Source organism: Rhopalosiphum maidis, chromosome 1, assembly GCF_003676215.2.
Source record: "Rhopalosiphum maidis isolate BTI-1 chromosome 1, ASM367621v3, whole genome shotgun sequence".
NCBI classification, from domain to species: domain Eukaryota; kingdom Metazoa; phylum Arthropoda; class Insecta; order Hemiptera; family Aphididae; genus Rhopalosiphum; species Rhopalosiphum maidis.
The window spans coordinates 67,137,485-67,209,573 of record NC_040877.1 but is presented as its reverse complement, the minus strand read 5'-3'; the positions used below and the strand labels follow the sequence as shown (position 1 = coordinate 67,209,573).

The 72,089-nt window shown below is 26.0% G+C and overlaps 4 protein-coding genes across 5 annotated transcripts; all 4 read left to right on the top strand.

Annotated features, from left to right (window-relative positions):
* Positions 1 to 14,121: 14,121 nt before the first annotated feature.
* On the top strand, positions 14,122 to 19,443 carry LOC113557055 (mediator of RNA polymerase II transcription subunit 15-like). Its single transcript, XM_026962342.1, has 3 exons — positions 14,122 to 14,254; positions 14,835 to 15,031; positions 18,136 to 19,443. Exons 1-3 carry the CDS (start codon positions 14,243 to 14,245, stop codon positions 19,148 to 19,150), a joined length of 1,224 nt encoding a protein of 407 aa, XP_026818143.1. The 5' UTR covers positions 14,122 to 14,242; the 3' UTR covers positions 19,151 to 19,443.
* Positions 19,444 to 31,573: 12,130 nt separating this feature from the next.
* LOC113548550 (filaggrin-2-like) lies at positions 31,574 to 35,195 on the top strand. The gene is made up of 3 exons (XM_026949492.1): positions 31,574 to 31,703; positions 33,337 to 34,388; positions 34,447 to 35,195. Exons 1-3 carry the CDS (start codon positions 31,695 to 31,697, stop codon positions 35,045 to 35,047), a joined length of 1,662 nt encoding a protein of 553 aa, XP_026805293.1. The 5' UTR covers positions 31,574 to 31,694; the 3' UTR covers positions 35,048 to 35,195.
* Positions 35,196 to 38,347: 3,152 nt separating this feature from the next.
* On the top strand, positions 38,348 to 40,625 carry LOC113560580 (endocuticle structural glycoprotein SgAbd-4-like). Its single transcript, XM_026966546.1, has 3 exons — positions 38,348 to 38,506; positions 38,604 to 38,734; positions 40,086 to 40,625. Exons 1-3 carry the CDS (start codon positions 38,501 to 38,503, stop codon positions 40,351 to 40,353), a joined length of 405 nt encoding a protein of 134 aa, XP_026822347.1. The 5' UTR covers positions 38,348 to 38,500; the 3' UTR covers positions 40,354 to 40,625.
* Positions 40,626 to 55,844: 15,219 nt separating this feature from the next.
* LOC113551588 (larval cuticle protein LCP-22-like) lies at positions 55,845 to 58,705 on the top strand. Of its 2 annotated transcripts, none has more exons than XM_026953922.1 (4): positions 55,845 to 55,972; positions 57,505 to 57,640; positions 57,871 to 58,069; positions 58,216 to 58,705. In XM_026953922.1, exons 1-4 carry the CDS (start codon positions 55,961 to 55,963, stop codon positions 58,475 to 58,477), a joined length of 609 nt encoding a protein of 202 aa, XP_026809723.1. In that variant the 5' UTR covers positions 55,845 to 55,960; the 3' UTR covers positions 58,478 to 58,705. The 2 variants fall into 2 exon arrangements, with proteins under 2 accessions (XP_026809723.1, XP_026809713.1); XM_026953912.1 differs by having other exon boundaries at positions 57,505 to 57,787.
* Positions 58,706 to 72,089: the final 13,384 nt, after the last annotated feature.

Here is a 72,089-nt window from a genome sequence, read left to right as displayed (position 1 = left end):
AAATCGTATATATATGTACATTATAAAAAATGTGCATTTCGGAATTTCCGTCCAACCAGGATAAAAAAAAAAAAAAACTAATAAAAAAAACTAGAAAACTGAGCGTTTTATACGTCGTGCAATACATGTGCTGTGGCGTTCATTTTTATGTAGTAGGTTATTATAGTTTACGCATAATTTGATCGTTAAAAAATATTTTGTCAAAAATTTACAAAATTACTTAAACCATTCATAATAAATGATGGAATATACCTATACGTAATAGGTTTATAAGTAGGTAGCAAAAACTATTTTAATAATTATAACTAAATATACGTATTTTTCTGAGTCTTGGACAGTTGGACATAAACATTTTCTATGGTTGCTGTACGTTTATAAGATAAAAACAGTAGATTATGTCAATCGTTTATTAAAAGCCGTACAAAAGTTGTACAGAAAATATAAAAGTTCAAAAGTTCAAAATTTCAAACTACGGTCTATAATTATTTATTCCTAATTTGGTCAAATATGGATCAATAAAATTAAAATAAAAAGTAAAATATCTCTTAAATGTTATTTTTACTGAGTCTTTGCTGTTATTATTATTTTTCATTGAACAATATTATTTATAGACGTATTTATTCCAGTACAATTTTTTCACAATTCAATTGTGTATGAAATGTATAAAAAAGACCGTTCAGTCCAAAATATAATTTATTTAATTATAATATTGTAAGTTAATCAATAAATTACGTTAAAGCAGGCCGTTGTGAAGAGGAAATACAAATAAAATCGCTCAACACTTGTTGGTTCTTAATTTAGATGATTTTAGCTTTTGTGTGGTAATCATGATTGATCATAGTTTTTTTAGTAACTGTAATAGTAATATGTCGCTTATTTTACTTGTTTCATAACATTTTCAATAAATTTACTTAAATAGTCACTTTAATGCATCGAAATTATAAAAATAAATAAACGTTATTTTGTGCAATATGATATATACATACTTTGTTATGATATAATATCGTTCAAATTGTTAAATATACTGAAAATTCCGCAACAAATAATATAACACATTCAGTTAATATGATTTTAATTATAATGTATAGATAACTTAATGGGATAAATAGTTGATAACCGGTCGAATAGTAGATTTTTTTTAAACGTTATAAGTTGTAAGCGACGACATCGTTAATGCGTGTACTGGAATGCTAATTGCAAATCGTACAGAAATGTGAAAACAGAAAATTATAATATGAGATAAAACGAATGGCTTAAATATTACTGACTTAATAGGTAAACATGACGAATCTGTACGTTCATTATTTTTATTTCATTCATCTTGACGATTGTACCTACAAATTACTCCAAGTTGCAAATTCCAATACTATACATTTATATAATTAGTGATTAATTATTTATTAGTGTGTGGTCAGACATATACTATACTAATTAATGTAACTGTTTGTCATTAACAAAAACTGTTTGTCTACTGTTAGGTCGTTAGGTGACTAGTTCAGCTGTGATTATGACTGTAAGTAGGTACAGTAAGTAGTTACAATTCGTGTTTTCAATATTCGATTGAACATTGTTAAATTTATCAAATTCTATATACTATACATATTGATTTTAATACTTTGTTGTAGGCTTTGTGTTTGCACCACTCCGCTAAATAAAACACATGCTGTTATTTTCATTTCCGTAAAATTTAATGTTCTTTTTAGTGTTCTTTTAATACTATAGACTATAATTTTTATTTTATAATTAAGCTCAGCTTATAGGTGAAGGTAATTGTTGTTATTATTTAGTGCTTTATATTTATCGTGCTAGAATTAATAAAAAATTTCTACTGAAAAAAGAAATGTGCCTGGTAGTGAACCTATTATTTATTCTATTGTTACTTCATAATATAGTATAATATATTGGTCATGAATTTATTTTATGTAAAAATAAACTATGTGTTCATAGGATAGACCAGAATTTATATCATATATTTATACATATTTAAAGTAGTATCAATTGATGTCCTCTTCTATCATGCTAATATACCTATTGCACATTATTAATACATTTATATCATATACATAGATTTTGAATTTTCTATATTTTTTAAATAATAATAAAATAAAAAAAAAATATTAAATAAATCGATTTTCTTTTGTTTATACAGATTTTAGGTAAAAAACTTATAAATAATTAGTCTAGACTGTAAAAACGTATAACAAATAAAGAATCTATAATTTAGATATAAATTAATCTAATTTTTTTCAATATTATTTACTTTTCATAAAATAGTTGTTTAAAAAGAAAAAAATTGTATTAGCAAGATTGTAAAAAGTTTAAAGTTTTGACTAGATGATCTTTTAAGATTTTATTTTTACAAACATATATAGGGGTTTCAAGAAGTTATTAACAAGTTCCTACTAAAATTACCAATCTAAATTTTAATATGGCTTGTTATAAAAATTACAATATTTTTCGTATATTGATAATAATTTGATTAACTAAAACTCACAGACTCTAAAAAAGATGCATTACCAAATTATTCACATGCATTAATTCTCATTTCATCTCAAATATCATCTTAAATAGTTATAACCCAAATAATTTTAGGAGCAATGGATAATTGTTCATATTATTTTCCATTATACGAGTTATTATTATTACCATAAAAATATATAATTAAATTATAGAAGAATAAATATTTATATAAATTGAATAGGGTATAAACTAACTGGTAATTTTAGATAAAAATGTATTATAGCATATTGTATGTAATGTTTTATTCGTAATTTAATTTTATACTGTAAACATTATACTTGAATGCTGTTATATCATTATTATTATTTGTTCAGAGGTATTTATTGCTAATTTATTTCAATTAAATTGGAATAGTCTAATAATATATTTAGAAAAATACAGTTTATTTAGAACAATATAGTATTTTAAATATTGCATATTCTTATTACATAGTCTATAATGGGAAGGTATGTATGGCTATATATAAAAAAATATTAAAATTATATATAATATTATTGTAATTATTTAATTTCAACATCTTTGAATTGATTGACTTATTATTCTACATGTAGTATATACTATATTTTATATGACACCAAGGTAGTTCACGGCGTAATATTGGAATCACGATCAGAATTGCACGGTAAAACATTACAAAATAGTTATTAATATATTAATTTAGTTATTTTATGACTTATTATATTACATTTTCAGAAGCGTTTCGAACAGAACGATTTTACACATAGATAAGTAGGTTATATCTCTAAATTGTAAATGTATGTAACTATAATATCATGAAAATCTTTTTGTAAATTGTAAATTAGATTTAAACAGGAATTTTGATTTTGATTCTTGAACTAAAATCATAATTCTTAGTTCTTTATATTTCATATATGTGTTATGTGTATGTATAATTTATTATTTCATAATTACTTTAGAAAAAATAAGATTGATTAATGTATTTTTTTATTAAAAAAACTCTTAAAAAATGAAATATTAAAGAATTAAAAACAATTATCATAATGTTTGTTGTAGTTAATATATAATAATATACAATAGATTTTTTTTAAAATAAACCTTTAACAAATAATAAAAACATTAAATTATACATAATTTAAATAGTTAAATATTTTACTTGAATCAAAAAATATCAGATTTTTTATAAATACTTAGGTTTAATAGTATTTTATACAAATATAAATAGAACAAGCATGTTAAGTGGAGTTTTTATATACAAGCATATAACATATACTTATACAATTTATTTGAAACGGTGAAAATGATAATTGCTAAGTAATAAAAATACAACAATACATTTTATTATTAAGTATCAACAACATTATTTGAATTTTGTAATTAAACCTAGTACATTATATCGAGCAATATTTGTTTTTCAAAAATGTTGATTATAATTAATAAATGTATTTTTACCACATCAGCAATATTAAATTTTTCAGTAAATGTAAAATATTGAAATAAGTGTAAGATTATTTTTTTTTAAATAAATTATTATTTTGGTTACATTAAAAATGTCCATAATTTTACAAAAAGATAAAGTAGCTGATTAATCACGATTAAATTGAAAAATAATATATATACTTATTTTTGTAATAGAAATTCAGTAAATTTGTATGAATTTATTTACAATTGTTATCAAAAGTAGGTACTTATGTTAACTTTACTATTGCAGTATATTATTATAAGTTTTGAAATATAGGAAGGTATTTACCACATATTATACTACGTACTATGCAAAACTCTGTGAAAATTCACAACCTTAGTCCTTGGTATTTCATATTTATTGTCATTGCTCGATTTTTAATTTTATGATGTAGTTAATTTTTCAGCATATTATATACGTCCTGTAAAATTCTATGCATCCTACCTATAATGGTTTTATCGCTACTTTAGAGTACTACAAATAGTACACACACACACACACACACACACACACGCATATTATAATATATTATATTATATGCAGTATCGTCACGTTGTATTCGAGCTCTTGGTTAGTATGTTTTTTTCAGCCGTAGTGTCCGTATTGCAGCAATGTATACACCGATAACGTATAGTGAATCGAATTTTCTGTCGGCAATAATATAGGTAGTCTGCAGTAGTTTATATTAATACTACTAATACTACTATAGCTAAGTTTTGAATTCCCAAGTATTTGTACGTACTCGTGTATTGGTACAGCGCGCACACGATGTCACGTTCTTCTGCAATATTTATGGGTACGGTATAGTGGACTCGATCGAACACAATAATATGTAGTATATATAGTATAATGCGTGTTTATTTATTTGGTTCGATTTTGTTCGTCGGCTGTATTATAATGCTGTACGACATGCTACTAAACTTAAACGATCTACTCTGTTTGATTCGGTTTTGTGCGTGCGGGAAGAGCGGATATAAATTAATCACTCCTATAACGGCTGCGGTGTGTACGGTCGGACATGCATAACGTAATACATAATAATATATAAGTATACATACAACGCGCGTACAGCGTAGGCGAACGTAACCGGATTGATTTACTTTTGCTTTTTATAGAAGCTTACATTTTTTTTTCTTTATGTATCGTTGGATACCTAATGCTCGCGCAGTATTTTTTTTTTTTTTTTATCAAATAATAAAATTCGGGCTAGGCCGGTTTTTTGTTTTTAAACCGACCGGTACATGTATTGTCAGAACGGATATTCTTCTTCTTATTTTTTTTTTTAATGATATATTGTGTATAATATCGTATGTTAATATGTACATTGTACACTCGTGTGTTTCTACCAGGCTAAACCGTGCACGCCATATCTGATGATTAAACATTTTTAACTGCAGTTTGCACGACGGTCAGAGCCGCGCGATGACGTATATATATATATATATATATATATACTATATACGTTATATTTAAATACTGAAAAAGTAATAATATCGTATGTACATTATACACACACACACACACACATATATATATAATATATCATGGGGCTGGATAGATAATCTTCACGAATTGACCTTCAAATAGACTAAATCGTTTTTTCCAGCATCCAGCAGACACGCTGGAATATAATATATGTATATACCTATAACCTATAGATTACGTGAACTGAAATACGCTCAGATTTCGTCTATGTTATATTTAGTATGTATATATAATTATATATTATATAGTGTTTAGTGTACTCTTCAATGTTGTCGTGCATCGCACACTGGTCTATCTGTACCGATTTTAAAATAATGTGGTTAAAAAACTACCGCATTACGAAAAAGAGGAATTGTGTATAGATTATCTTATAATATAATAAAACTGTGACTGGTCAAATTATAATGTTTGCTGTGGTTTTATATTAGAACAATAATTTCATTAAAAAAAACGTTAAAACAAAACATAGTACAAATCGAGTAACGTATATCCGTTGTACTCATTAAAACATACTTTATCCTAGAATTGACCAAAGCCCCCTCAAAAATATCAAGGTTGAGCTCCTACAATTATGTATGGCAAATTGTTTGTCAATGCTCTACTCCTCCCTAATCGTCACATAATTTAATCATGTTATAGCTACGTATTTATGATATGACTTTATTAACCATGATAAATTCAAAGCAGAGATTTGAACGCTGAAATACTATAAAATATTATCTTCGGGCGAATAAAAAATATGCCACCGATGTTATCGCGGTAGCAGTGTCTCAACGTAGACGATAAATAACATATAGTTATTACGTAGTTTCGAAGCTTTAACGTTATTTAGTGTTATGTGAAACATGTTTGTAATTATGAGTTTATTCCCATTAATATTACTCTTTTTTTTATATAGCTACATATTGTGTGATTATGTGTACCTATATATAATACGTAAGTTTTAGTTTAGAACATGACGAGTTGAGTTCATATTTGAATATAGATTACAACTGTTAAAACATTTTATCGATGTGCACATGTGGTTAACTATACGTATGTCCGTTGTTATTACGATAAGTTTAAATAAAATGTATCATGACTATTCAACTTGATGATGACATTATTTAAATTAGGTAGTTAAATAACGGCAACGGAGATTTACATAGATTTAAAATACCAATTTCAACGGCATTTATTTGATAGATATAGATCTATAGAATAATATAATATTGAACATATTATGCAAGTTGGATAGGAATGATACGATTAAAATACCGACATTATACGTATATGTGATCATGCGTAATATTTAATAGTAATACCTACAACTTATACAGCTAAAGAATTATGTCTTATTAGTGTTTAATACATGTATCATTATTGTGTTTACTTGGATATTATACACAAACACACTTTTAGTGACCTAATGCAGCTGTTTCAAAAAAGAAAAAAAAATCAATTTGTATTTGTTTTAAGTTATAGTTAGGCACTATGGTAATGGTTAATCCATAAATTTAATAACCGTATTTATACTTAACAAATAACACTAATAATTAATATTATTAAATACACATGAATCTATGACTATCGTGGTCCATGGTTGGTTAATTCATGATTATTCATTTTTATTATAAGTTTAAAAAAATTACGACCAATGTGTGATTGAAAATTAATATTTATTAAATTAACAGAAGCTTATAAATACATTACCGTTAACGATAATTTATATTTTTAAAAGTAAAATTCATAAACATGAGTAATCTACTACTTATGTTTTAATTGATAAATATATATTTTTAATTTTTAATCCCTATATCTACTAATTATAATGGTTATACTAATATAAATTACTTGCAGGGCCGTATATTTAGTGGTTTGGCGGTTTAGTATTTTAAAAATGGTTCTAAGCAGCGTTCGTTTCTCAAAAAGTGGCTAAAAATAAGTGTTATTATTTTTTTTTTAAATTTTTTCCAAATTTCTAGGTTACTGTTATTTTTTATAAAAAACGATGTAATAATATTAAATGTGTTTTAGAACCATCAAAATATATTCATGGTCCTATATTATATTATGTGTTGAGTTTTAATATTTAAGACTTAGAGTTTTAAAAATATGTTTATTTATTTAAAGCTTAAATATTATTAATGCTAAATTGTTTGTATCTTTTCAAAATTAAAAGTTAATACGCTCATTATTGTAAAAATTTAACTATATTAGTCGTAATAATATATTGGCATTAAAAAATACTTAAAATATACATATAGTCACGATTTACTTTAAGATTTACTAATCAACTTTATTTTTTCAATAGTTAAAATTGATACAATGATACATTACACGAAAAAACATTGTGGTAGTATAATTACATTGTTACAGCCTTACAATTAGTGTACTAATATTTGTAGTTTTTTTCCTTACATATTCAAAATGATTATATATATAAATATATTTATAATATTATATCAACAACGTCCAGTAACTATCAAGCAGCGAGTATTGTGATTATTAGTATTTTATTTATAATAATATGAAACCATCAGATACCCTGCAGCTGTCGCTCTCTGCGCATTCCATTTCACAATTTATGCTTAAATATGCCTCGTTTATACTACATTGATGAAAATGATAAGTAAAAGAGGATGGATTTAAATTTAGGATAAATTAAGTCACAATTATTGATTGCAGCAGTCTATAAAGTTTGACGTTTAACGCGTTTACATAATTTAACAAACTCGTATATTATATTATGCTATTTGTATTTGCATATGAATAATTATTAAACTAGGTACATATACTTGTTTTTGTGAACATTTATTTTCATATGATAATTTATTATATTATATTAACACAGTTATTTTAAATTATAGGCCACGATGGTGAAATTCTGTATTGGCTATTACAGCTATTTTTTTAGTATTATGGTATAATGGAAAAAATATAGCTTTCGCAGTGAATTAATATAATATTTTGCATGTTCTGTTCATTTTAATTTTGTTGCCCCATTTAATGTTCTTATCATATATTTTAATATACAAAGTATATAGGTATATAACTTTTGATATCAGTTTATTATTATTATTTATATTTTTTATAGTTAAGTCATATTATAGATCTTCAGGATATTCTGCGGTTGTTTATATAAATTATTACACATGATTCAATATATTATTTTTTATAAATTTACAATTTGAGTGTTTTATGGTTGTTATAATTCAATACTTGTTTATATGTATAACAATGTTAGAAAGTTTCTTTTTTATTACAAGTTTATTATTTTATATTGTTCATTATTGTGTTAAGATGAACTACACACTACATAATATCTAGTATCTAAAATCTACATATTATCTATATGCATTAGATAATAAAATTGTTCAGTCTTAAAATCATTTTACTAAGTGTTGATAAATATTATACAATATGTCAATATATATCATAAACATAACTTTTAATATAAATATTATGATTTATGTAACTTGTATTTTTAATTTGAACTTATAGATTTGGTTAAGCGTTAATCTCTAAGCTAATCATTCTATATCTATATTTATTTTTTTAATTTTTGTTTATTATTTCAAAACGTCTTTAGTTATGATTAGTTTACAGGTAGGTGTGTTACGCATCGTTTATATTATAATTTAAAGTGTATCCTTGTATATCTTTATTAAAATTCGTATTTAGAACACCACGACCATGAGGATGATTTCGATTTAGATATAATTATGTAGGTAGTAGTTCCAATTTTAACTGGTATAGGCATTAGTTTTAAATGTGAAACGAAAAATTCGATTTAGTTGATATAATATTATACTGTGTGGTTAAACTATTAAAGAGATTTTAACTGCATCAAAAACAGTTATGATTCGGATGTATTTTGAACGCCTACTCATAAAATATATTAAAGATGCCACTCAAAATACGTTTATAATTTATACCTAACTGTCGAAACATTAATGGATTGTATGCGTTTCGCGATTCGAATACGAATATTAGATGTATAATAGTAACGTTATTATTGTTCACTCGCAGCAAAATACTAATTCTAGATTTTTGAATAATAATAAGAGTATGGTGTATATTTTATTTGCAGTTTGCATAATTCTTATAAGAAACTCGCGGGTGATAGATGTTCGGCGTAGCAGAATTCAACAACCCAGCGGTCGATGTTCTCTGTTTGTACATCGGGTGCATAATAATATTGCACTGCGAGACTGCAGCTGCTGTATGACGGAAGACTGGACGTGTCTCGACTATTTTTGGGATTTCGACCATCGACGTTTAGTTTTTGAGTACCTATCTATAGACAGCATTATAGTGGATGCTGTAATAACCACGTAGGCGATATACAGTACACATTATAAAATGTTAGTCTGTCTATATAGAATATAGGTATAGGTATGTCATGTATTACGTGATAAAAAATGGACGGTAATTAGTCGTACTTATTCAAAGTCTAAATTAATAATAATCGACGTGGTAATATGCGTAAACATCATCTGTCGTGCACCCGTGTAACCCAAGTTATTCTCCCCCGCCGTCCGTTGCGTCATAAGGTGGCAGCGCAGTCAGTGTTCGTCAATAATAATATAATAATAATGTTATGAACGCGCGTAGGCTGTCCAAACACTACTTGAAAGTACCTACACAAACGAAAGACACGGACGTAGTCTGTATATTATATATTATATTATAGTTTTTCTCGATCCGATTATGTGATTTGATTATTATTATTATTATTTTACAGAAGATCTCAAGGACAACGGCAACGTTCATTTTAATTTTTACCTATAAATATATTTATGTATTATACACGCTCATAGGTGCATAACGTCATAAAATTACCATTATACCATTATTACACGTCGAATATGCGTGGTCCTAAATTAGGGGGTTTATCGAAGTTACACGTCAAGGGGGCAAACAATTGTTGCGCATATAGGTAATTTAGTGTTTTTAATATCCATAATATTATTGTTATATAACCTGAGCTTGACTCGAAACTATTTTCTTCAGAAAATATTATCTATGATGGGAATCATTAAAATCCTAGGTAGGTTTGAGACCTAGCTAGGTTTTATCTTTTAATCTTATTATAATATGTAAATAATATTTCTTATTATCTTGAGATAATATTTCGAGAAATAAAGCAGACTTCGTTTACAATTTAAATTTTATTGCTAAACATATATTTTGTATTAATATATACAAAATTCAATTATTACAAACTCATTTCGTCATTGGCCCGTCAGACAATCATTTACTTATGAAGAATTTACTTTTGTTGAAAATTATATAGGTACCTATCTAATGTATTGCCTAACACTACATCTAATACAATAAGTATAATGATGAAATTGAATTATTTGTTGTAATTTGACTGTCACGAATTAAACTTACACTTTTAAAATTAAATCAATATTTTCTTTAAAGTAAATTTTTTAAATACTTTTTCATGGTTTATAAATATATACATTGCGTTTTATTAAAAAACTAGTTAAAAATAATAATTTTATATCAAATGATTTAGGATACAGGATAACTGTATAAATAACTACGATTCTATAATACGAGTATGTAGATATATATCTTATAGTTGCAACCTATAGACTATAGAGCAGGGGTGGCCAACATGGACTATGTACGCGAGCCACATATATTAATGCAATTATATCAAGAGCCAAATTATCTAATCTGTACTTTTATACCACAAAATTAATAAAGGTAGCTAATATCCGATAAGCATATCAAATTACGAAATATGAAATTATATAATAATAATAATAAAACATTTTTTTTTTTTTATATAAATGTATGCAAAAAAAATTAAAATTTTGGTTTTTGTAAATAAGACCGCGAGCCACAATTTGACCACCACTGATATAGAGTATACAGTATAATATTATCCTAACAGACACAGTTATATCATACATATACTATAAAGTACATAGTTATAATGTATATTTGTTCAGTTATTGACACTGGCTTAAGTATTACTCGTGTCTCTTGTCATGTATCTATTGTTAAACTTCTTAATGTCAATAGTCAGTAAAATACATTGTGTAGTGGATTTGAAGAGGTCCGACCACTTCCAACTGCTATAGTATGAAACTACGTTTCATAATTATTTTATTGCAACGGAAAAAAAAAATCAAATATATAAGAACCAACGTCAAAAGAAATTGTTCTAATTTATATTTACTCTAGCTCAAATTGTATTTAAAAAATGGATAAGCTTAAACCAAACATTAGATATTATTGGTAATAAGTAGATATTAATAATAAATAAATATATTTTTTATATTATCATTTTTAGTGTTTTTGATTTTATTGAACGAGAGATAATTAAATAGATAAATATTATGATATCAAATAGATTTTTTTTTTTAATAAAATAATTATTAAATACATATCAATTTAGAGTTTATATACGTATATTACTATTTAACCATATTTACTGTCTCTCAGCTTGATAGCAATTTAAACAGACCCACTTTAATATATAGTTAGTTTAAAAATATTCTAATTTGATTGTTCGATTACTTTATAACTTCTTTTAAAAAACTAGGTAAGGATTGCAAAATGTGAATATCGCTGTGCAATGTAAGTTCCCATACGATATTATATAGCAGATATAATTTAGCCAGACGTGTACCGCGTACGTTCATACATTAGTTAAAAACAACTTAAATGATATTTTTACACGAAAATGACAAATTTTCGACACCAAAACAAATTTCTCTCTCACTTTATTCAAATTTAGGATTGACAACTTAAATGCAGTTTGTGAGGTATAATTATTTTTTTTTGTATAAAAAACTATTTTCTTACGTCTAAATACTTTTGATTATGTTATAGTGTTATTATGATATTATTATTTACTGCTTGTACAGTACAGAATGTAATGCATATTTTATTTTATTTTCGTGTAGGAACTTACGTATTTGTGTTCGACGTTCGTATAAAACAGTGGCAGCCAACATAAAAATGTTCGCGGGGCACACGGACAAATATAATGATACCAAGCGTCAACTTGTTTATAGATACATTTTGTATAATTTGATATATTTTTTTATAAATTTAATGTGTATCAAAAAAATTCGTACAAGCAAAATTTAATTTTATAAATAAGATGAAAACCGCAATTTGGCTATCCCTGGTATATAAGAACTAACGCACCTATTAGGTTTTTCTTGACAGAACTTACATATTTTTATAAGTAACCGGTTACGTGTGTGTGGGAACTTACCAAACCTTATACGTCTGTTCTACCAAAAATACGCCTCTGTGTGGTTTTTTTTAAGCCGAACGAGACAGTTTTTATAATTCAGTATAAAATATTTACATTTGTATTTAATTAACGTTTTAATGTGTTATAAATTTCGAAAACTTGTCTATTATGATTTAGATTTTACGACGTTTGTTTAGAAACATCATATTATAACATTGTATTGTTGGTACATTAAAAAAAAATACAATAGAAACAATGATTAATAAGTATTCTACGTTGAAAACTAAGTAAACGTAGTTTACTTTAGCACAGTATAATATAGATAGGTATAGCTGTATATGTACTACTTTCGATAATAAATTCGTATCATCCTTATTATTTATCATGAATAATTAATAAGTATGTTTAGCTAAATGTATAGTTGAAAAATCGTTATTCTTCTTATAGCTTCTGACTATTAAAATATTATACAAAAAATTGTTTTTGAATGTAAAAATCAAAATAAAATAATAATTTAATTGAATAATAATATGAAGGTATTGTGAGTCTATGTATAAAATCATTTTGAAATTTATCAATTTTAATGCAACGAATATAATAATAATAAAATAGATGTGTAATAAAGTATATTCGTTTTGCATCGTCACTATATTAAGCAAATCAGGTCGTCACGTTATTTTAAATATGCGGTACTTCTTCTAAGAACATAAACGACGGTGATGATTATGATAGGAGTGAGTTTTAACGTAACGTATGTGTTCGTGGTAATAAAAAAGAAAAAAAAATGTTTTAGTAAGTGGATATTACGATACGATTTCTATAATTGTAGATCGACGCTTGAGGCTATTAATCCTAAACGTTAAATTTTGTAAACAAACGATTCAACATTACACAAGATCAGGTAATATATATATATATATATATATATATTTATTATTACGTTGGATTTCGAAAATTGCCGAAAAGTATAATATTATTGTTATCAGATGGTGGATATCAACAATTGAGAGCCATGCACTATTGTGCATTATTTACGAAACATACAAAGTAAAAGTAATTGATTTAATGCTAAGACAAACATTGTGGATACGTCTTAAATATTAATTAAAAAACTGGCGTGTTTCGTGTACAACAATAATTTACTGCAATGTACCTGTGCCTGCATTATCGTAAGCGTAGGTACCTATATATCAAATAAAACACTCAAAACTGACGTGGTACGTACAGTGGATCGTCGACGATTACCAGTTCTTTCTTATAATAATCGCCGCAGGATTAAGATATATGATTTCGGCGTCTTGTGGGCAACAATAATTGAATGTCGTTAACCTTTCGGTTGGATGCGGCTGCATAGTTATTGCATAATACCCACACGTTTCTGTATTAATTTCCTACTTCTTTCGGCTAAAATAATGCATCGCGATAGGCCTAAGTATTCATCGAAGGAAGTGGTTCTACCCTACCTATTCCAGGTACTCGGATGTAACATGAACTTGTAACCTAACCTTGGCCATGAGTTTACATAAATAGGCTTGAGCAGAAGAAAGTAAAAACAATAATCTTTCTCTCACAGTCCTAAAGTGGTTCTAAAATATAATACAAAAACTATGGAGATTCTGGTGAGTTATATTTTTTAACCTTTACAATTTTATGTTTATTAATATTATCTTAATCAGTAAAATGTGTTTTTGATTTTCGTTTGGACATTTTACGTAAAAATTACTAATAATTTATTTTCTAAACAATGATTAAGAGTTGCATTGTATTATTTAAGTCTTTTTCATCATTTAATATTACAATATTCTTAATTTTTACTACACAAATAAATTATGATATTGATGAAGCAAAATACAATAAAGTATCGAATTATTATTTTTATTCGTGCGTAATTCTTAAAATTATAAATATTTATATAAATAATAGTATAATTTATATCATAACCAACACTAACAAACATTTTACTGAATTTATTTTAAACTCATAGTTAATTTTAAGTTTCAACTTGTTTACTGTAACAATGTAATAAGTATACCATTTTTTTACAGGATTATCTAACGTCCGACATAATGTTTAAAAATTTAAGTCATATGGGTGTAACTAATAAATAATAATAGTTGGTTCATAATCGTGCTATATGTTTATTGTACATTATATTAATTGTATGTATAACACTCATTTTAGAGTTTAATTTACTTTCAGAAATATACCTTGATGAGTTTGCTCGTGACGTGTTTGTCAGTAGCAGCAGCTGATCCATTAAAACAAAAACCACAGACATTGAATTCTTCACCTGCTAAAAATTCTCAACAGCAAGTAGCTAATGAATTAAAGCCAGATTTTGTACCTATATACCTCTATGCTAGAGAAAATTCATTGGACGGTGATTATAACTTCAAGTGAGATTTCAATATTAATTATATGTTTTTATATACACCATGGTTAATAAGTAAAAAAGATGCAATTTTTCTTGGCCCTGTACTAATTTTATTCAATTTATTTGGTTTGCTGCTTGTTGAACATTATAAAAATATAAGTTTACATGGGTTCTGATGGTGTTATAGCGACAGTAAAAATGTCTACATTCTTTTTTTCTATTTTATATATGTTATTAAATTGGACAAAAAACAATTTTTACTTTACTTTATTGTATATATTATTTTTTATCAAACTTATAGTTTACAATTTAAAGTATTATAAATATGTTAGAAAAAACATAAAATGTGTACAAGAAGTCATACAAATATGAATATTAACAATATTGTTCATTAATTATTTTTCTATAAAAATAGTATACTATTTTAAAATCTTAAAAAAAATGAATTCAAATTGCAAAAGCATGTATACAGATCTTGGAATTTTTAAAATCATTATGTATCACTAGAAAATTACGACGGCGTGGGAAATTAGATGTAATAATAACGTGTTGTACAATTTAGAGGTTACGGTTGATTAGGCGAAACAAACATTAAAAATATGAGTGTTGAAGAATCGTATAGCTGGAAATGAATGAGGAATAATTGTCTTTTTATCGTGGGATTTTATGATTACGATTTAGGATAAATCAAATTAGCTAATATTAGTTATTTATGAATTATAATAAAATTTTCGTAATATTATGATAACAGGAAAAAGAATAACTTAACAATTTATTGTAAAACATATTTTTCATAGTAAAAATTTTTCAACCTTGAAATCTATTACTACTATATACATATTGCCATATAATATATTTTGTACTCAGTTTTATTATAAATGTGTATAAGTTTAAATCAATTTATTTTTATTAAGTAGTAATATTAATTAAATTCCGTGTAATAACGATGCCTAGCTATTATTTGAGTAGATAGCATGAAAATATCTTATAAATTACAGGATTTAGATTTAATATTACTTATCACTTATCAGTTGAGCATATAGAATATATAAATAAAAAAGAGCGAATAGATTGGAGAACATGTTTGAAAAATTATAACCATTCTTAATTTTGCTTATTTTACCGATGTGAATAATTAAATAATGAAATTATGATAAATCAATTGCCCAAAGGTTATAACTAAGGCCCGGATTTTAATGCAAAATGCATCATTTTTTGGTTGATTTTAGACAATGCTTTCCAAATACATAATTCGTTTTATGTAACGGGTGCTTCAAAGCTGAATATTTTATTTCACATTTTGTAGCACTATCGAGTCATTTTATTGGTTTTTAATGCATATTTGTTCGATATACTACCTATACCAATTTAGCCTATTCAAAATATTATTTAATGATCTGTATTTAAGTTGTTTTAGTTTCATAGGTTTATCAGGTTTTTCCATGCACATTGTCAATCATTCGGTTCAATTTTTATCTTATCATTATTATAGACTCTAGATCTTGACTCGTACTTGGACAAGTAACGAATAATTAGTCAGCTTTTTTTTTAATAAAATAAAGTTACACCATATTTATAAATCACTAAATTGCATAAAAAATAAATTATAGGGTATTTTTTTAAGATCGTTTATGTAGTGAAATGTATTTTGTTAAGTTATCTTTGGCTATTTTTTTAGAGCATATTTGTATGGTTTTTAAGGGAATTTAAATTTGGGTTTTAGTTATAAACTTATAACATACAAACTCCAAGTATACAATTTTTGTACCCACATATTATACAAATCAAGACTTTGATTATTTGTGTGAACTTGTGTGATTTGTTAATTTAATTAATGTACTTAATGTTTTTATTCAATTTTAATCTACTAATATTGATTTTTTACAGTAAATTATTAATTTAATATTTTTATAGAAATTTAAGGTAATATATACATTTAAATAATTTCTTTCTTGGATAAAATTGATCAAAATCAAACTTATCGTCCTTTTACGTTAAATTCAAATGATAAAATCAGAATTAATATTTCTTGTTTTTTTTTTTTAATTATAAATAATTGACTACTTACAATATTGTTTGTACGCGCACGTGTGTTAATTGGACATTGGTATATGCGTATAGTGTTATTCTGGAATTCTAACTTCCACAAATATAAAAATGAAAATAGCCACAATAAAACATATAAAATTACCTGAAAAAGTAAACAACTTCTTATGATATACGAAGAGAATGATCAGATAAGTAATAATGGTGATGAATAATTATGTACGTACATTGTTCAATAGTTATTCACTATAAAAATAGTATATGCTGCATTATATTATACATTACTACTGTATTTTTTTATTATTATTTTTGTCCACAAAATATCTAGAAAAATAAAATACATAATTTACATACTCAAAAATCATAATATACAATTTATATTTTTGTGCGTCGATAGTTTTATTTTTAATTTTAAGTCAAGATTTTCATTTTGACCCTGTAACTTAAATTTTGAACCACTGCGTCGTTTATATAGGTTGTAATTACCTATATAATATATTAGTTATTGTATCTAAATATTATTTTAAATCTAGTAAACTAGAAAACACGTTAGTGAGTCAAATATAAGCATGATTGAAGTGTACGAGTGTACCTACTTACGAAGTATAATAAATGTTATGTACTTACTACCTTGGCAATATTTTTGAGACTTAGCCTATAATCTTGGTTATTTATAACAAAAGTGTCTATAAAATTAATGAGACATATTTGAAACGAGTTTTTATCGAATACTAGGTACAGTAGTATAGTATAGTATATTTAATTCATACTATTATAGCAGAAGTCAGGAGATACTCTATCTTCACTAAAAAAATATCAATTTTTTTTTTTGTCGCATGTAAATGTATCTTAACTCAGTTATCTATGTATTTGTATCCGCGAGGCTGCGAAATATCTATTATCACATATACATGTAATAATTGTAAACGTGTTGAGTATTTTATTCTTGCGTGAATGTCGTCAGAGTTGCATATTATTCGTACAGCGTTTAATAGTCTTTTATAATATCATTCGTGTTCGTTTATACCTACATGCATAATTTATTTATGTATATATATATATTTTTTTTTCTATATGCAGATATGAAACCGGAAATGGAATTTTCGCGGAAGAACGTGGAGTTATGTTGAACAAAGGAACGGAAAACGAAGCAAATTCGGTGGTCGGCTCGTACAAGTACGTATCGCCCGAAGGCGTACCGATAGAGGTGACGTACACCGCGGGAGTAGAAGGGTTCCGAGCGTACGGTGCACATCTGCCTGTAAGTCCGCCGGCGGCGTCAAACCTGCCCAAAAATTTGGCATTCAAGAACGTCGCTCAAACCACCGCCTTTGCCCGGCCGCAGTTCAAGACGCTCAATTCCGATTCGTCGATTGAAGGTAGACAAGTGTTCTTGGAGGAACAGGGTAAAACAGTATCGGAGAAGCCTCTAGTGCGGTCGGAGCAGCCCCAACTACAGTCGGAGCAGCCACAAGTGCCACCAAGTATCGAGCAAGTTGGCGCGGGTCAAGCAGTCAGCGACGTGGCAGAACAGTCGCAGAACGTATTGTTCGTGGGCAGAGAGCCGACCGAAAAGCCGGTGGAGACGATCGTCGGCGCGTCCGTCGCGACGGCCGACCAACCGCAGGGCCCGCCGGCCGGCACTATCCAAGACTATTATCAACAGTCCCGCGGTCAATCCGTCCCGGAACTGCAACCCGCCTACCCGAGACTGCAGTCGCGACCAGCACCACAACCGTCCGTTATGCAGAGGTTCGAACCACCCAGATCGGTTGCGCCGTCTGTCGTGCCCGTCTTACAGACGGTGCCCCAGGCCGTACAGACTCAGCCAAGAGTGGTGCCGGTGCTGCAAAGACTTGTGCCCGGAGGATATCCACAACAGCAGCAGCAGCAGCAGCAGCAGCAGATGCAACTGAATCAGTTCAACTCTAGGCCGATGGTACAGCAACCGCCCTTCAACCAGCAGCAACGTCCCGGACCTGTACGTCAGTTCAGCATAGAGCCACAACAGATGTGGTACATGCCGAATAACCAGCAAGGACGGTTCTTTCAGATGCCCCCTATGCAGCGAACACTTGGACCACCCAAGTACTAGTCGTCAGGAAGTTCACCAACACGTGGTAGAACCTCATCGCTTATCTTAAGATCTTTGTTCCCCATTTTTTTTCGCACATCAACTTTTAGCGGACGATATAGTACAACAACATATAATTATACTATAATAGGTACCTATAATATAAGTAAATGTAATATTGATAAGTTGTACAGTATTGTGTGCGTATATGATTTAGACGACGAATGTTGTCTCATTTATTCGTGTGAAAATAGAAATTTAACTTAAATCAATAAATTCGATCACTTCACGCGTGATCAATGGGTACTTGAATATTTGCATCGATCTCTTTTATATATACTTACCTGCTACGCAACGTGTTGATGACAAGCACATATAATAACAGACATCCGAGTGAAAAAAATGTGCAGACTTAATGGAGTGGGCATGATGCCTTTCTAAGATGTAGGTACCTACCTAAGGTGTGCCCGTTAATTGTATAATATTATTTTATTATTATTTCCACTTTGTTAATCATTGATTAGCACGAATTACTTATCATAATCACAGTGGGTGAACAGTGAACCTATATTGGGCTATAAAGTATATATAATAAACATGACCTTTCTTTCAACCTTCTTAATCGCAAAAATTAACGTTTAATATAAAAACATTTTTTTTTCATATGATTTGTATTCATTAAAAAAAACCGTTTTAAAAATCGATAAATTAAATTTTTTACTGTCATTATTTATTTAGTTTGTAATCATTTTTGACCGAGAAACTTCGAAAATGTTGGTTTGCAACTCCTCTCATCTAAATAACCTTATACACTTATAACAAATCAATTACGCTTTTAATTTAGCATGGGGATGAGCATTTAACCTTTAATAATGAAATTATTCAAATTTTGATTTTTGGAATTTTTTAGTATACTTCGGGACCACATTTACATTTATTATTTATTTATATTTTAATATCAATTAAGGGGTGCCCTTTGGTGATATAACATTTTAAACTTTATTTTTTCAAATAAAAATTAAATTTTTGTATTGAAAATTGGTAAGCTTATGATATTTTTGAAAATATTGTTGTATTTGAATTAACATTGGTACGAGTTTAAGATATTAATTATGTGTAAATAACTTATCCACATTGAAGTATATAGCTATATAAGTATAATATTTTGATGTATATTATGTCCTAAGGATAATGGTCCTCAAAAATTGTTTTTAAAAAACAGATGTAATATGGGATTTACTATTTAGTAACTATTATACTTGTACTTACCTATAACTTTTACAAGTTATAAAACATTAATAGATTAATATTCATTACTAAAAGTAAACATTTATAGTCCCTATATTTTCTAAGTCCACAGTTATATGAATCTATTATTCTTAGGTATACAAAGTGAAATAATTCAAAAATTACTTGTTTGAATTTCGATTTAGATACTACATTACTCAAAAAATAACTTTTATGGTTAACGTTTTACAAAAAAAAGAGAAATTATTATTTTAAAAAGAAAAAGAAATAAAGAAATTGGAATCACCATTCATCATAAGATACTCTTTAAAAGGTAAAAATATATAACTCTATAGTAATCGATTGATAAGCTATAATAGTATGCAGCTAATAGAACAAAAAAAAAAAGTTGGCAAGTAGGTGCCACTTTATTGACTGTTGTACAGTAGATGTCGAGTAGGTAACTGTAATGGATGTGATGAATTTGAATTCAATTGTATCATTGTACATGAAAAACGATTCTGAGCGGAGACTGACTGTTTATCTATGTAAGTAAGTATAAGAGTTAATACCACCTTACCATAAAATAGTGAGAATAGGTTCATCTCATGGTATAAATAGGTAATATCTTAAAATGAATATACATCTTTTAAAAATGTCATGGCATAAAGTAAAATTTAAAAGCTACATATGGCTTTTAAGTTTCCTCGAAAACACAAATCATAACATAAAAATTAACATATTTATTTATAGTTTAAAGATATAATTTTATCAAAATACTATAGGCAGAAAAATTTATGAAAAATCTTTTATTACATTTTTAAGTTTTAGATATGAAACGAACATTTTTTTATAAACTAATTTGAAAATGTTCAAGATGAATTATGAATTTTATCTAAATTAAATACTTAAATGCTTATACAAAAATATTGAATTTACTGATATATATTTTTTTATTGGTAAATAAAAAACTTATGAGAAATCCTGTATTAAATTTCAAGTATTTTTTGTTAAACACACAAAAAATAGTAAAATCGCTCAGCTTGGTATCTAAAATAATGGACTTGTAGTAGGTATGTTAAAAATTCAAAAAATAAAATTTTAATTAATTTTTACAAAATAAAATTGAAGTTACATGAACATACTTGGTGAATCATCTTGAATATAGAAATTCTCAGAAAAATATTCTACTTAGTTCTATGATAATAATAAAATAAGCTGATGTTGAAAAAAGTAAAAACCATAAGAAATAGTAAAATATAATACGACTTGTGACGGCTTTAAAAAATATATATATATAAAATCAATAACGTCAATAATTTTTGTGTTATTGCGAATTTACTTTTAATAAAACCATCCAGTAATAGGTGTATTATGTATGTACGGAATGAAATGACGCACAAGGCCAGGCGCCAGGGCAATAACGAAGTTTCTGACGACTTTGAACGACGATTTAAAAATCTTCAAAACAACCATATCAAATCGCACCATCAGAACATTATAGTGTTGTAGTCATATGATTAAGGCCTGTGCCTTGAGATGGTTTAGATTTTGCACAATGTTAAACGATAATATAGTATTTTACATCCAATCTTACCACATTATATATTATTATATATATAAAAATAAATAAATAAACACTATAGCGCATGGTCAACGACGTAACTTTTACTACCTATTAGAAATCACGTGTGGTGGGTGTAACCAAAAAATAAACGACTTTTGAGTTGCCTCGATTGGTTACTGTACTGCGTTTTGTCGGGACGATATTATAATAAATGGAGTACCTATACTGGTCCCGTGCCGTACTGTTCGCACGACTTTTAATACATTTTTTTTTTCCATTGACGTGTAGTGTACCTATTAGGCTTAACGTAATATGTACCACGGAGTACCGTCAGATACGCTATATATACGACTATAGCGAAACCCAATTTACTATGCACTTGGAGATGACTTATTTATTATAATATTACGTCACGCACGTATGGGGTTCGTGCATTCGACACCTTCAGAATAATAATAATAAAATAAAAAAAAAACCAGTTCTCTTGATAGTTGCTATATATTATTACAATTATTATTACTACTATTATTATGCACTATGAGAGTAATCACTCACACGTACCAAACAGTGATTTAATTTTATTTTTTATCGTCATCACAATGAGAGACGGCTTATCGATGTCACGCAACGGACCGTGTTGCGCGCGCGCTCGTACTTGTTCTGAATTCTGATTTTCGAGTGGCGGCTTGTTCGGCGTATTCGCTAATAAATTTTTCTGGGGCCGATACGCGGCGCGCGTGATGATCGATGGTGTTTCACAAGACGAACAGCACAATTTATTAAAACACCGGTCCGTTATACTCCTCCACCGTGTACGCTATAATTATACAGAGCAATAATCGCTAAACGATTTATTTTTTTCTATTATCCGCCTCGGTTGCAACCCGCTGCAGTGGGTTGACCGATGTAACATTATAATGACGTTTGAAATTCAACCAATTGTGATAATTGTTTTATTTCTCAGCGTATATACCTACTTATTGCAGGCGCGAATATGACATCAAATACACGTGGGCTTGAACCCCATCGTTTTTATTTTTTTACGAAAAACTGAGATTCATAGTTTTGCCCGTGATGCATCTTCCACATTGCTCACAAGACTGCTCTAGATAGGTATTTTTAAACAGTTTTTTAATGACTTTTAGAAGCGGTAAATGTTTGATTTTTTTCTTCGTAATATAATCCACAGTCTGTCATCTCCTAAGAGAAAAACAAAAAGTGTAAGTAATTGCAGTGATTAAAATTGTTTGAATAACGTACTTAAGAGACTTTCCGGTGAAGGTACTTTGAAATATATCTTATTATTAATTTAAACTACAATTATAAATCGATTTTCCTGTTAGATACCATAAAAATCATCTTAAATTAGTGATTGTAAATTATAACGATCTATCAGTATAATAGATAAATTGTTCAATATTAACTATCCTTAAACCTCCACTAAATAGGTACCTTATTAGATATAATTATTTTTTTAACGGCGCGTGCACAGCCGCAGGACAGTTGGTTAAATTATATAATAATTTATTGATTGATTGGGAATGGGGATAAAGCTCCCATCTAAGCCCAACCTAATTTGCACTGATGCGCAAATATATTTTAACGTGAGGCTACCGTCTAATTAAAACACCGCAATATTGCAATGAATGACGACTACGGCAATTATCCGGCCTCGGCGGTAGTCGTATATATAGTACTATCAACGCGCTGTGGGTCCGGGCGAGAGAGAAAGACGTCTAAGTCTATAATGTATTATTTTTTTTTTTTTAATGGTGTAGTTAATGATAATACATATCGCGTGCCTGTACGTGATGATCACAGTGCACCGCAGGAAGCTCGTCTGGTATTAAACGACTGACTGAGTAAAATAAATAATATCAATAGCAATTAATAAACGGATTTTTGATATCGTTATTATTTAAATACATCCTACACCCTCATCCTACTAGACAGTAGCTATATATATAATATAACAAAGTTTGTTACATGTGTTTTTTTTTTATGCGCATTATTATTAATCGAGTTGAAACGATTTACTCGCTAAGATGGAATTTTGCTCATAAGTTTTTTGTTTTTAGTTTTAATGTACCTGTGTACCAAACACCAACTGTATTTTCACATAAAAACAAATTTACAAGCACTTATTTAAATAAAACTCGCGCATAACATCGGTTTTGAAAGTGGTCGTTGATCGCAATCTAGAGATGGTTCGTTAAATAAATATGACGTTACGTCGTCGTGCCAATAAAATAAAACCATCGATTTAATGAACTGAAAGTTGGTTAATGTTTAATTAAATGTTGTATAATATAATATATTATATACAAATATTTTCTAATATTACTTTATATTACTGATGGTTATGAACTATTTGTGAATTATGATCATTTTTCGTGGAACACAATATAATAATGTTAACGATCGAAAACAATTAAATTTTTATCATTGATTGTATTATAGCTATGATATATATATATATATGCATTATGCATATATTTTTTACTGGAATTTAAGTTTTAAATAAATGTTAGGCAGGTGGGTACCACTTTGTTGCTCATTAGGTGTCGAGTGGATCACTGTAATGGTTGTATTAAATGTGAATAAAATGATACATCATTGTAAAAGAAAAATGATTCTGGGCGGAGACTAAGTCTATATTACTTAGTATACATTTTATAATATGTTTTTAGATATTGCTATCAAAGTAGTTTATTTTACTAAAAATTATTACGGTTATTTATTTTTTTCCGAAAACATTGTATTTATTATATTATTAATATTTAACTATAATAATAATTTTATATATAATGTGTAACATAATATTATATTATTGTTATTAATTTTCTAGTTAACACCACCTGCCGTAAATCAGCATGAATAGGTTTTCGGTATAAACAGGTATATCTTAAAATTAAATTATGCATTTTAAAAATATCTTTGCATAAAATAAAATTAATTTCAAATCCCTGTGAATAATTTTTTAAAATTATAAAAAAATTATGAATGTTATTATCCATTGTTAAATACATAATTTTGTACAAATTTATTGAAATATAAAAATATTATTTTTGTATATTTTTTAGATTTTTTAGTTCCAGTATAAACTACTCTTGTGGAATATTATATTAAAATCTCAAACCCTATACCTAAATAAATTGAATATTGTATGAAAAAATGTTTATTACAACATACCTATAGAAAAAAAATGTGACTGTGTTTCCAAATATTTTTATAAAAAAAACTTATATGGGATCTTGACAATCTTGTATTTAGCTTCAAGAATTTGACCCTACGGTCCCTACGAAAAACTTTTAATTTACATTTATATAGAAATGAGTATTACAAATATTCATAAATAGATTTATAAAGAGTTAAATATTTTTAAAATTGTATGATGTATAGAAAATGATTATATGAATATTTAGTAACAATTTCAAGTATCTACAATTATTCGTTTTTGAAAAGAAATAAAATTTCAAAAACAATTTGAAGAGAAATGTTACTCGTATTTTATGGGTGATTATTGTCGTAAATATTTGAACTTCAAATACTCAAATTTTACGTTCTGGCCAACATTTTTTTTTTTTTAATTAAGGTTAAAAACTTATAAGAAACTTCCTATTAAATTTTTTGTATAAATATTAAAAATTCAATGAATTTTGTATTATAAAATAATTTGCTTATTTTCGTGAACTACAAACGTCTTTAAAAATGTTTATAGATTTACACTCAACTTTTTTTAAAAATGTTATCAATAACGACCTATAAAGAATAAAATTATAAAAAAAAGACTCAATTGTCTATATTAATAAAGTTAAAATTATTTGAAAATTATACTATCATGTATAGAAAATGTTAATTTAAATACTAGGTAAAAATTTCAAGTGTTTACAGTTATTAATTTTTGAAATATAACAAAATAAAAAAAATTATTTTTGTTAAAAACTAGTTTAGCCTGAATATTACTGTTTTATTTTGTTTTCTGATTATTAAGAAAATCACTTGAAAATTGAATCCCCAAAGTGGCAACTAAATCCAATTTGCTACCAAAAACTTTGAAGCAATTTCAGAAATTGATGTATTTTCATTGTCCTAAATAATTAAATGGATTATATTTATTCCTTTTTATAGTTTTATAAGTGTTATTAATTTTAAATGTAAAATAACTTTTTAAAATTATATATTCTTTATGAAAGTATATTATAACATTGAATTTATTTCTACAAGGTTTTATATAGAGTTGATCTATTTAGTTAGATTTGAATTTAGATAATTTTAAATTCTCAAAATTTCATAATAGAAACAGTTCTTTTTAAACTATCGCATATTTATAATATTATTATACTTATATACTTGATTTTGGTGAACTTAAAGAGTTGAATAATAAATTGTTTATGTTTTTTATTTTTAAGAGGAGATTGTTATTATTCTTATAATTAATTTAGGTGAATATTAAATTTTAATACTTTCTAATCAGTAAGGATCTTAGTTTTATTTTCTTTCAAATCATAAATACTAACCTATTGATTTTTTTCATTAACATAGTAATGCAATTGCATCAAGAAATCATTTTAAAAATTGTTTAACGTCTTTCATAATTTCTTTGTTTGTTTGATTGATTATTTTACAAATTACAATGCTGAAATATGTCAACACTTACTATTATGAATAGATTGTCATTTTTACATATTATCATAAAAATATGAAATATTCGTTAATTCATACTTAAAATTTTATTGCTATTATATTCTGCTAGGAGAAATGTAGTTGATGACAATGAACTATCATAAAAATATATTTAGTTAAAATTGACAGTGCAAGTCGACTGCTGTCGATGAATATTCATAAAAAGTAATTTCTTCAAGTAATAAATACGTCTTAGTATAAAGTTATTTTATAGTGTTTAAGTATATAAAGCTTGCAGTTTTACAACGAAATATAATTATTAAGAGTTGTATAATCATTTACCCAGCTTTTCCACTGATGTCAGAATTCCATAATGATTTTACAGATTATTTTATTCATTAAAAATTTTAAATGCATTGTGAAACACGATTTTAAACAATAGCTGATTCAGTATACTTGCGATAGTTACATCATAATTATACGGAAATATCCCGGTGCCGAATGAGTAATCTATACAAATAGTACGCACATTATTATATTGAAGTCTACGTTAATGACGGGGAAAGATTATCATTTCACTGTACTAAATGTAACTACTCAATGAACTTGTCCCGTGTTTTACATATAATTTAAGTCTTATTGTTAATTAATATTTTTAGGTAAAAGGTAAATAATTCATCAAGTTTCGTACTTTTAATAATATTTTTTATTCTGTTTACATATAGTTTGTAAATTAACATAGTAAAATTATCCACTGTATCAAAATTCTTGAAAATGTAATATAAGATTTCACAAAATTATTTTTATATCTTTGTAAAAATATTAAAAATACATATGCAGATTTTTTTTTATAAATGTATACATTTGAAGTATGAATTTTGACGAAATTATTTATTTAAACGATAAATAACGATGTTAATTATTTTGTTATAATTTGAAAACATTATTCGTGGGAATTTAAAACTTTTACGAACATAATATTTTTATGAATTTTATTATACGCAATGACATTTTTGATTTATTTTAAGATATTATAAAATTATACCATGAATCTATTTGTACTGTTTAACTGTATTTACAGAAAGATGTTATTTAATTTTGAGTTCTATAAGTTGATACATGGTATAAATATGTATTATTATAAATTATAATAATTAATACTATCAATATAATAAATGCAATATTTTCGGAAAAAATATATTAGCAAACATACCGTAATACTAAAAGTTAAATAAATAACTTTAATAGCTGTATCAAAAAAACACGTCACGAAATAAACATAATGATGTAGGCTGATACTCTGAGAGACCATTTTTGCTAAGAATCTTTTTCGCACACAATGATACATCATTGAATTCAGTTTAACACTCCCATAATAGTAACCCACTCGGTACCTAATATATAGGTACAACAGAACGGCACCCAATTGTCTACATACTTTTTATTATTCATTTATTTTTATTTAATAATCGAATCTAATAAAAATCAAATTTTTGTTTATACATAGTTTTTACGTTTTGTTGGGAAGATTTAATGTGGAAATATGATCTTACAAATCAGATAACAATCCTTAATAATTGGCTTAATTTGGTAACATTATTCAAGGTTCATATAAGTTTTAGGTAAATAATATTTAATAATAGAGTATAAATAATGTTATAGTATGACCTCTTGCACTTTAGACGTTTGTGTTGAATAAGTAATTGTAGAGTGAATTGTTATACATTCATCATCAATGTATTGTTTTATAACCACGTATCAGTACTGCTATTTAAAAAATACATATTTTCAATGTTTTCATGTATTTATATTTTAAACGTTAATATTTTGATTATAACAATATATTAACAAATACAAATTCGAAATAATACGTGTTTTTTAAATTAAAAATAAGTTAATTTACAAATAATAATAAGTTGGTTATATTGTTGTACTTGAGTATATATGTGTATTATAATACAAAACGGTTGTAACCGATTTGTCGTGTAAAGTGTGTTTTAAGTTGTACTTACGTGTTAAATTGTGTTTAATTCGTAAAAGTATAAAACGTTAAAAATTAAAACCTTCGATTTATTGCAGAGAACGGTAATGATTGAGGATAGATCGAGAATAATTCTATAAGTGTATATTAATGATTCATTTTTTTTTATGTCACGACTTTTCACGGTAAACCATCTATATCGAGTTGACATGAAAAAATACATTTCTGCACTAAAACTTTTAACCTTATAAACGTATCATCTTAATGATTGATATATTATTGATTAATTGACCACAGGATATTTGAAGGTAACTTTCGAAATGATTTATGTTCAAATTGACTATGCTTTTATAATAATCGTAGAACATAATTTTATCTTGAAAGATTTTAGAACTCGCTTCGCTATCTCAATGCGTTTCCTATATCGGAATTCCTTTTTATTTTAAACAATTAAAACCATGCATGTATATAATAAACTATAAGTAATATTACATCATCAATAAATTTACGGTGTAATTTGAGTACTTATCATACGTGTAATATTTGTTCAATGTTATCCTTAAGCTTTTATATTAGTGATAACTGATAATCATCGATATAATTGCCATTGCTCACGCTCATTGTGCCGGAAGAATGAGTAATATTATTGATAGATAATGATGCATTTGAAAATAAAATATGCATCTATAATAAAATATGTATCTATGTGAAATTGTCGGTTATTGATAATTTGAAAAAATATATGTTTATGTAATTGATGTTTTTTAAATCTTTAAATTAACCTAAAACATTACAATAAAAACAATAAGCAATTAATTTTTTAAATATTTCTATTAAGTTTACAATTAAATTTATAAATATTTGTAAAATACGCTACATTTCTTTATATCAAGGTATACTAATAGTTTGTTTTTGAAATTATAATACAGATCTTTTATATTATATTTTTAGTTGAGCATTTCTTACTTTTCAATAAATATTTTTAGGTCAGGAGTGTGTTTTAAAAGTGGCATTACAATTTAAAAGTAAAAAAATCTAATGAATATGTAATATTTTGAAGGTGTAACAAACATATACAATTATACTCCACTGAGTATCATTTTTCAAATGTTATGAATTTTTCTCAAAATGTATACCCAACAATTTACTGATATGAATGAGGCGAATTGAGGGCTCAACAATTGAAAGCCACGACTATATTATTATTACATTTATACTATTGTTTTAATAATAGCCATGATTAAACATTATATTTTTGTTAAAGTAAATGTTTTGAAAAAAATCACTGCATTTGTTATTTCAATTTGAATCATGCATTATTATCTGTATTGTTCGGCTTAATAATTACAGTGTCGGTTAATATCGTTTGCTTTTGCTCTGTCGATGATAATAATTAACTTTTGTAGTTTCCATTTATTTACGAGCTTAATTGAAAGACGTTAGTACTGCGTGTATAGTAGTATCATTAGGATAATCACCAACTGTTAATATGACAGTCTATAGCCATTATATATAATAGTTGTTTCGAAGAACTTATTGATTGCTATGTATGTGAGCAATGCTTGTGTTTATGACACCAATCATATTTTTTTCGTATAATATAGTATGGCATAATATAATATTATCTATAATGTATTCACTTTATTAATTTATAGTTAATTTCCATAAAATGTATTTTTTGTTTGTTTAATGGGTGGAAATGAATCGTTTTAATGTACAAGATTCAGACCGAATATTTCGACCAGAACAATGCCTATTTAACTGGAATCTACCGTTTCAATACAATAATATAATATAATATTATTTTACTAAATCATCATTTCCATATTACCGATTATCACACATTGATATCTCAGATTTAATAACTAATGTACCTAACCGGTTTTTCAAATGCACTTATTTGAAATCAGATTCATTCGAATGGAAATAAGTTTATAGAAGAGTCATCAATATGCAAGAATATTGCATTTTTATTTCAATTATCCTTCTAATTCAATATTGTTCTTATATATATATATATATTATACACAATAATACACTAGTATTATACCCCACTGCATAATGAATAATAACATAAAGATACTTTTGCAAAAAAACAAAACATCAACATCTCTTGTCAAATTAATAAGCGCGCGTTTGATGTCTTAATGTATCAATTTCTGAATTTTTAATGAAAACAAAAGCGAATAATATTATTATATTATGTTACCGTTCATCAAAGAAGAGAATAAATAAGTTAGCAGTTGTTGGTAATTAGGTAAATCACTGGTTTTTTACCTCATAAAAAGTCGATAAATTCAGCTCTAATCGAAATAAAAATGTTTTTTCAATCAACAACATTCTGGTTTTCCTGGTTTCGATTAACGAATTATGTACAAATTAAGTCAATTTTTGTGCGTGCGTTCAGATCAACATGGACTGTGGACACTGGACGAGATATGCGTGGGTCGCCGAATCGATATGAAAACCGATTTTCGATAATATTAGACGATTTGAGCCATGTTCCGAAACACCAAGCCGAGAAGTATACGACTGAACGTATTATCGATCACATTGGCGTTGTCGGAAGGCGTCGACGATCATATTATGATTATCCACGGCCGAGGCAATCCTTTAGCACGCGCGCGGTGTGTAGTGTACGTGTAAATCATAAAAAAATGGCCTGGTGTCATCATCGTGAGCAGCATCGAACTGGGTCATATATGAATTGTCGTCGACAGGCATACCCATTGATCAATCGGATGATCAAGGCAGAATATTATGCGGTATTGGTATGCATATTATATTATACTATATCGTCCTACACCTGTCATACACACGGCGGCCGTTCTAATTAGTCTTTGCCCGACATCGTCGTGTCGGCGGCACGTCATAAAAAATAATCATAATAATAATCGTAATAAAAAAAAATTACATTACTCTTTTCAAGTCAAAATCGGATTGGCCACAGGGCGTCGCCGGGGTAGGGGCAGCGCCACTGCCGCCGCTGAACACCTCCTTCACGCGCAAAACGTACGAGCTATTCGGCAATCGTCCCGACGCATCATCGTATATATAGACGTCGGATACCGATCCATCGTCAGTTCAGTTATCGTCGTCTATTGGTTTTCAGAGACTTACGACTCCGAATACATACGCCATACACGCTATTTCGCACCAACAACATGAAGATGGTAAGCTATTAAATTTATTACAGTATAATATACGTAGGTAGGCATTGGACGCCTACACAGCAGCTATTACTTAGCTCATAACACGTATTTTCAAACATATGATAATTATTAATTTAATAATGTTGCGTTCGTGGTTCTCGTTAATACAAATTAAATAAACGAAATATTTTTTATCGTTCGTTTGCTATATTTAATACGTACGCTGCACGTCTTGCGGAACTTTATAGTTGGTAGTACCTGCTCGTACAGTTTCACAGTATGCAGTAGTATTTTACTAGAATAAAATAGTTATATTGAACGAATTGATTTTGTGTTATAATTTTAATGGTGTAAAATTCGAGTTTTTAAAAAATAATTTTTGTAATATCGTCTTATAACGCATGTATTACTTTGTTGGAAAAAAAAACCTTTCAACAAATTGTATGTAATTTAACTGTATGCGCAGACATAAACTTTATCATATATTCTTTTAAATTAATGTATTTAAACCGATTAACATGTTTAAAAAATTTAGTTTAATCAAAGATAATATTTCTAACGAGTTATTTCTTTTAAAATGTATAGAATTTCTGGAATGAAAATAAAAATAAATTGTGCTGTTTTTGTTTTAGTAAAATTTAGATTCATCCATTAGAGTATTTACACAATTTAATGAATTTGAAACGCATAGAGTTTTTTTTATTTTAATTATAATTTATTTAAATAATATAGCTGTTGGAATAAAATATAATGTTCAATTTGTATACGAAAATAATTTATTAAAAATTTAACCTTTCAAAAATATACTCATAAAAATTTTTATTTCCTAATCCTATTATTTAACTTAAATACTATTAATTTAAATTGTATTACTATTTTTTTTACAAAAAAAAATATATTTGTCGACTATAACAATAATTTATTTTCTATTTTAAGCATATTTTATATATATATATATATATACATTTTATTATCTTACTCATAATATTAAAAGGCGTTTAGAACCTAGATTCAATTATTTATTTCTCTGTAATTATTTTTTATAGCTACAGTTTGGTGAAATCATAATCGTATAAATAAGTTAATATGTTTTTTATTTAAACCAAATGATGGTATTGTTTATTGAATGGTAGTTTCTTAACTCAGCCATTAACACTAGCTACTAAAACAATATATAAGATATTTACAGATAGAACTATTTAAAAAAATAAGTAATTTTTAATATAGAACTATTATATAAGAATTTGTTTTTAATCCAATTTTTTTTTTATTCGTAAATAATTTAATTATTAATAATATCGAATACGTTTAAGGTATATAATATATTTAAAAAAAACAACAACTAACTTTGCTTGTTACTTTCTGATTATCAACAATAAATTTGCAACACTAGAATATATAAATTGTTTAAGTTTCAAACATTGTTCTTGTCTATTGATAACGATTTTAAATTACAAATATTTAGAATTTCTCACGTATCAAAATTTAATTTAATTTTAATTAATGTAAATATAAATTTTTATAAGGTTATATGAGACATATAGATTTTTAAAACTAATTTATGTATAATGTGTCCATATATTTTGTTTTTGTTATTAAACTAAATATATTGTACTAAAATATATTTTATTTTGTATTAATTATTATTTTTCAGTTTTTATTTATTGCATTTGTCGCTTTTGCGGCGGCTCATCCGCAAGGTTATGAATCTGAAACGTCTTCTGGTTATGGATCTCCGACTACACCATCTTCTCCTTCTTCACCTTATCAAGGAAATTTTGGTGGTTACCAAAAATACCCTTCAGAAGTTTCAGCTTACTCATCTGGATCTCCAGCTGGATATCAAGGTAGTGGAGCTACTGGATATCAATCCACTTCTGGATCGTATCAACAATCAACTTCAGCACCTGCATACAAGACTAATGCATTCTCTGGTTATCAATCTGGCGCAGGATCTGGCGCACAGTCTGGCTACCAGTCCAGCGCCGCTTCTTATCAGTCTACTCCAGCAAGCTCCCAATACTCAAAAGTTGGACAGTCTGGCTACCAATCTAGCGCTGGATCTTATCAATCTGCGCCAGCTGCACCATCATATTCGCAAAATGCCCAGTCTGGTTATCAATCTGGTGCTAGTTCATACCAATCGGCTCCAGCATCACCAGCATTCTCTCAAGGCGCACAATCTAATTACCCATCTAGTTCTGGGTCTTACCAATCTGCATCTCTAAATTCACAATTATACTCTCAAGCTGGACAATCTAATTACCAGTCTGGCGCTGCATCTTACCAATCTAACGCTGCTGCTTCTTCTTATCAATCAACACCAGCTGCACAAACATATTCACAAAGCGCAAAATCCAGCTATCAACCTTCACCAGCATCGTATGGTTCAAAATCGACTGCTGCGCCATCATACCAATCATCTGCACCGTCATCACAATACCAATCACAATCCTCTCAATCATCATATGGCCAACGTTCTCGTTCGAAGCCTGTATCGTCTTCATTATACCAAAAATCTGGATCTGAATACGAAAATGTTAGGAGACCAAGTACTCCCGTTAGTGCACCTGCCGATGCTTATAACCCAGCTAGTAATGGATATAACGCTTTTGCGCCAGGAAATGTTGCTGGACCCGCCGAAGTTATTCCTATTCTATCTCAGTCCAACCAACCAAATCTTGGTGATGGCTCTTACTCATACAGGTAATATTTTAAACATAATACTAAATAATAAATATTTAATAACATAAATATTTTTTAGTTACGAAACTGGCAATGGTATTTCGGTATCAGAATATGGTCAACTTAAGCCAGGTGGCCCAGAAGGAATTCAATCTGTCTATGGATCTTTCAGCTATCCGGGAGAAGATGGAAAACTTATTACAGTAACTTACACTGCTGATGAAAATGGATTTGTTCCAAAGGGCTCTCATTTGCCTACACCACCACCAATACCCGCTGAAATTCTTCAATCGTTGGAACAGAATGCTGCCGAAGAAGCTGCACAACAAGCATATCAACAACAACAGTCAACTTATGGACAAAATGGTGCTTCATCTTCATATGGACAAGAATCAGGAGCTTATGGTCAGACACCTGCCCCTGGATCTTATGGACAAACAAATGCTCCTGGATCTTATGGACAAACGTCTGGACCTAGCTCTTACGGACAATCATCTACTTTTGCTCCAAAACAGCCGAGCTATCAGAAACCACAGGGCCCATCTGGATATGGCGCGGAAGCTAATGAACAATCCTATGGACAATCTTCCTCCGCCAGCCAATTGTACAAGTCACCACAAGGTTACCAAAGCCAAAGTGCATCAGCTTACAAAAAGTCTCCCGGTACATCGGCTTATTAAATAAAGTTATGATTTCAATAATTTAAATTCAAATAATTTATAATATTTTCATATAATTTTTATTTTTGTATTTAAATAAAAATTTATTTTTGTATAAATAACGCCTTGTATATATGACACACAATATACACAACCACCTTTCTTTTTACATGCATGCGTGTCTTCAAATCAACTAATCAGCATTGTTTGCTCATATTGATCTAGTAGTTGCTGCTTGACTTATGTAATCTTGTATAAATTAACTCGAGTGTTAAATCGTCCTTGTCGTGGGCACACCTATAAGAAGAAGAAAAGAAGTGTCATCCGCGACAAACCCAAGACACTAAGGCATAATATGATAATAATTGTTACCATTTCAGTCGTGCGTTTATATCGCCCAATATAATATTATACTTTCGTAACACATATTATTATAATAATATGTAAATACAATACTAATCAAGGTTTTTTTATCAGCTGACAAAATTAAACTTGTAGTCGTGTATAATATGATAAATTTATATTATAATTTAGGCGTAGTGTCATATTAAATTTTATTTAACCGTACTTAGTAAACAATGACACATCTATTGAATTATAGATATTTGTATTCTTTGTTTGGTTAAGCTACCTAATAAAAAATAATTTATTGATAAAATAAAACTATGAATTATCTATAATTATTAGTATAAATGTTTATTAAAGAAAATAACGTATAAGTAATATTTTATTTTTATTGCTTCTATAATCATCACAATATTTTTATGCATTATATCTAATCAAGTATGAATATACATTAAAATGAATGAATAATATGTGACACGGGTACATAAAATATAATTATAGAATATATATATTATATATTTATCATAATAGATGGATATTTGTCACGGAAGATTTTAAAAGAAACTATATTAATTTTGAATATTAAATTTTTAAAGTAAGTTATCATAAATTTACATAGTAGCTATTGATATATTCAGTTTCTATAAAGGATCCATATGTATAATTATTATTTTTATATTTTCACAGAAACTTTAAAATAAATAATAAAATACCTATGTTCTATTATATAGTAATTGTTATTTAAAAAATATAATATATAATACTAACCTAACCTATTATACAAAAACAAATAAAAACAGTAAACTAAATATTTCAAGCTATATTTACGTTCAGTGCTATCTATTATTAAAAATCAATATGATTATTTATATTAAAAACTAGTGATTAAAAATAATTATAAGCAAGCTGGATTCTTTGAATGGTAATTATATCAAAAAATAAAACGTTTTTTTCAAATACTATTTTATACAACTCAAATCATTTATTACTAACAACATTTAAAATATACACGTATATATTAAATACTAACTTTATTGTTTTTACTTTTTCAAAGGACAAAATATATTTTTAATTTTATATTTTAAAGCAAATTTTTTTTTTTTTTTATCAGAATTATCAAATAAATATTTTGTTTTGCGATATAAAAGTAAAAATATTTGTTATCACACAAAACAGTACAAAAAATTAAACAAAACAATTATGAAAATTTTGTTTTTTAATGAATTAAAATTATGTAAAAAATGTATTTCAAAAAACGTTAATATTATTCTAAATAATGAGTGTTAATTGTTAAATGATTCGCTCAGTATAGGTATTTACCATACCTATTTCCTTTTATAATAATAGCTATTTTATTAAAACAAACAATTATAATATCTCTTCTAAATTTAACTTTTAATACAGTTTTAGATAAATTAAACTAATAACTGTATATAAACTGTATGCTATACCAATCAATTGTTAAAATAACACGAATAAAAATGTTTATTTTTGAGTTCAAAATGTAATTAAATTAAATATAAATTCAATTAAAACAATAAATATAATACCTATTTATTATATATATATGGATATTAAATATGTTATTAATATCATATTTAATTTTTAATTAATTTCATCAGATTAAAAAAAATGGTTTTAAAAACAATTACAATTGGGCGAAAACTCGGTATCACATTACACAATTTTCTAATAATTATAGTTGTTTTAAAAGTGTTTTATTATTTAAATAATTATATGTAATTCTATAAAATATCTTTTTTTAACGACAATGTACTCGATGCGCATTGATAAATTTATAATAATAAGAAATATAGTACATTATGTATGTTCAAGATATAAATTTTATATTTCATTGTGAGATGTAAAATAACAAATTAATATTAATAAAAGGTAATTTAATATTCTAATATAATACAGCGTATAGCAACTAGGTAAATTCTATAATTTGTATATAAATTAAACATCAATAACTCATTGAAATGCAAAATAAGTAAGTTTATAAGTTAACAGTATATGATACAAACCTAAAAGATTAAATGTAATAACTAGTAACTAGTACTCAATAGTAAAATATACCCTGATATCAATTGATATTCAACATTAATAAATCTAAAACGAGTATCTGCAACTGTTCTACATATTAAAAATAATAATTTCATAGAACGATTGGTTATTCAAATTATAGATAGTTATTTTTAATTTAGTTTCTTGCTTAATAACTTAATTACATAACTTTTTTTTTAACAAACTTTCAACTTTTAACTATATATGTTTTTAAATAATTTCTTTTGGCTGTTACTATATAAGTATACATTGATATATATTTGTGAAGGACTATTTCGTGAAATTATATAGGTATTTAAGTTTTGAAATATCTAGTAAAAATATTGTTGTTCTTTATCTATACTTATACACTATATCTATCGTATATTCTTGAATACATAAATCAAGTAAATATTTTGCTGAAATTTAAATATATATTTTATTTTACTGTCGTAATAATAATCATTGTAAAATTTATTTTATGAAATATAGGTATATAACAACCAATTTTCAGAAATAGCTATTATACTGCGTTTATAAAATAGGTGTTTGAAATGTATGTGTTTTAAATAAAAACGTAATTTTTTTTAAGAAACTGTAGGTACTAAAAACGTTTTGGCTCAATTATTTTTCATGGTCACATTGTTCCTATGTCGAACGTATAGCCACATTTAACTAATCCCTTATTAGTTATTCTATCCAACACTTTTATTATTTTAAATATACGTGTATGTGATGTGTGTAAGTGTGAGCGTGTGTGATTGTACGCGTGTATACGCGTGTATATTCGTATCTCTTCCAAACGTGTTTACCACAATCTCCCATAGCGCGCCTGTGCTAAAATAAATGTCGTCGGACCGCTTTCATAACCCACTGACATAACGACCTTTCCATCTCGATATTAGGTACCGCCTCCACTATTATGGTAAATTCTAAACAGGTATAATACCCCCATCATTATTACAGTGTGTAGATTCACATAGGTATATATATATAAGACAGCTTCATCATAATCCTCAGACATTACGCACAGTACAATACTCAGTAGAACACTGTACAACATCCAGACGACAAACTACCAAAATGCAGGTAAGAATTTAAAAGTTTTTTTTTCATATGAAGTCTCGACGACTTCTTACCAGTATGTTTTGAATACGAAACGGTACATTTGGCATGTTATCAACAGGTCACATTGGTCCTTTCTTCGTTGCTGTTGGCCGCTGTGGTCAACGCCTACCCTGCACAAGGCCCCGAATCTAGGGCCGTCATCTTAACCCAAGAAAAAGAAGTCAACTACGATGGAACCTTCAAGAACAAGTATACAATAATTAACTTTATTTATTTTATTTTTAGTTGCCGATCTCTTAGTAATTATTTTGAGTTAGTATTTTGTCGGACATGTCTTCAAATGTTTATATTGCATTAATATTATTCGACCACATCGTCACAACTACTTTAATATATGATACTTTTGCGTGTATTTATGTCCCAGCTATAAACATGATAAATATAAGAGCTAAATGATAGACGAACTATTCTTGGACCAGTAGATTTAATCTCAAGTTTCAGTTTCATTTTGAACACTTTGTCAGGTGTACCCGACGATTTGAAATATGTTGTTTCATAAAAAAATCACTGATAGATTATATTATATTTTATAACAATCGTTCACGACTAGCAAAACAATTGGATGATAGATCATAATATCTACAGTATATCAACGTTTTTTCAGGAAACATAATTCGATGGCATATATAATTTAGATATCAATTACACATATTATATTACATTTCATAAAATACACGTTGTTAAATCGAATAATACCATGTACACGAATCCAAATATTACGATGTTCTAAATTTTTTAGTTTGGTACACCGTTTATGTAACGAGGTTACAGTTATCTCTGCAATGACTCAGCAAACCGCCTTAGGTCTATATTGCAATTCATTAAAACAAAATTTCGTTTACAGAACGTACATACGTGTAGTGTGTATATTACACTAGAAGATGTACTTAAGATCAAACACGTAGTTGTATATAATTATGTAGTTATATAATATTATGTCATGTAGTAGGGAAAACGAATGATACCGCATATATTCGATGGTGTCTGTAAACATGCTTTATGAGAAGATAACTGTAATTTACATGAACAATCAAAGTAATTAAGGGCAAGTGTACACCCCCGGGTATCATAATATTATAGAATTTTATTTATGAATTAATTATATGTAATAAAATTCTATGTATTACATGGTTGTGTAAACTGCGATATTAATGTAAAAAAGGCGTTCGGAGTAGGCAAAACAGGTACTCGTTTCTCTTTCAGCCTTTCGCGCTTATTTATAATATACATTTCCAAACCGATCGTTCCTTTTTCTCGTTTCGCAACATTCGATTTGTATGTGATTTATGTATCTCAGTCTTAAATCACGGAGTGCCCTGACTTTCACCGAAAACGTACAATTATTATTAGTAGACTGCAATGTTCCGATAATTCCGATCTAAAACTCGGTGTATGCTCGTGCGGTTATTGCGTAACAGCACGTGTGTTGTGTGGGTGCACAATAATAATTAAATAAATGTAAATAATTAATTTACACACACACACACATATATATATTATTTATTATAGTAATACTTTACGATGAAATAAATCGTTGCAGGTTCGAAACTGATAATGGCATCAAACAAGAAGAAGTCGGTTACCTGAAGGCCGGTCCTGATGGTACCCCGATCTCAGTGGTCCAGGGCGCTGGTTCCTACGTAGCCCCAGACGGTTCGGTCATCTCAACCGGTTACATCTCGGACGAGAACGGTTACAGACCAGTCGGTGCCCATCTGCCCACTCCACCACCAATCCCAGTCGAAATCCAAGAGTCTCTCAGATTATTGGCCTCTCTGCCCAGCACACCCGAACCAGTGTACCAGTAAATAACGCCATCGTTAACACCTCCTGAGGACCGTCCCGTTTCTTTTGTCCTAAACTGATTTTATTTAAATCTTTTCACTTATTTCAATCTTCATCTCACCCCTTACATTTTATAAGATACTCTGCATCGTATTACCATTATTGTGTACTGCACCTATACTATTCATTGTAAATTCATTATTATGTAATTATGTTACTATCTATTTACTATCGTCTGCGTTTGTAGACATGAACGCACGTATATATATAATAAAATATGTTTTTTAGAAACAAATCAAAAGTGTTTTTATTTCATTTCTGTTCTAAAAATAATATCATGAAAATTCTAAAAAAAAAACCAACAATAATTAGTAGTTAAACACACTGCAATGGCTAATTTACAATTACCTTAAAGGGTTTAATGACCAAAAAATGTTCTCTCCTCAGAACTTATAACTTAAGCTTGATCTAAAATTTTTATTTTAGCTCTTTAATAATCATATATACCAAGTAGTATATAAACAAATTTAATAGATATTTATAGACTAATAATATTTATGATTATTATATACCGTTATCGTTACGTAAAGTTATATATTAAATTCATTGATATCATTACATTGAAATTATCAAATAAAACGTAAATGTTTTTTCAAACGTACCTACTTAAATAGTTAGATACCTGTTGTCAATCTTCAAGGTTATTTAATGTTTTTTAATATCATATTAATATATAATTTTACAAAAAAATGAAATTTTCTGGAGAAAAAAACCGTTTTATGTACCATTTATACTATAAGTAATTAGATTAAAAATCTATTTGAACGATTTTAACGAGTATTTCAAAGATTGTTCTTAGTGATGACAAATAATAATTTATAAGTAATTTAAATTACACCCAATAGGTAGCGTTAAACAAATTTTTTAAATATATTGTAGTTGATTACATATTTACATGTCATATAAGCTATAAACTAGCTAATGTCATATATGACTTATAATATGAATTATTTATAACATAGTGTTGCCGTTGTTATAAATTTTGGCTAATAGATCGGAACTTCATTCAAAAACTTCAAATCAAAAATTTGTTAGATAAGAAACCAAAATAACATGTATAACGTGTATCTGATTTCTGTTAACATTATGAAATACCTATACTTTGATTTTCATAAAAAATAAAAATAGAATATAAAATTAATAATTAGTATTAAAAAAGGTAAAATATATTTATTTTGTGTTTGAAAATGAATTATATTATAAGAATTAATAATATATATTAGCTATGTTGCGTCGATTTTTGGACACGGCACCGACAACGTAAAACTTATGCTCTACATCTTATGATGGAGTGTAATGGTTAACGAGTTGTACACTCATCGGAATTACATTCTTAAAAAAAAATGTCTAATTTTTTTATACTAAATTAAAGCAATAGCATAATCACTTCCTTGCAATTGCAGTGCAGGTCAGCTAGTAAAATATATATTCTAATTATATATAGTCAATCTTTAATTATTTATTGTCATTCAACTATACGTAATATGCATATAATAATTAAATTACATCTTTAAAAGCGGAGTTATAACACAAACTGGGTGGTAAAATAATAGTTAAAAAATGGTAAAAATGTACAAGTTTGTTGAATAAATATGGTATTACTATTTACTAATGTTTATAATATATCTATTATCTTCTTATAAGTTATAATTATCAAAGATGAAAACAAAATAAATAAAAATTGTTGTAACTTTGTAAAATACAGAAACCAGAAATAAAAATGGCATTTAATCATTTTTTAAATAGGATTTAGTCTTTTTTATTATAGTAAGATGGCGCTCTTAGTATAAATTTTCTATTTAATTTTTATAAATTATTGTCAATATTATACTATAATATAATATGTACAATGAGAACCGATAAAATTATGATTTTTGAATAATTTTTTTTGCTATGATTAATCTAAAATAAGTTGCTTTTACTTTCAGTTTAAACATTTTGGTATATTAAAATAATAATAATTATTATTATTATTATACCTCTATACATAATTATATACATATACATAATATTATTATCACTCTTAATTTATTCTCACAATTGTATTAGAATTTTTTCAGTTTATTTTTTAACAGTATTCTACATGTTAATTTCAAATGAAAAGTTGCTATTTCTTCTTTGACAAGTCATTATTAGAGAACAGAATTCTGTTATTTTGATGCCGCTATAAAGGTTTAAAGTCAATAAAAACACAATAGAAATTAAAATTGTGTGATAAATGATTTATTTGTTTAAATACCTACAAATGTATACACATAGGTGTAAGATCTATTGGCGTATTTCCTTGGATAATATAGAGGATGGATTCTGCGTGATTTTTTTTTGTTTCCACATTGTACACGTACGTACTACCATTACTTAAAAATGTATGGTTATATACTTATTATTTAATCAGTTTGTTAAGTTAAAATAATATTTCGTAGTACTAAATAAGTAGGCCTTCGTGGTACCAATTTTCTCGTATAAATATACGTAGACAAGGTTATTGAAATGCTTTGTATTAAAATAAGAAAATAATATTTTTTTTATCTCTAATTTTAACAAATATCAAATTTTATTATAGTTTATTACGTTTATTATTGTTATTATTTTATCAATTAAGTTTACTGTTCAACTTTGTAACAGATCTCCCTAATAAAGAACGAGAAGAAGTTAATAATAATAAATTATTGTTAACATTTAGTACTAGGCTATCAAAAATTTAAGTTTTTCTTCCTTCGCAAAAGTCCTAAATATACAGCTCTGACTAACTCCTTCAGTAAAAATACATTTCAACATCTATTAAAATAATATCTTTAAACGGTAAAAAATACAATAATAAAATTTAAAATTGGAAAAATGACAAAATTTCTATTTATATGAATGAATAAATATTGAACATAGTAAATACACCATTTACTATTATATTCCTTGCCGACTTCTGAAAATGTAATGCATTATTATGTAAATATAGTATAATGGGAATAAACATGAAATTATAATCAATATATTGTCAATTGTTGTATTGTCATGATTTCCAAGGTCGCGTATTTAATTTGGAAACATTTTCACTCTTGCTTACAATTATTAAGACAATGACAGTAATGTAATATATAAATATATATCTCAGGTACAGCATCAAATATGTATTTAGATAATAAAAAACATATCAATTATATTTGATTGTATATACCAAAGCTAATAATTAGAGATACTATTGTGTAACTTTGTAACATAAAAAATATAAATATTTTAAAATAATTTAATATATTTAATAAATTCTTTGAATAAAATATTTTCGTATAACATATTGTTTATAATAAATAAATATTATAATTTATTACAGTTGTGAGTTGATTAAAAAATCTAAATTGCAAAACATACGCATTTTCTGCTCAAAAGGCGATTAGAGAAAAACAACAAAGAAACTATATTTTGAAACCCAATATAAAATATATAAATACTGTTTATATTTTAAATATAATTATGTAATATATACAATTAATTTTTCCCTAAAATTGTTCAAAATTAAAAATATTATACTATACAATGAATCATGTACATAGTATTTACACTACGTAAACATGACTTCTTATACTAGGTTCTACCTATAACATACCTTTGTCAGTCAAAACTCAGGATAAGCTGCTTATATATAATAGATACAATTTTAAATCGGATTTAATTAACTTATTCGCGTGCTTCAGTACCTATAAAAAATTAAAAGACTGGATTTACAGGTTTCGGTTTCATTTTTAAAAAAACGATTTGTGATTTATTAAATTATGCTAATACACTGCATAATCATTTTATTAACAACTTACTAAAAATTATTAAATACCTATTAAATATATACTTTGATTACATTATTCAAATAGTTAAAAATAACCATAAATATCTAAAATAAATTATGTTTAATATCTATGAACACGAAATAAAATTTCAATTTGTTTTTTGAGGAACAGAAGTTTTATACATTTTTACCTAAGTTAAAAACTATAATAAATAATTTATATTTAATGAATGTATACTATGTAATGACATAAATAAGGTACACTGTATAGTTAATACAGATATGATAAATCTGGAAATCTTGCAAGAAAATTCAAGCACCAGTGGTCAAGTAATTTTATCACTTAACTTAGTAAAGGTGCTACTATATACATATAGTGCTATCACAGAATGGTTTTGTCAATAAAGGAACACATAATTTTAATATTCTATTAGTAGTATTAACACTTTGCTTACTGTATCACTAATGCATAGATTGTATGATTAAAATAATAAATAAACTGTCTTTGATTTTCGATGATTTCACATAAGATCTTATTACTTTTTAAATTTTATAATTATTTGTCAATATTACATATTGATAGGTTGTTATATAAGATATTATTATCATACTAGTAAAAAAAAAAATATATATATTTTATTTATAATTGCAGTACGTTTAAGTTTCCAGTAAATTTTCATGAAGGTCAAAATATTTTTTAGATTCTACACGAGTCGATGAATTTATTGTTTTTTATAATATGTTTTTTTAAATGTATTTATTTAAATATATTTATTTTTGTGTTCGTCATCACCTTTTAAAGTTATAGAAATATGTCAGTCATAAATTTTGATGATAGTTTTGGTAACAATTTGGATCTAATTGATTCTTTGGGAAGTTATACTTTAAAAATTCCACTTACTTTAAAAATAATTGGGTAATAAAAAAAAGAAGTATAAAAATAGGATTGTTTATGCAAAACCAATTTTCTACAAATAAATTTTATTATTTTATTAAATTCAAAATTTATACTTGAAATATTTTAAAATTTGAATAGTAAAAGCTTGTAAATTGAATAAAACTTTTAGTTCATTAGTTATTCTTACATATTTTAAAAAATATCATAAATGTATAATATACATAATGAATATTTTTTTATAGTCATTTCAAGTTCATATTTTAATAAAATTTAAACTTGGAACTTTCACTATTACGTGTGTTCTTATTTATAGTATAGGTACATAATGCAATTTTAAAATATTTTGCTAATTTTAAACTATTCACGCTGAGCCAAACCGTTAAGTTATATATCAATATTAAAATATTATTTAATTACAATAATATAATATTATGATCACTATTTATTAGTATACGCAAAGTTTTCCGTTAAAATTGTATCTGCGAATATCATATTAGTATATTCTAGTATATTACTGATAGAAAAATAAAAGTAATATTATAAATAAATTACAACATATCCTTGGAATAGAGGATGATATACGGTATCCAATCAGAATCGTTTTTTGTAAACAATGATTTATTAATGAATTAAAATTCTGTAGAACCATTAGAACCATTACAGTTATCTTACAAATTAATGTAACTTACTATACATAATAGAGAGTAGAGTGATTTCCTAGTTATTTTCAATTAATTAGGCTTATAACTTTTGTATAAAATTATTTACTGCGATTCGTTATTAATTTGATAATCTAATCAACAATATGAGTTATAATAATGTTTATATAATCAGTAGCGTATTTTTTTTGGGGGGGGGAGTGGGTGTCCAGACATCGTGGACACCCTCCAAACCAAAAAAAAAAATTTAATATTTAATGTCGTTAAATTTTGAAGGGGATTAATAATAATAAACAATAATATGTGGTTCGTTTTTTTGACTAATTTAATATTATATAAAGTCATAAACTAATTTTAAATTAGTTAATAACGCATCACATATTATTGTTTACCAAATTCCCTTCAAAATTTATTGACATTAAATATTAATTTTTTTTTTATATATATAAAGTAATAAACTAATTAGGAAGGAAAATAAATTTAATTTTAAATAATGTAATTATTATCCTATTATATTTTTAATTATTTATAAAACTATTATTCTTATAGCATCACTGATATCGAATTTAACAAACAAAATACTTTGTAATAATTATGTTTACAGTAAGTATTTTATACCTGTATGATTCAAATTACATAAAAATTACTATTTTTAATTAAATAAATAAAAATGTTTCATTACAATATTTGATGAGAATATTATGATCTTTGTGGTAGTAGATGTAAAAACAGAAATATTCCTACCAATTAACAAATAAGTATATACCTATATTATCTGGACACCCCTCCCCCCAAACAAAAAAAAAAAAATTCAAAATACGCCACTGTATATAATTAAAGTTACAACTCTTTGTTTATTTTTCTATGATAAAACAGAAAATGAAACAGTTCACATGATACATGTAACATTCATTAAGATTTATTAAGTGACTTTTTATTAATTATTAGTATTATAATTAATATTCGTAGTTATAATACTGGTTGATAACGTCAATACTTAAAGATTATATATTTGTTGTTCAAGGGTTATTTTATAACTCTTAATTATTTAATGATCAGTAAAACGAGTAAGGCCACAATCAACATAGACTCGTGTAAATTAAAAAACTTGGGATGTATATAAATGGTCACTTACTCTGGGACCACAACTATAACATTTTTTCTTGAAACATCTGTTTTAAATTAGTAAGGACTTTGAAATTCTTTGTAACTACAAATTTAGAACTTTTAGAAATGTCTACTCCTCCCTCTTCTAACTAAGTAGTTTTTCAACCCTGGTGCTAGGGTAAAATTCACCATCTTAGCACCCATTTCAGAAAAAATGTACTTACAGACTTAAAACTAGTATGAGGTGATGACCACAATTCATTAATTTTTTTAACAACAAATTACTAACCTCCTGAAAACAGTAAGCGCACTTCAGCACTTGAATCAACCAAAATGTAATTAGGAACAGATTTTTCACGATTATAGTAACTTAATTTTCTTACTACACCTAAATTGTTTTCCGATATGGGTATTGAATGCAATTATCCTGGCACCTAGAAATGAAATATTTTTAAAAGAATTAAAGTATTATAAATTACGAATTTGTTGTTACAAATAATTGAAAATTCCAGCATATACATTCGTAGTATCAGTTTGAATTTTCAAGTTCCTTTTTTTCTGGCGTAGCTTTTAGGGGTTGGTTTGGCTTGCCCTGACATCAGGAAATACAAACTGTTTTAGGGTAGTTAAAAATTAAGTAACAAATTCTAAATTCATGGTTACAAAAACTTACAAATTCTTTACCTAATAATTTGTAACATAATTTGAAACATAATTTTTAAGTAAAAATGTCAAAGTTCTAATGCTAAAAAAAAATGACATGTAATATTGAATCAGAAATTAAATGAGAAATATCACCATTGGTAAATCAATAGATAATATTAAATTAAACTAGATACTTGTGTTTAGTTATTGTACACTGAAACTTATCTTAGTAATAATTAAAAAACTATACCTTTGTTTATATATTAGTCTAATTCTAATTACAAACACTGAAAAACTCGTACATTTAGTATGTACCTATTCTATTATGAATCCATTTTAAAGACAGGTGATTTATTTAACTTTGACGTCAAATAGAAAAACACCAAGTAATAAGAATATTATATAGTTTCAAATTAAATATGAAGGTCTAATAATAATTCATTTTTAATCATTCAAAAATTGTGTTATTTCTTGTAAAGCATTTTTAATAGTTGTAATAGGTACTATATTTTTATGGATTTTAGTTTAAGGTATTGAATTCATTACATGTAGTAAGTACATCATCTTTATACATTTATAATATATTGAAAACTCGTTTCCATGAAATATGACGATACTCAATTATGTATATTATATAAGTATTATATGTATATTAGGTATACTACTTTTTGATGAAAAATACATAAGTAATACATTTTACAACGTTTTATTTTGTTGTATAAAAAAGTGAAGATGTATCTTCTAAATTTGTAATATCTATTTTTTCAATGATTATACATATATTAAACTGTACCTGTGCTTAATAAGCTATTACAAAAAAATAATATCATATTATATACTATGCTAATAATAATTGGTTAAACTAGTGTAATATTATCTATTACATTTTTAATATTATAGTCACTTTAGAATACATTTTAAAAATTCAAATAATCGTATAATATAATTCGGTCGAATATAAATATATTTTTAAATTTTTATATTGAGAGTTATATTTAGAGTTATGTATTTTAAAAAGATCATTTATATATACTTTTTCGAAAAAATTGTTTTTGTAAACTACCTATTTGCTTTCGGATAGCCACAGATTTGTTATTTATTTTCTTTTACAAAAGTTGATTTTTTGGTCTTTTTACAATTATCTACCTAATATATGTATAATGATATAGTTTTTTATTTAATACATAATAACTTCTATACGAGGTATATACATTATACGAATACCATAAATAATTAATGTCGTACGTTTAAATAGTGATTTATTGAACAAATATTTTGTATATATATTTTAGTTCTAATATAGTAATATTAACCATAGGTCATGTTGACGTAATATGTTGACGTGAAAAGCGATAGTCTTTATATTGACATTTCAAAGACAAATTATAGTATAGAACAATTCGATAAATATAATATATGTATATGCCAATAAAGACTTGATGATTTGTGATCATATGAGAAACACTTCAAACACTTAACTAAGAGTTCCTACTAGTATTAATAGCTACAAAAAAAATCGTAGTTAGAGTTATAAAATCAGGGAAACAGGGAATGGGTAATGAATTATTAAAATATTAAATAAGTTTATAATATAAGCATTTACAATTTATAAGTTACAATTATTCCATATTGGATATACCAATAATACTTACAGCTAATATTATATTCTTATGTTGTTCTCAATAGATAGGCACAAGGTATCTTGTCTCATATTAATATTACATTAGTAATATAAAAGAATATGATGAAAAAAATCGTACGTTTGTAGATTACGTCATATTAGGTATTTAACACGTAGATATTCATGAAGACATGAACATAAATATCGAATATACTAATTGTCTAAGGCTTTACTTCAATTATGGAAATTCTTAAATTATTTCTCTGTTAAACTATTAAAAATGAAATAAATCGCCCAAAATAGTCACAAGAAAATATAGCTATTAATTATAATAATAATCATATATATAGAGATACATGTTAACATCACATAGAGCGATTGATGACTTTATTGTCATTTACCATGGATTTTATACGAGTTCACTGTTCATCGACTGTGCATTTTAGACTAGGCATAACAAAAAGAAATAAAAAAATTTTCTCTTTTTTTTTTAAACAAATAACACCTACCTACGTAGTTTTATACACGAAGTATTTCAATTTTTTTTAGATATATTTTAAAATCTGTTAACTCTTGAAAGCTTTAAAATTGAGCAATAAATAACAAACATTTTGGAAACAAAAACATTTAAAAAATGTAAAGTTAAAAGAGATAATTTGTTTTATAATTTCAATTTCATCAATAAAATTTTTGTTTTTATTATTATTGTTGTTATTATTAAAACGAATACTTTTTACTGCAATAATAGTAAATAACCGGTCTGCAAACGATAATTCAGTTCAATAAAATATATTCATTTTTACATACAGTAAAATATTCAATTAGCTCCGTGTTTAAATTTTAATACTTAAAATAATATTATGATAAGAATTTAATGGACTGATATTATATGCCAATAAAATAATATTGTCATGTGTTTACATTAAATTTGATATACCTATAAAAAAATATCATGGATTTCATCAAATCACATATTTTTAAAATGTTAAGTAACTAAATTATTATTTATAACATTGTGTTAATTATTATTGAGTATTCTTTACTTAATATCATTACATTGTATTTTTTTAAATTTATAATGGTGATTTATAATTTACTTGCTGAATCACCCGGCTTCGCCCGTGTGCAGTTTTTGTTTTATCGAAATGAAATTCTTAAATCAACACTGAACACACATTGTTGTGTTTTAAAGACGAAAAACATTTATTTTATAATTTATATAATTGAACTAATTGGTGACCGGTGTTTTACTCATCGGAATAATTCATATCTACATGCTGATAAAATACACACACAAAAAAAGGTCAGGTTGCAGGTAGCTGGAAACCCTCCGAACGCCGTGCCGTACCGTATTCCCGTTATCGGCCGACTGTTATGTTATTATATGAATTTAAATATACAAATTACATGTAAAAATTTATTTTCACCGATTTCAACCCTTTAAAATCAAAATTTTGAAAATCAAGCGACGTGCGACACTTAAGACATCTATTTGGAACAACTCTGTGAAAAAAAAAAATTGGAAAAAAGTTAAATAACGTCGTCACAAAATTAGTACATAAAAATGGCCTGTTCTTTTATATATATAAGGATATATAGGTATATAAGGATAAATAGTATTTTTAAAATTCAGAATTCAGTTTTCTCATATTAATTTCTATTATTATATACTTATCATTCGAATACAATATAAATTATTATAACTCTATATATTATTCTAACAATGACAGTTCCATCTTTTTATTATTATATTATTTTTTGAAAAAAATCATTTGGTTGAAGAATGCTTAACAAGTTTCAAGTAGCAAATATATAAATAGTAATAGATTTAATGCTGTATAAAATACAAAAAAAAACTATAAATAAAATTAATGTAATTTTCTATAAATTTCCTAAAAAAATGTTTTATATATACATTTATTATTGAAAAAATAAATATTTAATCAAAAGATTAAAATTATCTATTATCGTTTTTTAATCACCGATCATAAAATAATTTTATACTTAAATATTATTGTGGGTCATCAATAAATTGTCTACTTACTTTTAGATCTAATCTTCTGTTGGTTAAATTGAGATAATATTTTCCTTTGTATACAGTGACGTAATGGCGTGTCAATCGATCGCGCGGATACGTTTTTAATATTTGATACCGAAAAAAAAAAATGTAGAATACAACTTTTATTATTAGATTCTTTGGTTCTTTGATTCTTTTATATTGTATAAAAATAATTTTGAATGTAATGTTTGTCGCATTATAAAAAAAATCTTTTTGCATTTAAATCATTCACACCCTGATTATTACTTTCAAATTGATAAGAAACACTTGCAGGACTATTTTGCATCGACACGTGGCAAGTCCCAAACAATCGGTATCTATATTTTCCTATCTAAATTAATATATTGACTAAACTTTAAATTTATATTAAAAAACATTTAGATATTCATCTATTTTTTTATATGTATACAACAGATATTTAATGTTTGCAATAATATATGTATTTTGCATTTATGCATATTAATTATTAGGTATGATACAGTAGTTATATACTTATATAATATAAGTATATAATAATTTATGGTTTTACATTAATAAACACTTTCATATCATACCTCTGTAGGACGTAGATATTCAAATTAGTTAAGCATTTACTCATTGTATCCAATATTTTAAGATTAATTTACTTTAAAAATTATTGCCTAAATTATTATATTCGTAATTTTAGTGAAGCTTGATCTTTGAATGATAAATAGATACTATTAATATTGCAATGCATACATTTACTCAATTATTTTACGAATATTTAACATATTTTAGTATATACCTTAACAGTAAGACGCTGTAATAATGACGTTCATTTTTTTTTTTAAGTTATACAATTTACTAACTTATAGAATAATTGTATACTAAAAATGTAGCATAAATTATAAGCAAAATATATTTTCTAATTTTTTAATTGATTTTTAATTTAATATATATTATTATAGTTTATTATGTTCTCTGTGACTCAAAAGTAATTTATTATAAAAATAAAATTTTAAATTTAATAAATTTATTAACTTTTATAAATTGTAATCTATATTTAACATAATTATAAAATGTCTTATATTACCGTTAGTTAGAAAGTAAAAAGTATACACATTTTGTAAAAATAGTTAATACCTATTAGGTTTAAAAGATTTATTATAATAAATTTTTAATTCAATCCACAGACATCTTATAAATGTCTAATTACACGAATAATTGATAGCAGTAGTAGGCATATTATCATCGTTATTTGAATAAATTCAATTTTCTTTTGTAACAAGTTTTATTTATTATTCTGTTTTTATCTATAATTTTTAGTATATAAATTTAAAATATTGGTATATTTAAAGAATTGAAATTATAAAAAAAATGTATGAAAACATATATTTTCCTTCATACTACATGGTAAGAATATTTTTAACAAGTCATATGATTTTTATTTATAATTTAAAATGTATTTTAATGTAATACATTTAGTATGGCATATTATATACGTGACATATGACATGTCTTCACGCTTACATTCAGGGTTATAATTCGATTTTCATGTCGCTCTTAAGTATTAACAGTCTCAACCAGTAATCAAATCATGTTGCTTTTGTATCTAAACAGGATTCTTCTATGTCACATAACCTTGATTAAAGGTATTTTTATCATTGTCTGGACTGGTTTTATTGAAGAGAAGTGTTAAAAAAAAACCTTTACACCCGGACACTTGATTCAATATCTGTATTAAATCCAAACAAATGACTAAAGATTTTTAAAGTAAAAAGTAATCATACTCGTTGAAACAATTACCTACAAATTTTCAGTATTTTATCTTCATTCTTCATTAACTGTAGTATAATTTCTTCAGCAGGTCCCAAACTGAAAGTTATTATCTGGGCTAAAGATTTCTAATTGTTTTCATATTTATTAAGAAAGGTTGCATAAAATGTGAGTGGTCTATTGATATGTTTTAGAATACTAGGAAGCAATATTTAAAGTTTTACTTTGCTTATTCTGTCAATACTTCATATAAATGCATATTCAAATTTCTTCGATTAAAAATGTATTTTGCGATTTTCGAATAGTTAAGTGAAGTTAATGATGTCGAATGAGTTTCACTAAATAAAATTATGAAAACAATAATTTTGTAATGCAATATTGTATACTTATTTAAGTGGATAACACGCACCGTGTCTAAGAAGCCATCTTTAGTTAACTGTCATAATATACTACCACAAGATAATCACGCGTTCTTATAAAGTAGATTCGTTACATGTACTATAATTTACAATGTAAAAAACGAAGAAAGAAATTAATTTTTCCAGTGGTTATTAAATTAATTTTTTAAAATTGAAATTTATTATAATTTTATTTTAAGTATCGAACATTGAATATATTTGTTTGGAGCTTAAATTTTCAAGTGCATAAGTGCATTTATAATTTGGGATTTTTATATCCTCACTCCTAGAATTATTATTATTAAAATCGTACAGTTCAAAGTTTAGTATTTTAAAATAAATATATTCACTATGATAAATGACAATACAACTAGATTTCGTGTAAAATATTGTCTTAAATAACGTAGTAAAAATTGTGTAAATAATATGTTGTAAAATTTACTGATCAAATTACTTGATCAGTAATTGATAACCAGTTACAAGTATATGATTTTTTTTTTTATTCGTTGTTTTCAGTTTAAATTGCATAAAACGAGTTTTTTGTTAACAATTTAAATATATTATGTAAAATCAATAATATTAAATAATTTTAAGTTTTTATTTAATAGTATTTTGAAAGCTCTTAAATTAAAATCCTTATTTAAATTTTAAACTGTTAAAAATAAGACAGTGTGAGTAAAACATTAATGAAGCATACTTGGGAATTGTAAGAAACAAACTAATAAAAATAATTTAAAGAATTAAAATATTCTTAGTTATTTAGAAATAACAATAAATGTTATGATTTATTTGAATATTTAATACTTGATAGTTGATAGTTGATGGTATGTTTACTCTATAGTTTTACTATTTGAAGAACATAATATCATATTATATATTATATGTTATGTGAGTAAAGTTGTTTAATAAAAGTACTATTATAACTAAGTCAAGTTAAATTACAAAGTATAAGTATAATATATTTTGACATTCAGTATTTCACAAAACATATCCTTATAAAGTTACACATTAAACTTGCACTTACTGTTGTAGTCTATAATTACAACCCCCGACAGACTGACACTGAAGAGCATTAATATTTTTTATCAACTGGTTTTTCGACGCTGTAATATATTAAGCACTTATAAAATCCGTTGTAATTATCGCAAGGATTTACCATTTTCAGATTCTAATTTTTGTTTAATGAATACCTTTAGTATGATAATTCACTATTGATGAGTTGTTTAAACAATCGTTAAAAATATAATGAATAAATAATTAGCTAATGATTTCTTAAGCATAATTTAGTTTTATTAGCCTATAATTAATCAATTCAATTTTAGCGAACTATAAAATAAAAATATATTTCAAACAACCTTACATAAATATTTTTAGTGTTTTATCATGTCAAAAATGTTTTATCGTATGTATCGTATACGTATTTTTAAAAAATATTATGAATTTTATTAATTAAATAAAATAAATACGTATGTCTACTGAAATAAAATAGTTTATGTGTTATAGACTTACATTATTATCAAAATCTAATGGGTATATCTAATCTAGCTATATAATATTATAGCAATATATGTTTGAAAGTCTAGATAATAATAAATAATGATACACCATATATTAGACTTATTGTATTAATCATTAAATAAAGGATGCGAAGTATTTCCAATTGTTATATATTTATGAGTTATGAATTATTAAGTGAGTTATTAAAAATATTTTTTTTTATTATAAAATTTCAAAATAATTTATTAAATTTATTTTAGCAATACATTACCAATATAAAATGTTCAATGCAGAATTGAAATATGTATGTTTTATTTTTTATCGCATGTAGAAAAATAAAATAGAAATAAGAACTATACATACCTATTACTGTTAGTTATATGATAAAATTTATATATAATAATATAATACTATATATATATATATATAGGTACATTATATATCATTTTAACGGTATCACGTTTTTATTGTACGTGTACAGATTTTGTATTTTTGAATAGAACACAATGTTAAATCAAGTATGTTGATATCCATATAAAATTTCTTTAAATCAGACAAAAAAATTGAATTGGAACCTATCCAATTTCCTTCACGTTTCTATAACGATTCGTAACCATCGTTAAGACTCATCGCATAATTCATAATATTTTTCATCGTGGTACCTATCAACCATATAATATTTATGTGAAATAGACTAATTTTACATATGGCTTCTGTGGGAATAAAACATTTTTCTTATTTTTCATTATATCGATTGATATTTTAAATCGTCCGTAGTGTAACATCAAAAATAGCCATCGATTTTAAAATCTAATAATAATAATGAAAAAAAAATTGTAAATACCAGTTCCACTTATTTTCTGTCTGGAGCGCAGTAACATTTAAAAAAAAATCGCAAACCGGTCTTCTTCATCCAATAATCTACAAATCTACATATATGTGTATAAGTGTACATTGAACAAGACGTGTATAAAAAAATCAAATAATTTATTCGCAGAAAAAAAGGGAGATACTTTATTTTTTTAAATGTCAAGTTCAAGGTATTTTGCATGAACCTGCGCCAAAATATTAGTATATATACCTCATCGGGATGCTCATTCTGCATCAGTTGTGTCATCTGTCCACATCCCAACATACGGCAATTTTCTGATCACGGTAAACGTTCGAAAAAATCATCATGAAATTCTTGGTGAGTAAAATAATCAAATATCAATATTAGCGATTTATTATTTTATTCAAGTAAATATAAAATCTTCTGTATTGCGGTTTCAATTTAAAAACAGTTTAATTTAAAGAAAATAATGACTAAAATCAAACACTTGCATATTTTTTGAATTTTATTTATCTTATTATTATACGATATTTGCTTTATATTCTATCATCATAAAAATACATCGTATAAACAAAATACTTTTACGTGTAAATATTAAACATAGTATACAGGGTGTCCCGCGAGGATTAACCCATAGCGATATCTCCTGAAATAATGGAGATATCATAATTCTGGTTTTTTAATAAGATTCACAGGGACAAGAACTACAAATATTTTATGTTTTAATTTATTTTTATGTTTTGGTAAAAAATTTAAAAAATATATTTTTTATTTAATTATTTAAAAAAAAAATGAAGATAACCATTTTGTAGAGTTTTTTTTCTGAAAATATTGACGTTTTAATATTTTAATTTCATCGATTTCCTAATTTTTAATATTTTTTCTAGTTTCGAAAAAACTGCGAATTATTTAATACGATAGTGCTATAGTGGTATTATTGTATCAAACATGTACCTCGCATGCTCGTACGGCTGGCGAACGGGTTTCAATTGTGGCTCGCAATAAACGTCATATTTTATTTCTTCAAAATTTTTAAATTTTTAAATAAAGTTAATAACTATTGTACAAAATATCGATTTATACATTTTTGTTATACCTAGTTTTATTAAATACGGTTATATTGTAATAATTATAATAAATAGATAAAACAAATATATTTTGTTTACTTTGAATTTAGTAAAAAAAGGTGTTTTGTCCGCAGTTTTTTCGAAACTAGGAAAAATATTAAAAATCAGGAAATCAATGAAATTAAAATGTTAAAACGTCAATATTTTCAGAAAAAATACTCTACAAAATGGCTATTTTCAGAAAAAAAAACTCTACAAAATGGCTATTTTCATTTTTTTTTTTTAAATAATTAAATAAAAAAAATACATTTTTTAACTTTTTACCAAAACATAAAATAAATTTGAGCATGAAATATTTGTAGTTCTTGTCCCTGTGAATCTTATTAAAAAACCAGAATTATGATATCTCTATTATTTCAAGAGATATCGCAATGGGTAAATCCTCGCGGGACACTGTATATTATCAAATTATAATTAAATTAATAAAACTATAAAACAAATTTAATTTTTAACTACTTGAACATTTTTAAGTTAAATTTATTATTAGTGTAAAAGTAATACACATGCTAATACAAGTATTATAATTTAGTCTTGATTTTTTTTGTTTTATACTTTACAAAAAGATGGTTGTTTACTGAAAATGTATTTGATATCTTAGTAATTTAAGTTTTAGGTGAACTCTTAAGTTGTCTCACATTTTAACCAAATACGTATCTTTTGTTACTTAAAAATGTTTACAGTAAAACTACAACACTATAATAATTATATGTAAAAATCCATTCTCAGTACTTTATTACAATTTGTTTGTACCTATGTCTTTAGGTAGTGCTAGTAGCTGTCATCGCAGCAGTGTCTGCAGCCACACCTAAGGAAGCTGTCAAAGCTTTCCCTTACAGTGGATTCCCAGCCAACCAGGCCTACTACCCAGGTCAACAAGCATACTACCCAGGATACCAAGGTTACCAAGGCTACCAAGGTTACAACTTCGGATTCCGTAACGGATACTACCCAGGACAACAATCGTACTACCCAGGATACCAAGGTTACCAGGGTTACTACCCAGGATACCAATCTGGTTACCAAGGTTACTACCCAGGATACCAAGGTTTGACTTCATTTACTATTCGTTTATCTAAATCACAGAGTCCTACATTTTCAAATTTCTTAAAAATTATTATTTTCACACAGGTTACAATAACCGTGGTTTCTACCCAGGCGCCCCCGCTGTCTACCCCACAGTCAGTGCCGTCACCCCGGCCCCAATCATTGCACCTGTACCAGTTGCCCCCAAGGTTGTTCCACAAGTGTTCAAAACCGTAGACAACAAATTGCCAGCTATTGTCAGACAATCGCAAGAAGTGAACGTTGACGGTAACTTCAAATACGGGTTAGTATTATAAATAATTATATGATATTGGAACAATTTTATGCAACAATCCAAATGGTGAATTAAAGAGAGAAATACAAATGCACCACACGTCACACACAAAAAATATATTGTTTTTAAACGCAATACATTTGTACGTGTTTTAGATTCGAAACCGAGAACGGTATCGCCGCACAGGCCGCCGGATACGTAAAGAACGCTGGAAGCGAAAACGCCGCTCAAGTAATTGAAGGTTCATATGCCTACATCGGTGACGACGGTGCCCCAGTCGAAGTCAAATACTACGCCGATGAGACCGGTTACCACGCAGCCGGAAACGTCGTCCCGACCATCCCCTCAGAAATCGCCAAGTCCTTGGAATTCAACGCCGCCCATCCACAGAAATCAGAAGACTCCAAAAAGAAGTAAACTTAGCCTGCATTAATCATGTATGCTGACACGGCCCAAACACGTATACCATTAGCTATAAGAAACCGTGTGCAAAATTATGCACATTTTTTATCATTGCAAGTATTGTGTTTACAGTGATTTTCTTTATTCGTATCAGAACGACGAATAAGGACAAATTTACTTTACACAATTCAGTTATGTTGGATGTAACAAAAAAACATAAAAATATAAAAACTTGAAGTTAAATTTTGTGTAATTTTTTCTTACTCCATTTGTTCTTCATGTAAAAACTTTATCTGTATGGTTATCCTCACTTAAAATTTCCTACAATAACTAACTATGAAGATAATAATAAATAAACACAATACCATATCGATCATTTAGTCGCTTAATTATCCAAAAGGTCATGTTACCTCACTTATTTTTGTGATTTTCCTATTTTAGATAAATCAAGAATCGTGTGATGATACAAAATTGTATTGAAATTATAAAATAAACTACTACATAATATCTTATATGAATATATGATGGTACATTTATTAATATTTAATCATTTAAACAATTTTTTTTCAATATTTTAGACATAATGTAATGGAACATATGTAATTCATTTTTTAATAATAGTAGGTATTTCGTAATTAACGATTATTAAAAAAAAAAAGCTACCAATACCTATGTTTATACATTCATAGTACTTGGGTTCCAAATGTCTAGATTTCTAAGATTGGGCTATATTCAAGTATTACTATTATATTAAAGTTAAAATTTACAAAAAAAAAAAATTATATAGTGTATAGGCTATAGAGTATACAAAAAAATTAAAAAAATTACTAACTTCAATATTATCTTCTATTAGCACTATTATGCTTTTATTAGTAAGTACCTATTATTTTTATTAATTTCTTCAAAGTTAAAATAAATTTGAAATAAATAAATTATTAAATCTTCATTGCTATTGGTTATGTCTCTTGTACAACCCAATCATTGTTCAATATTCAATTCATTATTTAATATTTGTCATTCATAGTCAACACGGCTTTCTCTTTATGCCTTTATACCTGTCCCTGTGCGCTTTGTTACCTGTAAAAAAATACGGTTGTTGTATAGGACTTCTGAAATTGTAGACATTGTCGGCCCTCAACCCATCGCATCGCTTTGCCTGCCCACGCCCGTGGTAAATCTGATCGGTATATCCAGAAATTAGTGAGTTTGAACAAACTTTTCTATTATGTAAGTATAGATTAATATTGTATTCATGATTTTATAATACTATTTAGCTGAAGTAATATTTATGAAGACTGTAACAATGTTCATCCTTATGCAGTTTGGAAAAGCAATCAGAAGCATTTATGAGATATTATTATGATGTTTATATTACTAAAATGATATAAAAAGAATAAGTTGTTGAATGTATCTGGGGCAGATGCATTAGCGCATATTATGGATTGGAAGGCTTTGAGTTAACTAAGACTCTTAGAATGTTTTAACTACATAAAAATGTACTAAGTGATTAACAGACTTCGTCATTTAATGGCAAACAACATAGATAAACCATTTGTCTACTGACTACTGTCTAATGCATTATATTTGATAGCTGATTTTAACTGATAAGTTGTAGGAAAGAATAATATTGACTATCACGCAGATGATAATTAGTAGGAATGTCCAAATTTTTAACGCAGTAGCTATAACAAGTATAAGCGTTAACAATCAATTAATCTTATATATATATAAAGTTTATACCTACCATCATTGAAGCCCCTTCATGGTATTAAATAATTATGTATATTATATATAATATATAGTATGCTAAAATTCTTCAAACCTCATTCGTATAGATATATATCGTTCTTTATTATAATTTTTCAATTACGTATTCGAAAAACTGTAATAATATACATTTAAAAAGTCAAAAAGGTATTAAAAACATCACTAACGTATATTAAAAAATAGAGTTGTTACTATAGTTGGTAGTACGAATAATTTTAATATACCTATATAATCAAAATATGAACATAATTTTATTCATAAAACTTTTCACCTAAGAGTTTAAAATCTGTGTATTTCAAACTCACCACACAGTCTTATTGTAAATTGTATACATCAAACATAAGTGTATTTGGTAGATATAAAGATATACCCATATGTTGTGCCAGTTTAAATTCTATGCGTATATACTATATATAATCATCATCATGTATTAAGATAATAATATCCAATCCCAAGAAAATGAATGCTAAATACGCTATTATAGTCAATAGTTAACACTGAAACAATAATAATAGATTTTTGTATACGTTTTTAGATAAATTACTTAGATGGACTAATATTTTTGTAATAAACATGAATGATACTATAAAAAGAAAAAAAAAATTTTATGATTGGTTATAATAATTGTATATTCGTAGAATTTAAACTAGCACTTTAGCCAAAAAAATATAAAACCTGTTTGTTAAATTAACGCGTGATTTTGGTACCATCAAATATAAAATAGTTTGCGTGTTTAGTTAATTTATTTCATAGATCACTCTAAAATTGTATGAATTATGTAAAATACTTAATATAATATCAAATTATTCGTAGATTGTTATTATATATTTATAACATACATTTTAGATTATTTTATTAAAGTTCATATTACAATAATAAATTTAAGGAAAAAACTGCTTTATTATACCCATATTATTATTATAAATTAGAAAAAAAAAATATGTAATTTTACGAGTACTTGTACTGTAATCATAAATCATAATAGCCAATTATACACTATAATGTTCTCGTATAAAATTAATTAAGTATTTAAATTTTGAATTGATTTCCAGTTATATAAATAAAATAAAAATACACACCAAGTCCGTTATCATTTGTGAGCTTAATATTATTTAAATACGTAATTTTTAGTATCCAGTGATGTAAAAATACTGTATTTTATATAATTGCATTTGTATGAACATTTATAATGATATGGTATTTTGCAAAAAACCTTTAAGAAGTTATTATAATATTATAATTTTAAATTTACGATCTAAGTAATACAAACTATAATATGTATTAAGATTTATCAATAAATAATGATACAATATCAGTTAAATTATGTATATTTTAGGTATATATTACAGTTATTATATTGTAGGCTGTAGGAAATTTACACTCTGTTTTCATTCTGATAGAATCTTAATAAATGTATAATTTGAATAGCGACTTTAATAATTATTATATGTAATATTTTTTGTAGTAACTTCATTATTATGTATACCATACTCTCATATATTCATTTACGTGAATGAAAAAATGGTTCAAAAAGTAACTTTATCTTGTCACATTATAAATAGGTCTACCGCTTATTATACTCAGTTTTTATTAATAATTAATAAATATATAATAATTATAAGAACTATATATATGTATAATTTATAAAACTTTTTACTCTTAACAGTTTTTTGAGAAGTTTTTTCTTTGTTTATTTTTATTTTTTTTTAAGATTCTAAAATGTATAATATAAATTGTCAAGTTATTATTCGATAGGAAAATATAAATAAAATACCATATTATAATAATCACTTTATAATAACAAAGGTAGTTTTTAATGCTTTCTTGCTATACCAATAACATACAATATTAAGTTTTCAATACTTGACATATAAATACGGTAATATAATATTATAAATATGTAATACGATTTACAATTTGTATTAATATTTACTGGTAGTATTTATATAAAAATAAATACAATACAATATTACTAAGCCCGAGTAATTTTTTCGTTAACTATATGATTGGTTTAGATTTTATTAATTATAGAATTATAGACTAATTCTAAAATTAGTAGAAAATATACTCTAAATAGAATCTTTAAATTTATCAGAAATAATGTTCAGTCCAGTAGTTGTGTTCATACAAGTAAATTTAAATATATTTTTAAATAAACATTTCTCTCTAAAAGATACCAATATACTACCCATTTTTTCATGTTTTAATATTTTATGTCTATTCCATAATAATTGTAAACAATAATTAAAGGCGAAAACTTTCAAAATAAAAAATAAAGAAAACCTTATCCTAAAAACTTAGTATAATATTTTATGACTGTCTAAATATTGATTAATGAATAAAGTTTAGATTCACAAAAAAATATTGATTTTTAAATAAACAATTATTTTTTTTCTTCTTAATGTGTTATATAGATTCAATAGTGTTCGGTAATTCCGAAATTATTCATTTTCAGTAAAATACGTTGTTCGTAGTAGTGTAGATATTATACTAAAATACTGTAGACACATAGGAAGCCATATCATGTATTTTAGACCACACAAGACATATGGATATTATCGATATGATACCACAGGAGTAACAAAAATCTAGAACGGAAAAAAAAAAGTAAATTAGTATTGCACTGGATCGGCAGAGTATCGTATGTCTGAGCATTATAATCCTCTTTACAATAAACTTCTCTACCAGATAAAATCTTCACCGATACCAGTTTTCATTCTCAAGGTATACTTGGTCAAAACTTCACTTTAAGAATGAATGTCTGAACTCGTTTACAATAAAAAAAAAAAAAAAATTCATATTAATATAGCCCCACAAGTTTATAATATTAAAATTGATATATCAACAAAATTAACATAATATTAAATGTACCGTGACTGGTGTGAATTACAACTGAATGTTATCGTTTTATATTATAATTTTTACACAGATTTATTCACGCATTGAAACACAACGACGTGTAAGCGTTTAAGCTTTGCGGACCGGTACCTGTATTCAAATTGTATGACGAGTCAACGAACTACTCATTAATAGGAGATAAATTTAATGTAAATGCCGAGTTTTTTTTTTTTTGCTTATTAAATTATAATATAGCAATAGCTGATAGTAGATATGATAGTAAATAGTGATATAAATATGAATATATGATTCAACTCGTATTTCGTGCCTTATTTAGATAGTCATGTATATGTATGCATGTTATGTTATGCACCAATGTCCTATACATTTATTTATTAAATAACTTTTCAATAAACTGATTATGTATTGTTACCTCGGTTGTTTAATTACATAATAATATATCTGATACCAAATTGCATGTTGTGCTCAGTACCCATTACCATATAAATGTATCGTATAATATTTTATTACTTACTAAAACATCTAATTATTATTTTATCAATTCTCATGGAAATTTTAAGTATAATATTGGAATTGTTACTTTGTATTATTATATAGTAAGATAGATGAGTAGAATCGTTGTAGCTTTGCTACATACACATTAATATCCTATCTCAATATTAAAATATAATAGTATAAAGTAAAGTCTCTATTTAAATAATAATTTTTACAGGATCAGAAATTAATTATAATGCGTATGGAAAATATTTAAAATATAATATATTGCCATTTAAAATTATTATTTATGTTAATTTCATCAATGTAAAATATAAACCATTATAAAAACAAATGTATCTAACAATAATTACTGAATAAAAAATATATAAGAAATAAAAAAATAAAATATAATATTGTAAAATATATTGATTTATATTTATATATATATTATAATAAATTAAATTATATATAGTACTATAAATAAGTTAATACATATTTTAAATTAAAATTTTTTTGATCTTTGTACTCTGCAATTTCTTTTTAAAAAGTTATCCTATACATTACATTGTTGCGTAATAAAAAAAAAACTATTCCAATCCAGTTCGCTGGTTTTATAATTTTAATAAATTTTTCAATAGAAAGCTTATATACAATAAAGAACCGTTTGTATTTTTTTTTTTATCAAATATTTATTGGTATTTTTTCACATTAAAAAATGAAGTACAATATTATAATAATTGTATTTACATATTATGATGAGATGGATTACCATTTTAATGCAGCTAAATAACACATAATAAATCAACCACTAATTATATTTTAGTCTAGGTACCTATATATAGCTAAATATTATGTGCATTTATTATACATTCTACATAATAGTATATTACTATATATTAGTAAAATTATTATGAAAACGAAAGGAATAAGAATGTAAATTAACGTTTTATGTATTCAGTACCTATATATCATATATGTATAGTGAGGTCACAGAATACAAACATGAAACTACGTAAGTATATATCTCCGATATCGATGTATAATTTATATATATATATATATATATATAAATTAATTTAATAACACGTTTTTACGAAAGGAAAACCATAATCTTTAACTTTTGGTCGATTTCTTTTTAGCCGCTAAAAGCTCATTAAAAGTGAAAATATAAAGTACAATATCCACGTTTAAATTAAAAACCATGTATGTAGTCGATAACTTGATACGAAAAATAAAGACACGAAAAAGTAATACTTTACATCAAAAACTGCTAAAATTAGTTATATTAATATACCTAGTAATAGTACATATAGTTAAAATATCATGTATATAATTAAACCTATCTATGCTTATACATATATATAATAAATAAATTAGTGTTATGTATTTATCTATATAATATTTGCTTTAATTTTCGATTGAAATACATTGCAGTGGATAGATTTTTTATAATGGTTTATTATATTACTAATTATTTTTTATTGGTTTATTAAAATAATAATCTATAAATGTAATGTCTACGTCTTTTTTGAGTTTTTTCAATAAATAAAAATTAATTAATCCAGAAATTTAAATTAATATGTGATCGTATACGATAATCATAGATTGTCGTTTTCTAGTAATAAAGAAAATTATATAAATTATTACTTATACTTATATGTAATCAAACATATCCAGGCCATTACTTAACATAATAATTCGGGTCAACAGGTCACTATAGTAATTTTATTGAATAAGTCCCATAAGATATTTCAATATTTAAGTTGAGAAAAGAGATACTTATTAAAATATTATGTATTATAATAGTAATTTAAGTTCCATAAAAATAATTGGCATCATATTTAATCAACAATAATTATTGCCATTAAACTTTGTAATATATACGAGTGCATACTGTTTATTAACAAATATTACCTACAATTATACTTAATCAGCTCATTATCAATTTGTATTTATTGAAATCAAATAATATGTACAAAGTTATATTTTTCAAAAATAATTTAATATATCTAATTATTATGATTTAATAGAATAATAAATAACAATGCTTACCAACATAATGTATTAATTAAGATGTCCTTTAAGATGTCAACAATTATAAATAAAGTAAGTACCTAAATTTTTATATTTATACCTATATGTTAATACAAGCTATACAAATTAATAATTAATTTTCTTATTTAAAATTACATTACATATTTATAAAGTAATATTATAAATACTATTTAAAATATTAATTACTAAACGACAGTAAATAAATATTTTGCTTCAAATTTAAGCGTTATAACAAGAAATACAAAATGCGTTATACTATTTTAAAACGTATTTAGTAATAATAATCAATAAATAATTAATATAAATAAATAAAATAATGTATATATATTTATAAAATAAAATTATTTTGTACAAGTACATTTATTAACATTTTCAATATTTAATAATATTATTTATGCAAATTTATTTATGCAATATTTTAAATATTTAGGTATATGAAATAATCCCTAAATTGTATGCATTGATAATATCATGAAAAATAAATATTGTTTCTTGATCTCAATTGTATAGGTATATTATGAAGAGTAAATTAATGTACCTATATGTGATAAGACTATTAAATAAATGAAGGTTAAACGTTATTGGACACGTTCCTGCCGCGAAGTCCTTGTTGCAAAAATCGTTTAGCTCTATTATACAGGCGTTGTATTTAAGGTATTCAGATTATTTAATATTTTTTTACCACATTAAAGAAAAAAAGTAGTATTTGTTTAAAAAAAAATATGCTTAAACATCAGTATGATTATTATAATACAACAGAGATTGACCAATAACCCAATCGAGGATGACTCTCGGTGACCAAACCGGAATTGGCCAATACTAGTCGAACAACATAACAGTTGCATAACATTTAGATTTTCAAGCTAAACTAAATAGTCTAATGATTATACAGTATATTAATTTTTATATATATATATATATATTATTAAATTGTGATCTTCAAAGTATGAAGATTCAATGTTTAAAATGATAAAATTGTAATTCGGATCGACATTATGGTAATTTATCGGAAGATCTAACAAACGGAGCTGGACGACGTCGTCCTTGGGTGTGTTTTAAAAGACTGCGTGTCTGCGTCCCTACATAATATGATGCATGTATGTGTGCATGGATATATCTATAAGCTTAATAATGTGGTTAGAGTAAACACTTTAAAATACACATACACATACACATACACACACACACAACACGCATATATATATTTAGTTATATTCGTAATACGAACGTAATTACGACGTACTACGACGATCGGAAGACCAATAATAATATTGAACGCTACGGCCGAGGCGGGCGTATTGGAATAAGAGACAATTGAATAAGAATTATAGTAAATAGTAATAATAATTACAATAAGTATCAGTGTTTGAGTAGGTATATACGAGTAAATAATATTAAAAGAGTGCAATTATTATGAAAATAAAATATACATTTATGTTAAGGACATTTATACATGGACTCGTATCTAACAACAGCATTCTGATAAATCTACCTTTATTTTTTCACAAGAAGTATACATGTATATCTAAAGGCATAATAAGTATATTGGATACGAGTAAAGTACATCAGACATTGAAGTCTAAATACTTATTATATTTATATATTTAAACAATTAGACAAACTGTGAGGAGTGAAACTCACATCCATTAATGACACTCTCAGAATGATTTATTTAGTCATTTGAATAATGTATTCAATTTGTATTTTTTAACTAGCATTGTAAATCACGACACCATTTACGTTCGATACGTTTTAAAAGTTTACCGGGAATTGTGGGGACTGTGACATTTTTTGCAAGTTGATGGGAATCTTAACTACCAACTATAAAAGCGCAAACTAGTTAGTAGTTAATAGATTCTTTATAAACGTTTTTAAATTTGTGATCGGAATGAATCGTTATATGGTTAGAGACATATTATGACATATACCTATCTACTATAAGTCTATAATAACTATTGAATATTATTTATAAATAGTACATATACAATCAATAAATAATGTTTTTATACTAAATGTGATTAATAGTTTAATACGACGTGCTTGCAGCGTGATGAACCAGTCCAGATGATTACTATTATTCCGTAATTCCGTGTCTGATTTTTATGAACATTACTAAATGAAGTCAACGCGCGGGTACATGTACAGGTACTAAAACACCGCCGACGTCGTATGGTATCGAATTATGTGTTCACGGTAATAATAATCTCACATAATATTATATTATTATTGTATATCAATCGTTTAACGTGGGCCTCGTAGGCGAATGACATAACGAGAGGTGCGGGCGACCTGAATGCATGTGATGAGTTATGTATAATATAAGTATATAACTCTTGTTGTTTACGCTGTTTCGGCCTTGTGCTATCTTCACTGAAAAAAAAATTATGTTATAAATAACGAATATATTATTATTGATACTCGAATCATTTTAGTTTTATACTCATTACCATAAAACCATCTATATAATTTTATAACCAAAATACTGATAAGATACAGATTTAGTTAGATTTTTTACACAGAATTTTGTTGATATTCATAATTATAGAAAATACATTGATAACAACCTTTTTTTCAGTTTATCAACTATAATTCAACTACCATAGACCACAGTTTAATAAAAATAAAATGACTAAAACATTTTTTAACAATTTGATTATGATTTAAGTTTGAGTACAATTATATGTGTTCCAAATTCACTTAAAATCGATTTTTTTTGTTATGCATATTTATACAATTCTTAGCATTTATATATATATAATATATAATGAAGTTATGTGTGAATGTGAATATATGTATTGGTTTTTATTTGTAAGATCGTATTTTGGTTGTAATAAAAAATAATCTAAAAATTACGCTGAGAAATACTAGCAGAAATGCTCTACTTAAGATAAAATGAATAATGAATATGACGTAGCATTACAGTATTGTATGACCATAGCTAATATAATGAATTAGAAATTTAAATTTCAACTTAATCTGTTTTAGGTATAAATAAATTAAAACCATAATATATTATATAACTATAATATAATATTAAATTTTATTTCAATATTCTCCATTAAATAATATTTTATAATATTAACACATGTTATATGAATATGATGATATTTAAATTTAAAATATACAGTTATTTTAGATTTGAAATTAATATACTAGAAGACGAAAGCTGTAGATACTTGAAAATATATCATGTACAACCATGTATGGAAAAAAAACAAAGGTTTTGTTTTCATTTAAAGTTATTCTCGGAAACAGTGGTCATTGAAAGAGGGGGGTAAAGGACCATTTCCTGTCTCTCTTATATTATTACAAATATTCTTTTTTTAATTTGAAATTTCTCTTCGATTATTACTCATTTCCTACAGAAAAAATACTTAATTATCATAGATTGCATACAAAACTCATCTTTGACTTTTTAATATAACTAAATAACATTATTCATTCAAAATCTATTTATAATTTTTTAATTAGCTTATTGATCATAATATTATAATCACGGTTAATTGTTGAACTATAATATTTTACGATAAAATAAAACAATTAAATTAGATGGTGAGTAATTAAATATGTTGACTAGCAACGTTATTAATTATCTTTAATATTTTATTTTCAGTTTACTACTATTTGTAAACAACAATTTTACAATATGGATTTATTATCTATATATATTTTATGTGAGTAAAAATAAATTTTTGTTCTTAATAAAATATTTATAACAAGGCATACTGTTTATCACCGTAGGTATTTGCGTTACTTTTATGGTACGTGAATTTATAAAATTATACACTGCTATCAAAAACGAAGAACGCAGAAATATATTTACGAAAATGTTAGAAATGGATCCTGATTGCGAAGAGGTCGACAAGAACTTTATAATTGATGAGCAACGTAAAATAATCGATCGGTTAAATACTACTAATTTGCATTATAAAATAATGACAGAACATTATAGAAAACTATATTTATGGCAGAAAAAAATATAAAGAAAAAACGCCATACTAAAAATTTAGATATTAGTTATTTAATATTTGATGAAATATATTTGTAATTAGATCAGTACAGTCATAGACGCAATTTTAATTATTAAAAATGAGGGTACTTAAGCTCTTCATTTTCCAGGCATAACGTTGAATCGCTGATGAATGTGATATAATAAAAAAAATATTTGAGGGAGTTAATTTTAAAATTGGGAGTGCTAATACACGCTAAGCGTCCCCCTAATTGCGACTATGAGTACAGTAATAAATTTATTTAATATATAATAAAGATATGCATTCTAAGCTACTGGTATTGTTATCTTGGTCCTATATATTATTATAATTCTATGCTTTTTTCTATAAAGAAGAATGTTAATATCAATTACAAACATAATAATGCTAAAAAATTAATTGATGAATGGCTACATATATCTTTAAATGTAACTTAGGTTAACTTTATTATATTTTATTTTTCATTTTCTCTCTTTTTGTATTGGATAATTACGCAATAATATTGTTTTAATTTTATTCTTAAATATATGTATCAGTTTATAACTTTCTATCTTCGCCACAAGCCTAGCTTACAGAAGATAGATAATTCAAATGTACAATTGATGTAAAACTGTATATTTGTTTTTAAATAAATAAAAAAAAAATTTATAATAGGTATAACTCATATCGCAGTCGTGTGTTGGTATCACATATTTTTAATGGTTGCTTATAGTTATAATAAACATAGGAAAAGTGGTCCTAATTAAATGACGAAATGCTTAGTGATATTAAATTGTATAAACATCATTTGATTTACAATATTATCATAGTAACAATAAACGATTTTTTACACAGTTTCCCCTTATTATAATTATATTTTTTTACTAATATTACGTTGGCTTGAAACAACAAATCACTGGCAACTGACATAAGCCATGTACTATGATTATGTAAAGAAGAGATATGCAACATTTTTGTATAGATTTTTCGGCAAACGTAGGTGTATAACCTACACTGTGTTCAGGATTTATATTATTTGTGTATTTGGCGTATAAAATGCTGAGCAACACACTAACTAATATACTGAATTGCATAATTTTAATAAATAAGTTATTTGTTATTTGAAATAACACAAAAATATTTCAAATATAACATAAAACATACAGGTATAATAAATAATATAAGCAGAAAACTATAATATACGTTAGGTAAACAGAATTAATAAAATTGAGTAATTAAGGTTTAAGATACATTCCTTAAGGACTTCTCCATTCACTCTACTGCTCTAATGTTACATCGTTTCTACATAGTGTACATGGGGCAACGTCCTAGATAGCTAAACATCTAAAACCAATGGCTATTGTACTGTCTCTTTTGTGTTACGAGTAATACAGTATACACTTTATATTAAAACCAAAATGCTTACCTTATCACGACATCGGCCGCGCCAATACGTACGTTAGATTGCCTATGCTAAGCGCCAGACATAAGTGTTTTCCGTATAATGTACATTATATTCACATGTAATTATTATCACAGATAGCGCCGTATGATTTATAATAATAATAATTTATTATAAAATCTTTACATGACGTACCAGATGGGTTGGTGGAAAATATAATTATATTTAAAAAAAATAATTATAATGTTTACAAATTATAACTGGGGGGGGGGGCACATCAGGAGCGGATTTAGGTATATGGTGGCCCCCGTACGAAATGCATTATGCAGGCCCCTTATACATAAACAAGGAAATATATTTTTTTTACTTATTAAATAACACTTATTATCATATATAGTAATAGTAGTAGTAACAATTAACTACTTATTTAATAATAAATAATTATAAAAAACAATTAAATCGAGTATAACTAGTATAAGTAATATCATCATAATATTTTTCCTTTATCCTAATTTAGATATCATATAAATGTGGGTCCCCGAATTTGTGGGGGCCTCTGGGCTGAAGCCCATTCAGCCCTCTCCTAAATCTGGCCCTGGGACACATTATTATTTTTATTTTTTCTCTTAAGCTTCTCCTATATTATTATATCTCTGTATTATACTTGAATTAATTAGAAATGTCTTATTCAATTCTTTGCTCTTTAACTAAGAAGGTTATCCAAAAGATTCTTTCCGAATCGGGTATGAATGTACAATCGTACAATCATAGATACGAATGATACGGTATTCAAACATAGTAATTAAGTAATATTATCTGTAAAGTTGTGACTATAGATCGTTCTGGTTGAATTTAGAAAAGGGATAACCGCATTTGGTTAACCAAATCCACTTTTCTGTGGATTATGGAATGAATCTTTGGGATCTAGTTCCGTACAAAATATTTTATTACAATGTTATATCTAAATTTTATATAAAATCTTTTTTAAAAATCAATCTGCAAAAGTTATGAATAAAAATAACTGTCTTTAGAAAGTTGTTTATGACTTTAAATTATAGAGAATAAAAATTTCGTAATTTTTCAGTACATTTATAAGAAC

What these genes read in the sequence shown, in the direction of transcription:
- LOC113557055 (XM_026962342.1), top strand. An exon ending in GACGGTGATTATAACTTCAA is followed by an intron (nt 15,032 to 18,135) that starts GTGAGATTTCAA and finishes TTCTATATGCAG; the next exon opens with ATATGAAACCGGAAATGGAA.
- LOC113548550 (XM_026949492.1), top strand. An exon ending in GATGGCTCTTACTCATACAG is followed by an intron (nt 34,389 to 34,446) that starts GTAATATTTTAA and finishes AATATTTTTTAG; the next exon opens with TTACGAAACTGGCAATGGTA.
- LOC113560580 (XM_026966546.1), top strand. An exon ending in GATGGAACCTTCAAGAACAA is followed by an intron (nt 38,735 to 40,085) that starts GTATACAATAAT and finishes AAATCGTTGCAG; the next exon opens with GTTCGAAACTGATAATGGCA.
- LOC113551588 (XM_026953912.1), top strand. An exon ending in TTACTACCCAGGATACCAAG is followed by an intron (nt 57,788 to 57,870) that starts GTTTGACTTCAT and finishes ATTTTCACACAG; the next exon opens with GTTACAATAACCGTGGTTTC. An exon ending in GACGGTAACTTCAAATACGG is followed by an intron (nt 58,070 to 58,215) that starts GTTAGTATTATA and finishes TACGTGTTTTAG; the next exon opens with ATTCGAAACCGAGAACGGTA.